We start from the raw sequence: 72,089 nt of genomic DNA, 5'->3' as shown, positions 1-72,089 counted from the left end.
GTCACCAAAAGTCGCCAGCATTATAGGCAAGGCATTTCCTGCTGTGGAAAGCAGACCACCGTGCTGGCAGTCGGCAAAGGAATATATATATATGTATACCTACTGGCGGTCGCCAGTAGGAAGTTATAGTTAGGACCTATTATCCATAGGAAATCCGCAACATTCTATGAAACTGGTGGCCCGCTCCGGTCTGCACCTATCCCCTCCCCTGCAATATTTTCTCACCCTACAAGTGAGAAATGTTAACCTTTCTTGTGTGTGGTTTTTATTTCCTTAACTCCTGTTCGGCTCACTGGCCATTTTGGTCCATTGATCCGACAACCACACTTTCCAAATACCTAATCCCCTTGTGTTTGAGCAAGTGCATGTGATCCTTGCCATAACTTATATCGAGCAGTGCATGTAATTTTCAAACCATAGATGCATAGTGTATCTTTGAACTCACATCCCTTGGTGAAGTTTACCAAGGTCACATCATTTTGGTGTCAACTATATCGCTAAACTATGAGACCGTAGTTTTTTAACAACCAGTGCACAATATGAAATGAATCACTAGATAGATAGACAGTAGAAATGCTCTTGAGCAGAGAATAATAACTAATTGTTTGTTATGTCTCCTTTTTGTGTGTCTTTGCCATTTCCCTTTCAGGTGCATTTTTTGGTTACTCTGAGATTGAGGCTACCTTAGAAGGAATTTTTTCTTCTCTTGCACGTTTTACACTAATTTTCACACACACGTCCCCAGGTTAGGGTGGGCCTTAGCGCACCCATACCGCCGGGGTTTAGTTCACTTATGGTCCTGATGAATGCCTGGTAATTTTACACCATACACGGCAGAAACATGTTGACCCAGTAATAAGTAAAAGGATGCAGCCAAACAATCTATTTGGCTCTCTTCCTACACATTGTTTTTAATATGTCTAATTGATCGACCAATAAAAAAAAGTTTGATACAATTTAGACATTTTTAATTTTAAATCACCACCACCAACTTACTTACAACTTCACAAAAAACCTGCTCCGCAGTAAATCTGGCGTTGTAGCACACTGGGGAGGCATTCGGCCTCTCCCGGTGGGGCCCAGTGATGAAGCATGTCACCAACCAGGTTGGTGAGTGAGGGCCTTCTATACAGACCTAGTTGATTGTGTAGTTCAGTGTTCTTTTTCTCTTGGTTGTTATTATAATTATAGCAATTACACTCATTTTTTGTTTAAAAAAATTGTTAACATTCCAAACCAGGAAGTGTTGGCCGCCATTTTGTGCCTCAGTAGAAGTGAGGCTAGAGAAATGTTTGGAACAAGTGTGCAAAACGTATAAAGGGGGAAGGGTAGAAATATCCTGACCCTCTAGACCCACAAGGTCCCCCAGGGCCCACATTTTTTGCTGAAAAAACAGAAAAATGTGTGCAGGGTGCGCGGATCCCCGGTAAAAAAACATAAAAACGAAATGCGCGCTTGTTTAAAAATTAGCCACCGGGGGCCAAATACCGGGGGCTAAAATATTAAATTTGATGGGGACTGCCATCCCTCGGGGCTACAAAATAAATCGGCGGGGGAGGGCTAAAAGGCCATTTCACCAGTAAAATACATGGGTGGGGGGGTCAAAGGACCCTCTAAGCCCCAGGGACCGCTACTCCCAGGGGTGTGGAGGATCACCCCTGGGGTTTTTATGTTGTGGGAGGGGGGCTGCATGGCCCCCCGACTGGAGTCGGTGAGGGCCCTGGGGACCACCGTCCCCCAGGGGCAGCTCCTGTGATGTCTCCAGGTGTCCAACCTCGGGACACTGCTGTTTGCTATGGCAGAGTGGGAGCCGAGACTCCCGCCCGGCCATAGCAAACTTGGTTGGGATTTTGAAAGAGAGAGCAGGGAAACCTGCTCTCTCTTTCAAAATGCAAACCATTTTGCTTTTCCACACGGGGAGCTGCATGTTAGCAGCTTCCCACATGGAAAAGCAATGTCGGCTTCCGAAGGACGTGGGGAGCCGGCTGGGACTGTGGGGGCAGTGGGGCTCCCCTCTCTGTCCCCAACGTTGTATATAGGCACCGGGGGTTGGGGTCTCCAGGGAGAATAAAAATGTGTGGTAGGTGGTAACTTTTTTTTATGGTAAAATTAGAAGTCTAAGTTTTGGAATGTCGACAATCCCGTCTCAGACTTATATAGCCACAAAGTATTTAGTGAAACCCACACTGTGAAGCATTTCACAAGACGTGAAGCAGCAGTATCTGATTGGGATCGATAAAGAATTGCCCACTGTTGAGTACAGAGTAGGCAAATTGTACATGGAAATTGTACCAGTGGTTGTTGCTCACGCTCTCTCTTGAGGTTAAATCAAAGAGTTGTGTACTCCTTTTGCTCCTAATGTACACCGTGGTCCATTGTCTCTGTTTGCTTTCCCTTCTGTCATGTAGAGGCCCCTGGATATAAATGACAGCTTCCCTACAGTCAGCCCCTCTGAAAAGGTAGAAGAGCTGGTAAAGAGTCAGCCCGGGTATTACACGTACAGTCATAAAAACATTATTTTATTAGTTAAACTTTGAGCCCCGGCACTTATTCTTTTACAAATTAAGTACTGTCTTAATGTCACATGTGAATTAGGCGTGGAAGGGTACAGAGATGTTTTACAGTCAAGGATAATGGCACCTTCCCAGGTATTATTTAGTAATTGTTGGAGGAGTTTGAGACCAACTTAGGTCCCGGGATCGTCATACTCAGGATCTTTATTTAAATATGCAAGGTGCGCCTCGGCAGTCCCTGAAGCCTCGGTGGTGGTAAACAGATGATTATCACAATACATAATAGTCAAGTGTTGTCAGAAAAAGAAGACCTATAAACTCAGTTTTTTTTTAAACTAACCTTTATTAAAACAGAAATGTAACTTTAACAGAACAGGGTTGGACTTCCGTGGAAGTAAGTGTGCTATGTGGAAGAGGTGAAAGAAAGCTAGTTTGAATGAAAGGACCATAGTGAAAATGGAAGGAAGGGGCAGTGGGTGGAAGTGAGAAGGGGAGTGATAGTCAAAAATGAGAGGCAGGAGGAGATAGAGCGTTGGCCGATTGCACTCAGCCCTTAGGGCCCCATTAGGATGGCGGGCGGGCTTAGCAGCATTGTGCAGCATTGTGCAGCATTGTGCAGCATTGTGCAGCATTTACATAATCAAAGCGGCATGTAAATGCAGGGGGGTACCACAGGTACCCCCGTGTGCCACCCACCTTTGGCCTTCACTCGGGGGGCCCACAGGGGGCCCCCAGAGTGAACACCGCATGCCTTTCCGTGGCGGTAATGCCGCCACGGAAAGGCATTGTAAAATGCCCATTGTAATATTGCGGGCGGTGTCTGACAGACACCGCCTGCATGTTACTTGTTTTCCGCCCCGGCCGCAAGTGGCGGGCAGTGTTTTCCTCCGTCGTGGTCCCCCTCGCCATTCTAATATGGCGGGGGGATTACAGGGAAGGATGGCAGGCGGATTTCCCCCGCCAGTCTGGCGGTGGCTACCGCCAGCCTGGCGGGGGCAATCCTCCCGCCATCCTAATGGGGCCCTTACTGTTTATCCGCCGTCACCTGTTTGTCAAGGACATGGGGATCTGCGGGAAAGAGTGTGGTTTAAGAAGTCCTTAAAATTAAATACATGAAGCCAGAGACTATGGGCCATATTATGAACGAAGGAAGATAACATTATCGCCGTTTTAGCGGCAGGAAACTGCTGCTAAACGGCGATAAGGGGTTCATAATATGCTGTTGTGAATTCTCTTAGAAGCACAGGGTTTGGTGTGAACTTTGAATTCTGTGGGAATTCACAAGGGCATATTATCAACTCTTTATTGTCATTTTAGCTGCAGTTTCCTTTCAGTAAAGTGGAGATAATGTTATCGCTGTTCTTTGATAATATAGTTGTGCATTATTAGTTACTGGAAAATTGTCTGTATTCACCTGTCGACCCATAGTGCTGCACCCCAGTCCCTTCCCCCACAATGTGTTCAATTTAAGGTCTTCCACAATGAGGCTTCACATCTCACCTGCCACCACTGATGTGTCCCACGACGTGTTGGTGCAAGTTCCGAGTCCGGGGTACACTATAGGCAGCAGAGCTCACAACTTGAATTCTGCTTTAGATTTATACTGCGGACAGCTTTTAATTTAGCCTTGATTTATGAATCTGCATTGCAGATAGAAGGTTTCACAACTTGAAAAGAGAAAGAGAAACAGTGTGAGAGTTAGGAAGAGAGATAAAGAAAGAATGAGAGACAGAGAGGAAGAGACTGAGAAAGAGAGAAAGTGTCAGAGAGAGAAAGGAACAGATGGAACAGGAGAGGGAGTGTTGACCCAGGAGAAAATCTTTGCAGCTCACCTTTCTGCAGCAGTGTGTGTCCAACCGCATGTCGGGTCATGGCGCACCCTCAAGTTTAGTGATCTGAAATATAGTATAGTATTAGAAATTGTAGAGTACATACAACTGCACACGCATATTTCTGTGTTACTCCCCCTGCAAGTAGGTGTCTGTGCACTCTTTTGCTCCCAGGGTGCTGTATATTTCGCTACTGATCAAAGAAGCTTCTCTGCTCACCTTGTGTCACTAGCGTGTTTCAAAGAGGGTCCACCATGTGCCTAAGCAACCTTCAGGCATTGTTAGGATGGCCACACATCATTGCAGATTCAACAAACGTTGAGCTCTGGTGGTGTTGTGGGGGGGAATTCCAATTCGTGAAACACAAACTGTTAGATGAAAAGGAAAATAAGATTGTGCGTCATTCGTTCATCAAAGGAGATAGGAAGAGAGAGAGTGAGAGAATGACACTGAAGAGAATATTCACAGCTCACCTTTCTGTCACCGGTGTGTCTCTCACCATGTGACGGGACATAGTGCACCCTGAAGCTCCACTTCTAAAAGATAGTAGAGAAAAAGTAGAGAAAAAGTAATTGTAGAAAAGTCCAGTATGCAGGAATGAAAAGACAGAGACGGGTATTTTGTTGATGTGAATTGATCTTCAGAACATGTCTTGTATCCACCAAATTTAAATCAAGAATGACTGAACAGTCGTTAATTTCTACTTCTCAACCTTCTCATATTCAAAACACAACGTTCGGAAAGCAACGTGAGGTAGCCACAAGCTATGACACAAATGTCGCGCTCGTGTCTACATACTTCGATGCTCGCAACATACCATACCTACTTAAAAACAAGCATTTGCAATGCAATAGTTCTTGCAGTATTAAATTTGAGCTATTGGTATTGCTAAATAATGCAACACCAATAGTTCAAACTTTAATAATGCAAGACCTATTGCATTGCAAATCCTTTTTCTATGATGGAGTTGAATTTAAAGTGATACTGCAGAAACCAATATGTATGATACAGATTCTTAACAGAAATAACACAGAGGAAGATAATATGACTGGTAAGTGCCACTATCTTAATGTGGTGTATAATTACACCGCCATCTCACACCCCACACCCCTATTAAAAACACAAGCATCTGCACGGTTCAACATTTTTAATGGGCTTCAATGAATCATCAATTACTATAAGTAGTAATGTTTTCCATGCGGTTATAGAAAACAAGTGGTGCGCAGCCACACACGATGTTTCAATTATCACGCCCATGTCTAGACACAATAATTGAAACCCCATATACTATTGGTGTCTATTACGCGCAGCAAGCACGTAATAGACACCAATATGTCAAGGGCGGAGCAATGCGCCCGCCTCTGGCCAATTGCGTGCAGTCTTTTACAATAAGAGGCAAGCAAAGGCCAATGGGGTAGCACGGAAGGAAAAGCACACGCACAACCGTGTGCGATTCCTAGGTTAGGTTCATATATCAATTTTTTCACTTACAAAAAATCTCACACTGCGCACTGCAATGAGGGCACGAGCCGTACTGCATACAGCAATGCAGGCGCGAGCCCTAAAAGAACTGAGAAAGGAAAGGTTGTCAAAATAAGATGGTATATTTTAGGGTACATAGTATGAAAAAGGAAATACTCATCTACTTTGCTACAGATGTGAGAGTGACGGACATTTGACCGACTATAAAAAGTGTCCTTCTAGTGGAAAAAAAATCAAAATGCAATAAGACAGGGTATATAGGACTGCGTATGCCTAAATCACTGTGTCGCCTTTTTGTATCCAGTCTGCTGCACCCCATCTACTACCTCCACTGCGCACCCAGGCCTCACTGCTCACCCTTTCGTGGACAGGGCACGTTCTACATCATGCAGTCCCTCTCTGCCACCAAGAAGTCTCACATTTGGTGCTGAGTCTTGATATCACTATTGCAAAGGACATACTTGTGCACCCATCATCATTGCAGATTACTCACCCGCTCATTCCTTGCGGTACCACTAACTCAGTGACCAAAGTGGGTACGCACATGGTGGTGGGCCCCCCTGTTTGATAGTTCAGGCCTACATTAGGTGTCCGGACCACCAGGATGGGCCATAACAGCGCATGGGATGGGAGCAACTCTAAAATGGTGTAGAGCACGTGCCCCCAGTTGTTTTTATTGATAGGGTCATGTATCTTGCAACGCCTGTGCTGGATGTTTGTGGTGTGGGTGTATACTAGCCATGAGAGAGTGTCTGTGCCGTTCTGACAACTAAACCTGTGACTAGCAGATTACTACAATGAAAATCGGGGCCATGTAGCGTTATTGTCTTTTCCTGTAAGCGTAAGTGGAGTGGGCTGGTATGATGTATGCCAGTGCTGCGTGAGGCTGTGAAGAATGACTCCGGAGCTATGGGTGTTGGTCCGTTTTGAGATATATGAGAAATCAACTGATTCGGGTGTCTGTGTTGTAGTGCTGCCGTCACCCAGGTCTTAAACACAAATGTGTCATTATGTGAGTGAAGTCCCACAACATGGCCAACATGGAAGATATCAGGGAATCACTGACCCCTATATTCATCCATAGTTCCACACATAACAGATGGTGGACATGACGCATTTCTGTGAATATAAATGTTTATTACACATTCAGTGGAGTGTTGTAGCTGTAGCAATAAAGGGCCCTGAAAACTTTAGGTTCCAGTTTTTGTCACATAAAGAGAAACTAATTAGAGTAAGGCTAGTGGTCGTAGTTAGGCTGCATCAACATATATACTTATGTGGTCAATCGGGTACGCTGTCAAACTTGGTGCTGGAAATTAATGTTTGAGCCTCAGAGTCCCGTCCACATCCTGTTATTATAGGCAAATCACGTAATCTCGGCATGCCTGAAAGTGTAATTTAAATACAGTGCTCATGTAAAATGCTGAAATACTTTTGGGTCGAGTTTGCGCTATATAAATATGCTAAAAAAAAACAAAACTCCAGCAATTGCAGGCACTTATAAATTTACTAGTCACTTTGCTTGCAGTCCTCTAATGATCGTTTTTCCTAGTGCCAGAGGTAAGATGGTTGCATACGCTGTTTACAGCACAATGTAATGTGGTAGGGCCCAGGGGAAGCATTTTGCAAACATAATGAATACACAGACACAGATAGATAGTTGAACTGGGCACGGGCACGTACACTCAACACCATTTTATTACCAGGGTCAAATGTCCAGTGATGTCTGTGCTGGATGCATGTTAGGTGAGTGTGAGTGCCAGCCCTCCCGGAAAGCACGGATACTAAAAGAATATTGTGTAGGTTTGAGGCACGTTATACTTAGTTTCGTACTGCATTCTGTAATTAATGAGTAAAGATTCAATTTAATTGTGAGGAGCCGTGATGATCACAGTGTAGGCAGGAGGCAGTGGTTAGCAAGGGCCCACGGCAAAGTGGCATTGAGTAGAGCTGGACAGTATTTGCAATTCAGAGTGTGTGCAGCCAGCGATGATAAGTGGTACACTGAGTTAGTGGTACCTGAAGCAACTAGCTTGTGTGAAGCCTGCGATGATGCATGGTCCTGGCAGGCTGCATTGGGAGCAATATTTTTTGCCCAGAGAAATCTGCCTTAATAAGGCGACGTGGCGAAGATTTATGGTGCACTGAGTTAGTGGTAACTCTGGCGCTCAGCGTGTGCACACCCTGCAATGATGCGTGGTCCGAGCAGGCCGCACTGGTACAATGTCTTTTGCCCAATGGAATGTATCATGTGCAATTGTCATTCAACCTGAATCATGAACCCCGCTGTCCGCAGTGTAGATTGAAGGCAGTAGTCAGCACAGACTTTGAAGAATGCTTTTTGGCACATCCTTAAACAAAATCTGAGGACATAGATGACAATTGTCTCTGCATTAAATAAATCTAGGCTGATTTCAATGCTGTCCATAGTGTAGATCCAAAGCTGAATTCAAGTTGTGAACCCTGCTGTCCATAGTGTATATCGAAGGCAGTAGTCAGCACTGACATCAAAGAATGCTTTTTGTCACATCCTTTAACAAAATTTGAGGACATAGAGTACAATTGTCTCTGCATTAATTAAATCAAGGCTGAATTCAATTTTGTCCGTAGTGTAGATCCAAAGCTAAATTCAAGTTGTGAACCCTGCTTTCCATAGTGTATATCGAAGGCAGTAGTCAGCACAGACATCGAGGAATGCTTTTTGTCACATCCTTTAACAAAATCTGAGGACATAGAGTACAATTGTTTCTGCATTAAATAAATGAAGGCTAATTTCAATGCTATCCATAGTATAGATCCAAATCTGAACTCAAGTTGTGAACCATGCTGTCTGCAGTGTAGATTGAAGGCAGTAGTCGATACAGACATAAGTCTGTGGTGCTGTGAGCTGGGTTTGCAAGGCGCCTTTGTTGAGGAGGCTCGCTGTCATGGCGGCAGCCATGTGGCAGGGTAAGAGCCATCGCTCTGGCAGATTCTTTTGTGTTCGCACAAGTGAACCACGCTCAGGGCGTGGCCTATGTATTTATACTCTTATACTTGAGTTGCGTACGTTGGACCAGCCCTCTCCGCTTCCGCTTCAAGTGGGGGGGACAACACAGCTACATGACCAAGATATTCCCCAGTGTCTGGGATAATATGGTTGCGAACACTGTGCAGTACACTGCACATATCAATACTATATCTCCACATGGAAAGTTTTGTTGTTTGTATAGTGAGATGTGTACAGCATATCAGCGGTACACTTGGATTTGTGTGAATTATTGTCGATATGCGAGTTGCATTCCTTACACATAGTTAATTGCCACATCTCTGAACATTCAGCTATTGTGCGGTTGAGGGTATATGGTATTTTGGGAAGGCTTGTTGTCCTGTTTTACGCTGTCTTTCAGGTAGTAGTGGGTGAGTGGTCCGGGGGGAGATTCTGGTGGTGGTGGCCATGGGTGTTGTCGCTTTGTTGGGTGTCGGAGCTGCATGATTAGTACCTCTACCACATATTCATCTTTAGATATGAGTGTGAGTTGGGTGTAATTCATGCAGTAGATAGTCAACCTTCTTACAGCTGTTAAATGTTGATGTTAATTTGTTCCTGGTAAGTGGGGCTATCGCCTGTTTTTGGGTAGCATTGCTGATTTAGCTAGTTGTTAAAAATATGTGGTGTTTTTGTGTTTTTTTTCAACGGGAACACCTACTTTGTATATCATTAGCGTTAGGTGTGTTTCTGGTTTGTGGCGATTTTGTTGGCGGAATGAATCAATGGAAGAGTGGTGATATTTGCAGTTTTTACTAGGTAGAGAATGGGATGATAATTAAAAAAGACAGAAAAACCAGATATGCTGAATGAACATTATAATTATAAATTAGCAATTAAAAAACCTTTGAAATTCACTGAAAAAACCATAGGTTTCATGTATGTTATAGTTAGGAATTAGCATTTAAAAAAAACGTAGAAATTTACTGAAAAAAATCATAGGTTTCAAGGGTGTTATAGTTAGCTGGACATTTCACTCATACAAAACCATTGAAATTCCTCCGTTATACAATAACTGCTGATGATGTCACATATTACATCATTCATGACATGGTCAGTGACATCACTGATGGCATCACTAATGACATCTCAAATGACATCACTGATGACATCATCCATCGTGACAATCTGATACACCTCATCATACACTAGTATAACCTTTCATCACTCACTAAAAAATATAGAGTACCATCTTTAAAACAATGACACACCAACACAACTTTATAGAAATTCACTCACTGCTTTGTAGATCTACACACACATCTAAACATTTATGTATACTTTTACTCATACATGCTGACAAAGATCAATAGAACACTATTAAATATACTTATACACCTATATTGACATTACACACAGCACACATTTTATTGACTTATATAGTCATTCCACTCACTTATGCAAATAATTCATCATTCTTACATTTACTCAGCTACACACTTATACAAAAACCACCTTGTTCATATAGATAGTAACGCATAATTAGTGTGTTATAAAATCACTATTACAAGTATACAGTTTTCCTTACAGTCAGTAATGCAAGGACGCACTGACTCTTATGTATACTTATTTATATACAACAACTGTCACATACACTGCCTTTTATATTTCTACTTTCTTGGACATGTATCATTGAGAAATATATTTACTCATCAACACACCAATAAAGAGATTCACCCACCCAAACAACTGTTTCCACATGCAGTCTTAACCTCATATACCTACGAAATTAACTATTTAAACATCTTTGGACAGTCGCACACCTCCCACCCAATTACACACACATACACTCTCCTATACAAATAAATACTCACTTAACTAATTAAAAATAAATATAGAGTTTCACATAGCTAGTACCCAACTTATGCAGTAGTTTACACAACAAGAGACAGAGTGTTACAGATATTCACACAGTTTAATCACTATCTCATATATTTAGTGAGACACTTGAAATTAGTCACTTACACAGTCAATCACAGAGCTACTATATCCTCCATCCACATTCTTAAAAATTCACTCAGTCTTTAATGCAGATTCATACATATATAATACATATGTAAATACGGGACCAACCCACATTCACTGGATGATGTCATCAGTGATGTCATTTGAGATGCCATTAATGAATTCATCAGTGATGTCACTAACAATGTCATGAATGATGTAATATGTGACATCATCAGCAGTGGATTGCAGGCGCGCGAGTTATATTTAGTACAACTAACTATAATGGAGGAATTTCAGTGGTTTTGTATGAGTGGAATGTCCAGCTAACTATAACACCCCTGTTTTTTCAGTGAATTTCTAAGTCTTTTAAAATGCTAATTCCTAACTAGAACTAGAACATACCTGAAAAATGTTTTTTCATTGAATTTATATATATACATATATATATATACATATGTGTGTGTGTGTATGTGTATGTGTGTGTGTGTATATGGATGTGTGCCGGTGTGATATTTAATTATTTATTTTGTCATTATACTGCTTCAAAGCAAGATCAGCAGAGGTAACACAAATCTCCCTTAGTCTTTAGTGTACAACTAAGTCATCCCTGTTTGCACCACAGTATTTTAAAGCTGCAGGATACTATGAGGATAGGCTTGTGTCAACAGAACCCTTTAGGCGTTAAAAGGTTGAGTACAGTTTGAACACATTTCGCACGTCAGGTAATTTTATTTTTATATAAGTGATTGAAATATTTGCCACTCAAAGTGCATCACATTTAGCGCATCATACAACTAGTTTTCTTCCAAGACTACTTAAGGAACAGGTGATATTGCTGCCCAGATGGGGGAGAACCTCTCAAGAATTTCTCTTAACCCTTTCGATGCTCATGACGGAATGGTTCTGTCATGAGCATCGGTGGCACTGTGCTCATGACGGAACCGTTCTGTCATGACCACACCCATTTACATTAGGGCCCAGCACCAGGGGTAAATCTGCACCGCACGGACGAGGTTAATTTATCTCAAGACCATTTAAATAGATTTAGAAACAGGTGTGTTGAACTGCCCTGCAGATGATTTTACGTTAGTTTTACAACTCTGAAATTCTTCTCAGGGCATCACCAACCTAAGGCAATGTATTGCATATTCTAGGTGAATCTAGGATGTGACAGTCTTGACTAACGTTTTGGCAAAATATGAGGTCAGAACAAATTGTTGCCATATTTTTCCACACAAAGGAAAACAGTGGTAACTATTGTCTTTACCCTACAACAGAAGTTCCAGGCTAAGTGAAGAGTATTGGTCTGGGAATGAAGTACGCTACAATCAAAGGGAATAAATAGCTTGAGACATAAGTGGTAACTTCCAGTAGATCAACTTTTAGGTGGTTTAGGACTGTCTTCACTCAATGTTTTAAAGTGATTATTCCTTGATGGATGGTAGGCTCACTACATAGCATCCCTCGCCAAATGTATGTACTCTTGCAAATTCTCAGATTTTTTTTCTATTTTACAGATTACACTTTTGTCTCTGCCTAAAAATGAATAGTAAAATAAAAAATAAATTTAAGCTACTCATTTGGGTGGACAAAGCTATGATCTGTGTTCCCATACTCAGAAGACAAGAATTGGGTCAATAAAAGTTTGTTTTACTTCAGTGTTAGAATGATTGTAGTCTGATGTCAAGCAGGGAATATCATTATAGCTTAATTTGTTGGCCAGAGTATCGAATACAAAAAATATCAGAAGGTAAATGCAGATATAGAAGTATATATTTTGTATTCTTCACTCTACATCTTTCTTTGTTGACGTTATATGTTTTGTATACATTATATACATTGATGTAGGTGTAAAAATCTGTGCATACTAGTTGATATTTTTGTCATCAATATGTCGTCTACAATGTTAAGCTAGAATGATATTTCCTACTTGCTATTCAGGACCCACACCAGTAGGATGTGTTTCAGATTTGCAGAGCCACTGTACCATAGCATAGCACTCAACCTGGGTTCCATAACTGACTTAAACATCTTCTCCCACCAGGTACTTTCTGCTTCAAGCATGGAAGCAGGCAACCAGACAACTGTAACTGAGTTCATCCTCTTGGGATTCGCCACAAGTCCTTATCTCCAGATTGTTCTCTTTGTGATATTCCTTCTCGTTTACATCACCTCCGTGCTGGGAAACATCAGCATGATAGTACTGATACAAATCAACTCCAGGCTCAACAGCCCCATGTATTACTTCCTAACTAACCTGTCATTTACAGACTTATGCTACTCCACGGTCACCACACCCAGGATGCTGGTGGGATTTATCTCAGATATAAAAGCAATTTCCTTTCTAGAGTGTGCAGTGCAGTTGTTCGTTTTCTCTGTACTAGGTGTGTTGGAGTGCTTCCTCCTAGCAGTCATGGCCTATGATCGTTATGTAGCTATATGCAACCCTCTGCTCTATACAAGCATCATAAACAGCAGAGTTTGTTTTCGATTGGTATTGCTTGCATTTGCTGGGAGCATTCTGTCCTCTGTGGTGATTTCGACAAACACACTCAGCTTGAAATTTTGTGGCCCCAATAAAATCAATCATTTCTTCTGCAATTGTCTTCCTCTGATCCAGCTGTCCTGCGATGATGCTACAGGAAGAATCATCTGTCTTCTGATAGTTGTGATATCGGTGGGGTTCATCTCATTCTCGGCCATACTGATATCCTATGTTTACATCCTCTCTACAATTCTGAGAATTCGCTCTGCGACAGGAAGGAGCAAAGCATTTTCCACTTGTGCCTCGCACCTCACTGTGGTGTGTCTGTTCTTTGGCACAGGCCTCATAATGTATGTACAACCTTCAACCAGCTACTCCCAGGAGCAGGACAAGGTAGTCTCAGTCTTTTACACAGTGCTGATCCCCATGCTCAACCCCCTCATCTACAGCCTGAGAAACAAGGAGGTGAAGGAGGCTTTGAAAGAGGCTTTATCTTGCAAGTGGGCGAAGTCGTCTTGGAATAAGTAAGAAGAAATCAATTACAGATCATTCTCCAAGTCCTCAGGGCCAAATGACAGTTTTTGGTAAAGAAATGCTGTTATTTCCTATCTCACCTATGGCTCCCTTTAGCCTGAACTGGAATGTTTTGCCTCACTGAGTTCTGGCATTCTAGAATGTTGTGTTTTGAATCAAACGGTTGGGGTTTTGATGGACTGGAGGAACCTAGGAGAGTACCTGCATGTACTTCCTGGGCAGCTCCAACACAAACATATACTATTTAATCTCTTACCATGTCTGCAGTCTTCACTACAGATGTATTAGCGCTGTCTGAAGCTGTCCTACAGGCCCCGCTGACTGCTTTGTTCATCGTGTTTCCTAGAGTATGCATTGCATATCCAGATCAACTGCTGATTGGAAGCGGCTCCCAGGACGTTGCCTTCCTTTCAAGATTGCTGTGTCCTGCGCAAAGGCACTAACCTGAATTTCTGAAAGTGCTGTGGTCTGGCACCACTATGGGTTCTGCTTTACTGACACCGGCTCATGTTTGTCTTGTGCCTTCTATCATTTTTGTGGGATCTCTACTGACCCTCCGTGTGCCTTGTGTTGTGGGTCTTGGCTGCACATGTGCATGAAAATAAAGACTGCAACAGCAACCTCCTCACATTGCCTCTGCCATTTTGGATTGTGAAGATTGCCTCAGCACAGACTTAGTGTTCATTTATTTAGAAGAACTCCTCCAAATTTCCTGCCCATGGCTATTCATGGTGCTTTGTTTCTGGTTATTTGTGAGGAAAAATAAAGCTAGTAAGCTAACCTCCTTGTTTGTGCAGCCATTTTAGAGATATTTATGCCGCCATGTTGGGTGACGTTCTCCACTTAGAAGATATTTTTGTAGAGCATTTGTCAATGGATAATATATTTGATCAATGGATCAAGTCAATTATTTTTCATTGTTTGTACTATGTTTTTTTTTACAGTACCACTAACACTTATTATCATCCAATGTATCCAAAGAAGGCATCAAATCCAGATTGAGGTTGATAAATTCTATTGTGGAAGCACCACCCTTTTACTGATAAGTGTGGGTTCAGGACATTTTCTTGATCAATGTGAATTCTACTCAAGTTTCATTCCTGAGTATGCATTCAAAGTGAGACCCATTAGTAGTCTGCTCTGGAAAGTTTCTAAGTTCAATTCGGACAAGGCGTGCTCTAGAGTTTGTACACAGTTCAAGCCTCAGATGAGTGAGAGAAAAGCTCTCAAACCACTTGACCTTCCTCTACCTTGTTTTATCACTTCTTTTGCAAAAGAAGGGAGACATTTACCATTACATTCACCTTGAGGGTTTTGTGAGGTGAAGAATTCTAAAACTCTGTTATCAAGAAAGAGTTGCTCGTGTGTTGATGGGCAACTGAAATATTTCGCTGATACATCTTGGGTAAATGGTTCTCTCTAAAGACATACAACAAGCCTCTTGATTTATTGAGTGGTGGTGGAGGCAAATGCAGAAAACATAGGCTTCTGAGGTTATGTGAAAAACTGTTGCAGGTCCAGTTTGAAGTCGTTCACATTGCTGGGGGTAAGAATGTCTTAGCTGACTTTCTTTTCCATTTCCCAAATAGACATTATGATGAAGATGGCCTCTTCAAATCTGAACTCATGGATAAAGATTTTGTGGATTGTTTTGTGGCACCTTTAGAAGTACCCAAACTGGGTGTGCACCCTGAAGATGAATGGAGAGTTTCTTTAAGTAAGGACCATGCTTCACATGGATGGCAGAGGAAAAACGTGTTATCTCACATGCTTCAGCTGTACTTTAAAGTTTGTGAGGAACTTTCTAGGTGAGATGAGATGTTGATTAGGTCAGACAAATTGGTTCCTCAACATAATTTGAGGGGTTGTATAATAAATAAGGCCCATGACATCGTTGACATCGAATAAGCTGCTTATTCAGGGGCTTATTGTATCTAGGTTAGATTACTGTAACACCATCTTCCTGGGCTCCCCTGAAGCAACGCTGAATAAACTTCAGCAAATCCAAAATGCGGCTGCAAGGCTTCTTACGAGCTCGCCTAGAATGCAGTCAGTCAAACCCGCATTGAAGGCGCTGCATTGGCTCCCGGTGCGGGAAAGGATTAAATTTAAGTTGCTTTGTATAGCGCACAAAACGCGTCAGGATAAAGGGCCTCCCATTCTGAGGAATTTAGTTGTGCCCTATAAGTCTAACAGAGCTTTGCGCTCTGATCAACAGTATTTGTTGCAAATTCCTAGAGTCACAAGGGCACGCACGGGTGGGAGAAGGTTCTCTGTTAATACTGCCACTCTCTGGAATGCGCTTCCTCTGAATTTGCATTCAGAGCCGTGTATTGTTAGGTTTCGTAAACTTTTGAAAACCCATCTCTTCCATATCTGATGCCGCTGTATCTGCCGGTCTGCCATTTGCTTCCATTCTGGACAAGCACTGGGATGCCCGAGGGTAGCTATGCGCTATATAAAATTCAAATAAAAAAAAAAAATAATGGGCATATTTTATTGCTGCAAGAGTGTTTTGACTCTTTTTAGAGCGACCCCATTTTAAGAATGGAAAATCTTGGCTTATGTGGAAGAAGTGTGGAAGAAGTGGATGCTATCCTGGGTGATACATCACTATTCTCAGATCCCCTTATTTCTTAGACGATCGCTCAGACGACTGAATGGGACAAACTGGGAGAACAATAGAGAAGTCGCATACGGGCTTAAAGAATATTTGACTAACAACACAGCACCAAAGGGGCTATTGGTTACTAATGCACCGAGAATTTTTCTCCATGACACAGTGTTCAGGAAAGAATGGGCCCAGATTGCTTGGCACTGCACCCGGGATTGGGCAGTGCTGATTATAAAAACCGCCCTCCGCTTATCAGAAGCATTATTAATTGAGATCCAACAAACTGAGAGCCATTTCAGGACAACCCTAACGGGGTATAAAAAAAGACTAGATGAACTGAACAAAGAAATGAATGAATATAAAGAGAATGTAGTACAATCAAAAGCACAGAAGTTCAAACGCTGGTCTTATGTGAAAGCCAACCCTTATGCCAGCCCAGATTTCATACCACCTACCACGACCGATTATAACTCTGATGCATCAGGGGATTCTAACTCTAGTGGCTCTAGTTCGGGTAGCACTGGCAAAAGAGGTAAAGGGCGTGGCAGGACTAGGTGTTTTCCCAATCAGGGTTGGCAACCATATCAAGGTGAGACTAATTACCAACACTTTACCAATGTTTTTCACCAACCACCGCCTTTTCCACCAATGATGGGATGGAATCCTGCTTTTGGCCTCCCACAACTTCCTCATTACTACCCGAATATGTGTCCCCAGCCTTTTTTAGGGAGGGGCTGGGGTGGCAGAGGCAAACAGAGAGGTCCCAGTCAGATTCATTGGGAACAAACAGAGCTGTAGGCAACAACACCCGCAGCAAGACACAAGAACAGAGAGCGGGCACAAGCAACAAGAGACTCTAGTTACCAATCTATCCTCTGTTACTCTGAGTCCAGCCGAGACTAACATTTTGGAGAACGGTCTCGGGTTTGTCCCTACCCCACGATTAGATCGCTTTAAGTTAAACTACGAATTGACAGACTTCTTTCACAAATTAAGATTGAAATGTTTTTTTGAAAAACAGACATAAGAACCTTCACAGACCGTTCAAAGTGATAATAGTTTCAGATCAAAGTCCACTTTCACTCCTCCTCCACACACAATACCTCCAGAAATATTAACTTTTGAAAAAGCTGTTTTAAATTAGGTAGAAGCCTTGTCAGAACCAATGCCATTCCAAAACCCTAATTGAGTTCCAAGCAATACAGTCACTGCAGAACAACACTAAAATTGTGATTAAAAGTGCAGACAAGGGGGGAGGAATAGTCATACAGAATGTGGAGGACTATGATCAGGAATGGCGTCGCCTTTTGGAGAATCAAACAAATTACATTTTGCTGAGAGAGAATCCATCTGAATCCCTGAAAGATGAGATTTTTGAACTAATCACAACAGCAGAATGTGGGGGACAGATCAGTAAACAAGAAGCTGATTTTCTAACAACTACGGAAGTAAAAATACCCTACTTTTATACCCTTCCAAAAACTCACAAGAGCACTCTTCCACCCCCAGGGCGACCGATCATCTCGGGCCTAGGTTCATTGCTAGAGCCTCTTTCCAAATATTGTGATTTCTTCTTAAGACCTATCATCGAAACTACAAGTACCTATAATAAAGATATTAAAAGCTTGCTAGCTATGCTGAAGATAATCATAATACCAGCTGAATCCTGTTTTTTGGTAACTCTGGACATCGAGAGTCTTTATACCTGTATCCCTCAGGATGCGACGATTAGAGTGATTTCGGACATGTTACAACAGTCTACATGGGAATATAACACCTCACGTACCTTTGAGGAGGAATGTGCCACATTGGCTTTGAAACTAAACTTTTTCGAATATGAAGGTAACATCTACCTCCAAGCCACAGGTACTTCAATGGGGAGCATATTCGCGCCTAGTGTGGCGGGTTTGTATGTCTATATCTTCGAATGTGAACACATCCTCCCTCAGACCAACCCTTTTGCATCCACTGTGATACTATTTCAGCGTTATCAGAAGCATTATTAATTGAGATCCAGCAATATCCAACAAAGACGACTTCTGGGCGAAACTTCACCACAACTCTAAGGGAAACAGCAGCGCCCAGTTTTGGTCCACAATAAACAAAATGTTAAATCCGAAGAACAGTGGAATAACGTCTCACATAACCAAATCTTCTTGGGAATTTATCTTAGACTCACACTTTAACCAACAGGTCACCATAACAAGTAAGCCCCAGGTCGCTCCAGAGGGCCAAACACCACAAATAATAACACCATGGGTAGAAGCCGAATTTGGAACCACTGCGGTTTTACTCAAGAAACTAATCTCAAAAGAAAGGAAAGATGGAGCAGCAGGGCCAAACGGAATTCCTCCGGCCCTCTTCAAACTTGAGCCGGAATACTGGGCAGAAATGCTGACCCCCCTCTACATGTCTGTCAGCCGATCTGGATGCCTCTCTGCCTCGTGGAGGGCTCAACCATTTCACCAATTTATAAGGCAGGGACAGAACATTGCCAAAAAACTACCGGCTGGTAGCACTCCTGGATATTGAGGCTAAATACTTTGCGGGGCTCCTACTGACCCAACTGCGCGAATGGGCAACAAACCGCAACATATTTCCACCTAGCCAAACGGGATTCTGCAGAGACACGGGAACAACAACAAATCTGCTGCCAATTTTGCTGCTTATCGACAAGGCAAGGGTGACTAAACAGGCTCTCCACCTTTGCTTTGTGGACTGGATTCAAGGCGGAATTTGACAATGTCAACCGGGGCAACCTTTGGAGAAAACTGGCCTCTTGGGGGATCCCCGCACCTCTACTAAACCTTCTGATTGAACTGCACACCAACACGTTGGTTCAGGTAAAGCTCGGAAATGGCACACACCTCTCCAGGCGCATTCCGACCACAAAAGGCCTAAAGCAAGGGTGCGTTTTAGCGCCGACCCTTTTCAATTTATTTACAGCCGACCTGCCGCCTGCCCTAGAAGCTTGCAATGTACACGCCCCATGTCTGGGGGGCAAAGCGCTGCCCAGCATTTCCTATGCAGACAATGTGGTCCTGGTTAGCCACACAAAAGTAGGTCTTCAAAATCTTATCAACACGCTGCACGGATACGCCGAAGCAAACCTACTAGAAGTAAACATTGACAAGACCAAAGTTCTGTTTATAACTGGGAACAAAAAGCCGCACACTTAGTTCCTTGGAACAAAGGTTGTCGCAAACTGCTCAGAATACAAATATCTCGGAATCTTGGTCGACAAAGGAGGCCACTTCTCAAACCAACTAGAGGCCATCAAGAGGAAAAGGATGCTGATAGCTACTACACTTAAACAGCTAAAGTCAAACCTGAACGGCCCCACTTTTCTGCCACTGCTCCCCGTGGCGCATGTCAAAATAAAGTCATCTATCACTAATGGCAGTGAGGCTCTAAGAGGCACAGACGCAAAACTGCTGGACACAACCATTGCAAAGGCCTACCGACTTCTCTTTAACCTGCCAACCTACACCTCACAAACCCAGATCCGGTTAGAATTTGGATTGACCTGACAAATGCTTGCAAGAAGAGGGTCATACATAAAGTGCTGGCAGAAAATAAAGAATTCTCCAGAAAACACATTGAACCATCAGCTATGGCAAGACTTAAGCAGCTCCTCCAAACTGCCGGCGAAAACATTCTTAGAGGAGTCCCTGACTGTCACAGGTCTGAAAGAATTATGGGAAACTCCATTACCGCATGCACAATTCAAGCATGTTGTAAACAAGTGCATAAAAACAATATCGCACGTGGAAGACAAAGCTACCTTTTCCCACAGGCGACACGCCTGGATGACTCTGTGCACATACAAATCACTGCAAGCATACTTTGGTCTGGGGTACGGCAGGAAAACTAAAGAAGCCTTTTTAAAACATAGGCTAGGAATCCTACCATCCATTCCACATTTACAACCATGGCTGAGAAGGGACTGTGGGACAAAATGTAGGCTGTGCAGTGCAGAGAATGAAGACTTCGAACATCTGTTATGCTCCTGCCCGAGGCTGAAAGAGGAAAGAGCAGCCATGCTAAAAACTGCCTTTAATGAACAAAAAAAACGCACACGCAGACAAGCAGTTCTCGCTTGTTTCGATCCAGGTCTTCTGCCATTAAATGAGAAGTTGGTGAAATTCCTGAAACTATCTGAGCTGAAACTAATAAACCATGAATTTGGCCCTGCAAGATCAATTGAACTAGGGCCAAGACAAGATGCTATGAACAACGCTCACCTCCCATATCAAACTGATTTTAGCACTACTACTTTTGTAACTAAAGTTTTCTTGTTTTAAAAAAATTCTTATAATCTTTGACCTGATGATATGAGCTTTCAATGTATTTTTTGTAATGGGTTTAATTAACCTAAGACAATAAAATGTACTTACTTACTTACTATGGCAGCGTTACATAGACGATGTCCTGCTGATTTGGAAAGGAGAAGAAAATGCCTTGCAAACGTTTTTTGAATGGATCATCAACTTGAACCCACATTTGAGATTTACCCACGAATATGCTGAAGATGAAATCGTATTCCTGGATGTTATTATTAAAAAAGTAGGCAACCAATTAAGGACTAAGACCTAGTACAAACCAACGGCAAATAACAACTTATTGCATTATTCCAGTTTTCATCTCCAGACACTAAGGGAGAATCTCCCCTTTGGGCAGTATCTACGGATACGACGGAATTGCAGTGAACTCAAGGATTACAAAGATGAAGCCCAGGAACTTACTGTGAAGTTACAACGCAGAGGTTACCCTGACCATTTGTTGCACAAAAGTTGTAAGAGTGCATGCAACCAACATAGGGATGCTTTGCTGGAAGACTGTCCAAAAGTTGCATCTAGTGAGGTGCCCCTAAAATGTTTAACTACATATAACTCAATGTCTAATGTTAAAAGCCGTTGCATCAATAAACACTGGAGATTACTTAAAAGCACTAATCATGATTTCGAAAAGCCTCTCTTTTCTTACAAACGGGCAAGGAGCCTGAAGGGTTCATTAGTCCACACATGCCCTAGAACACAACAAAAGGAGAACACAGAGAGTGTTCTGAATGCCTGGGGCCTACCGCCAATTACTGGACATTTCCCATGTGGGGGGTGCAGTGTTTGTCATTTGACATCAAGCACTAAGATACTAGATCTTGAACCAGGAAAGCAATGGAAACAACGCAACCACACAAATTGTAATTCCTACAACGTTGTCTATTTACTTACCTGCCTGTGTGGGCTAAGATATGTAGGAATGATGACTAGACGGATTAAACTTCGCATTTGTCAGCATCTGAGTGCCATCCGTTGCCAGAAAAGTAACACTAAGTTAATGACACATTATTTACAGCTATAACACACCCCGAATGATATTAGATGGACAGTCATCGAACAACTTTTTCAGGGTTCTTACAATAGTTTGTTCGAAAAAGAACAGAGGTGGATTTCCCGTCTCTTGAGCCATCTATAAATGAAAATGTAAATTGATACTTGTATAGCGCACTACTCACCCGCAAGGGTCTCAAGGCGCATGTTCGAATACTGCTGTGGAACCCATCCTGGCTTTCCCTGTGAGGCGTCCACTCCTGGGCACCCCCAAGGTGGAGGCCAGGCATCCTTAGCGTTGTGGGGGCCATTGTGGAGATTAAGCAAGTTATTGCCCAGAGTTGCAGAGTGGGACTCCATGATTGGAATAGGCACAGAGGCGAGAATTATCAGGTCCGTGAAATTTTGAGTCCAAGACCCGCTGAGGCGGGGAATTGAACCCTGGTGCCGGGCTAGATCTCTGCATCAGGGTCTGCCGCTCTAATCATTGAGCCACACTTCTCCACATCTATCAGGTCTAAATGATGATATCCCTTGGGGGTCAGTGATGAAACGCTAATAATGTCAATGACAAACATCTCTTGCTAAATAATTAACATCAATAAGGGTTAATAGTGTTACTGTTCAATCTTTTCTAGTGAACAATAAACAATTGCAAATTGTAGTAATCATTATGATCACAAGGAGCTACATGATGAATTTTCCTCCTATGATTGCAATCTGGACCCATCCTTTACTCTTGGGGAATATGTGTAGGTTTGCGCTAATTAGATCAAGGATGCTAGACATACAAAATGATTACCTTTTATGGATTTGCTTAACCTTAGCCTGAGAGTACCGGCAATGACAGCTATATGATGAGCATAGTCTGCCTTCTCGCGTAATAGCATGTGCCGTCTGCGGGGAACATTTTGTGATGGAAGCACTGGATTAAGTTTTATTAAAAAAAAACAGACTGCCCTATCACTGTTCGGGTAGTTGTGGTCACTACAGTTGTTTGGGCCCAAGTTATACGCGCTATTACGGGTTAGACATATACAGCATCTTGTTTTACTAGTTGTTCTTGTTCTACTAGTCGTTTTGTAATTTATCAGATGAACTCCTTAATAAACATTTTGTTCTAAAATGCCCCTGATAAATTTTTGTGCTGCGATAATATATTGCTTGCATCGATATATTAAAACTAAAATGCAGACGATGCTAGGCATATTTTGACATTTTTAATACATTGAGATACAATGCAGCCAATACTTTGTACGAATCACAGGGCTATAGCTTTAAGAGCCGCGTCGGAATGATGCAAACAGACGTTGGTCAGGTGATTCCGACCAAACATCTTTTACTTCTGCATTTTGGCCCCACTAGTTGATGTTCAGGCTGCGGATGCCCTTTGAGTAGGTAGCAGGTGGGGAGCCGTTACTAACCAAGTAAGGGGGATGTTATGCTGGCGGGAGGTTTGGTTCTTCAATTCTGGTAATTTCAGCTATTTTGCAACGCTTTTATTGTGACAACTCTGTTACCTCTAGATTGGGAGTGACGTGAAGATTAACCCCCTCCGCAAGCCCATGGTGCATGCACGACGAAATCGTGCTGTGAGTGAGCCTTGATTTTCTATACAGTTTTTTAAAAAATGGATGTGTGATCAAAAGTCTTCTTCTTAAAGGGGGAGAGAAACAAGATTATTTTAATCGGGGCACTCACTAGTTGTCAATTCGTTGACGTTTATTCGCACTCAGCCTTATGTGAGGCAAGACCACAAATGAGAGTCTGCCAGCCTAAAAAGATTGTATGTACTCATAATTGGGTATCTCAAACCAGAAAATCCCTATTTACAAGGGATATTGTGCAAATGGCAATGTCATTACAGTTTGGGTGGTAATATAAACAACCACATCAATGTGAACAAGGTGCTGTAAAGTAGATACCTATTCTATCTTTGGGTGGAAATGAGTAATAAAGAAGTTAGTTGAATTCTGGTCATTGTTCTGCCTAATTTTTAGGGACAGATTTTGATGGTATTTAATGTGTTAATTTCTCGTTTCACAGGTTTTGGCCCCTGGGGAGCCCTAGGAGTGCCCACATGGGCAACACCGTGAGTTTTTTCCTTTTTTACATAATTATCCTCACGGATAGGACACGCCTTAGCTCACGTGGACCACAGGGGATATACATTTCTTGGCCCTGAAGAAAGCTGAGCTAAACAAAGCATTAAACAGCTGAAACATGTCGACCTACACTTATAAGGATACAGTGGTTTAAATAACTAGACCTCTGAGTGTCCTGATCACTAGTTTTTAACGATACCAGCTGACCGTCTAATAAAATTGTTTAGGGTACAGCTGTTATCTTTTATTCTTCTCACTCAATTCACTGGAACACTATACACTAACTCATCACAAACAACCAGCTCCGCTGTAAAACAGGCATTGTAGCACACTGGGGGGACATTCGGTTCCCCCAGTGGGAACCCTATGATGAAGCATGTCACCACTAGGCTGGTGAGTGAGGGTTCTTCTAGGAAATAAAGGTTTTCTCCTTATTCAGCACATTATTGGTTCACATTTTTTATTGCTTTGGTTAATTTTCATTATAGCACCTTTGAGTCACTCTTATGTTGTTGCTAAATATTTTATAGATTCTCACCAAAAAGTACATTTGTGATTCATTCATTTGGTTTCTGAACCTGCAAGCGACCGTGGATACCTTACTTTCTGGCTGATGCCCGGTGGAGCTACATATCAGCCATGGAGGAGATGGGCCACAGACTTCCCCTCTGCCCTTAACTACCCTACCGGACTTTGGTAGACTTTCCCTCGTCTCCCCGTTGTTCTCTCCCTCCTACCCCTTGACCCTACCCTTTCCTCTCTACTCCCCTTTTACCCCGTCCACCTTGCTCTCTTAATGTTTTCCCACAGAGGCCTAGCACTCTGGCCGTTGCTCGGTAGAGCTACCTGATAGCTAATGAGGAGATAGGCTTTGGACTTCCCCCTCTGCCGTCACCTACCCAGCTGGTCTTTGGGCAGATATTCCTTCATCTCCCTGTCCTATCTTCCCCTTCTCCCTTTCCTGTCCCCTCACCCTTCTTCGCTTCCATGCTCTTGAAATGTTTTTCTAGCAACTTATGTTACCTGAATCTAATGTACTGTGTAATTTTGTGGAACCTTATTTAAAGCGCTCTGATACTTACGGGTCTAGCCAGTGCTATATAAAACTCTTTAAATAAATCAGTACATTCTGGTGGTCTAGGACAGATGCAGACATTGGATAGGTAGTGGAAGGTTGTATTGTATGTGCCTCAGCAGAAAAAAGTTTAAGGGATTCAAACTTTCCCTTGACTCCTATTGAATTTCCATCAGAACGTTTCGACCCCCTGACAATACTGTGATTGTGTAATCATCTGTGGGAGTTCTTCCTCAGGACTAAATAATGAATCTGTAAGTGGCCTGTTTGGGAAAAATGAAGTGTTTTAGAGTTTAAACGTGGTTTGGACAATTATGATGATATGTGGAGAGACCTTTACATATCTGCTCACCTTTAAAGAGGTTTCAGTTTGAGGCATGCAGAGCAGGAGAAGAGACGCTGAATTACGAACAGGACACTCAGGGCCATTACATAAACAGAGGCAGGCAAGGGGGCTGGAAGTATGAAACTTTCTCAGAGTCCTCATACTCAAGTGATCCAGATAGTGACAACGATGACAGTGACCCCTGCGGAAGCAAACAGCAATCGCACGCAGGCTCAAGCTAACAAGGAGCAAATCATCAGGTCACGACATACCTAGAGTTAACATGGGGTTCTTTTTTAGGAGACCCCAGATGGACAACACACAGAGGCGGCGGACCCCCCCAGGGTTTGATGGAAGACAGTGGACAGAACAGAGGATGGAACAGAGGCAGAGGTAGGGGCATTAGAGAGGTGAAATTCTCCCCTGAACACACGGAGAGAATCAAACCGGGCGACAAATATATCACTGGTAAGGGACCGTTCTCTACACAATCATCATGAAGATGATCACACTAACCCTGTCATTAATCTATCTAGACATTTTCTATCCACAGCGGAGTTAGCAGCCCAATCTAAAGGCTGAGTTAGGTATCCATTGCACCATGCAGTAGTTTTGGTACAAAGATAGACTTGTATTGGTTTGTTAGACAGATTCAAATAAAGCACTTCTTTTACAAACACTCAAGCCCCTTCAGTATTAACAGGTCCCCAGTAAACCCTTTACTGACACCATCTACATTCTCACCACCAACACATTTGATGTCGAACAAAATTCTGACTTTTGAGCTAGTGGCATTACAGGATGCTACTGATAAGCGTGGCTCAAATCCACCCGAGTGGCTTACCACACTCACCTATAGTTACTCAGTAAAAAGTCAGCCGGACAGTGGAGAAGAATGAACAAGGTAATTTTATTAGGCCACAAACTCCCATATGAGAGGGCCCTGTCCGACCTCACCCCTAAGAGTGCGCCGAGAGGACTAACTCATATCATCACAGCAATACATTATAACATGGTACAGTAGAATAAAACACGCCCCTTCTGGAAAATTACTGAACCCCAGAGACAGGAACAATGGCATCATACAAGAGGCATCTGCACCTGCGAGGGATACATTAGCTATCCCTGCCCAAGGCCGCGGAGCCGAGTCTCAGCGTCTCTGGGGCATGAGAACACTACTGATAAGGAACTTGTTAGTTTCGGCCACAGTTAGCTGAGAAACGAAAACTTCTGCATTAGTGATTTTCTTATTCCTACAGGAGGGGTGGATGAGCGAGTGCGACTGGCAGACACAGAGGAATACACAAAATGGAGGCACACGAGCTAAGCTAAGGAAACCAAATATCATCACACATATAAATGAATAATCACATGTGCAATAAAAATAACGTAAGAGCATAAGTGTATACTTCATCAGTTAGACACATGATGCTTACTTGCATATGTAAATGGCAATGGGTGGGGCAACGAAAAATGAAACCTATCAGACCCTCCTTTTAGCATCATTTGGCTAACTGGAGCGTAGCCTTTATTAGCTAAAAAGGTAGCGCCTTTACATTCCATTCTAGGGGCGGGGGCACACTTTAATCAAAAATATCTTCGTCTATTAGCATCAACCAACGAACATCAGGAAGTTCAATAGCAGTGGAGGCAGGATATTGACCAGTCACCCTTTTGGAGGGTCGCAAATTACTGGCACACATTGAGCAACATGGGGGAAGGCAGTAAACACAAAGACAGCATGTCAGGAGTACGCTCACTACTCCAACTAGTCCCATCAGTATTTTCCAACCCCATGAGGAGAAAACACCCCAAAGCCACCCTTGTAGTGACCATGTCCCGTTATCCTGATGAAGTTCAGTCGCTAATCTATGGAGTTTCTGTACTGCTAAGTTAACTGTCGGAGCTGAGTCAGGAATATACACGCAACAAGACGTCCCGATGACGCAACAGGCCCCACCCCTATCAGCAAGGATGATGTCTAACACCATCCTATTTTGGATCGTGAATAATCCCCTAGCCTGAATCTCAACGGACATATTAGTAGCAATGTCTGCTTCAGTGATCACCACTTTCTCCATCACCCTTGACAACCTACGGATGACCCTACTGTTAAATATCGGACCCCAGAAAGGCAAGAGACCCTTAGAGAAATCTGTCCATTGTTGTAATGATGTATCAGCCTGATCCACGTCGTCAACTTGAAGTGCCCTCCTTTTACGCTGCTCTGGCGAGCTTGTAAACCTACGGTGAGTGTTATGATAGTCAGAAGGTGCCACATACACAGGCGGGATCATATAAGCTAGATAACAGACCCCACCCCAACCCTCAGGCAACCACAAGTACTCATTGTCCCCGCACACGAAGTAAATGTTGGGAGGCGTGACCAAAGAAGGGCTAAGGGGCAGGCGTATTGATGCTGTCACGTTACAGGAACTGTTCCCTACCTTTATAGGACCCCTTCCCGCTATACAAAATAATGGTGACAGTCCGACAACTGCCAAGGGCATCAAAGACTTATTGCCACCATTCCCCTTTGGTGGGTGCCTATAAGACAGGGAGGAATTTAACTGTAGAAAACTCTCTCTAACTTTGTCAGTGTCATTGGGAGTCGAGAACCGGCCTACATTCTTTTCACATGTCTCCAAGAATATTTGGTCGAAACGTCCATCAGTATACAACCGTCCAAGGGAAGAAGGGGGCAAAGGACGTACTCGCATTGTCACAGTAGATCCTCTGTCTTGTAGTCGGGGAGTTAGAAAATCTGGCTGCTGGAAATATTTGACCATACCAATCAAAGTGTACCACCCCACACAACTATTCACTGACGTCAAAGGAAGTGCTAGAAAACTATCCTTCTTATAAGCAGCAGAGGGTAGTAACCCACAAACCCAACAATCTGTAACATTGTACACGGCATGAGCATGATGTAAAGTCTTAATAAAAACATTATCTTTATGCAAGCTTCTTTCACCATAGTCGACAGTGATCATGTTATGCTCAGGAATGGCAGCATGTGTGGGGGCAAACACATGTACAGGATAAGCCTTGTCCAGGAAGAACAGTATTCCGAGAGTCACAAGGAAAGCAATAAGCACTATTATGATGAGCACTATTTTCCCTTTTCGTGATAAGGCCAACCATGGAGAAGCAGGCTCGGGTCTACGAGGAGCCGCAAAAGGCTGCTCCTCATCAGGGACGGGACGACCAAAGGGGTACATTTCTTTTATCAAAAATCAAAAAAAACAAAAATAAGGAAGAAAAACTAAACTAATAAAAATATTCCCAGACAGTCCTAAAACCGGCCAGAGGGGTTCTTCAACCCTTGAAAGGGATCTTCGTCCCTGTGTCCGTTAAAGCCTCACAAATAGACTTCTATTGTTCATTCCCTAATCCCTCGCCGAAGTTGCACAGCTGCCGCAACTCAGGAGCACTAATATGGGACCAGACACCACTCTAATGTCTCATAAAACAGAACCTTCGGCCAAACACCAGGGCTCTTACAAGTCCATCCCTATCACTAATCTTCTTTTGTGAGCTAATGTCCACTCCGCCACTTGTTCCAGTGTTCTACCTAAGCCCTTCTTCCAGTGTTTAGTCCCTTATGCCTTTTCCCTTTCTGGGCCGCAGATTATAACAAGTGCTCCCTCGCACTTCAGGATCTGTGAACAAAATGGGTGTATCTGTGGCAAGTGTTGCGTCCGTCGAGGCCTGATCACTATTCTCAATGGGAGTATTGGAGCCTGCAATTTTTCCTTTTTTTCTTTTCACTGCACTCGGCTCCCCTCCCCTCAGTGAGGCATCAGAGAAAGGAATGTAACTGGGCACTTGCTCCCATTCCTCATCAGCAACGCCCTCTCTTACCCACTTGTCATAGGGTAACGGCAGGGGGACCTTCTTCACATGCGACGCATGGGTCCACGCCTTCCTGCCCTCAACTCGAAGTGCGGTACGCGTGGTCAAAAGTACTTGCTTCGGCTCTGACCATCTGGACTCCAAACAGGATTTCCGCTGATATCTTCTCACAACTACCCAGTCCCCGGGTAGGATGGAGTGTCAGGGCCCCTCCGGCAACGGCTTCAGGGTGTCTGCTACCTGCTGATGAATAGAACGAAGATCTTTAGTCAAAGCATACAAGTAGTCTATCAACAGAGGATACTCTATTTCAGAAAAACACTTGGGTCTGGGTACTCCCCAAACGTTGGCAGGACGGCCAAATATTACCTCGTAAGGGGAGACACCCATTTTGGAATTAACTGTCACTCTGGTAGAAAGCAGGGCTAAAGGAAGGGCATCTGGCCAACGGAGTCCTGTACTCTCTTGTATTTTGGCCATTTTGAGTTTCAGTGTTCTGTTAAACCTCTCTACAAGTCCCTCGGCCTGAGGGTGTTGGGCCGCGTGGAACTTTTGGGAAATCTGTAAGCCCTTACATATCTGTTTCATCAATTCAGCATTGAAGGATGTGCCATTATCACTCCAGATCACCCTAGGCAATCCGAAGCGGGAAAAATATTCTTTAATCAACATTTTAGCTGTAGAAATGGCCGTGCAATCTTTTGTTGGGAATGCCTCCACCCATCTGCTAAAAGAGCATACAACCACCAGGACGTATTTGAGATTATTAACCCTCTCCATTTCAATATAATCCATCTGGATCACCTCAAAAGGGAAAGAAGGGGGTGCAAAATTTCCCACTGGAACGGGGGTTCCCTTTCCTGGATTGTGTCTCAAACATACCATGCACTGCTGGACTAAATGAGTCACCACTTTAGGGATATTTTTATTACTCCACACTGGGTCTAGTATTTTACATATACCCTTGGCACTAATATGTGCCGGCCCATGAGCCATTGTCACCACTGGGAGAACATATGCATTTGGGAGTAACCCTCGTCTTTTATCGGTCACATCTGTCCAACATTCGTCAGAGTCCAATCGCCCCCCACCATCTTTCCATGTCCTCACTTCATCCTCCGTTGCCTTTTCCTGTATGTTCTTTACACTCTGTACAGTATCTGCAAACATGTTAACGTCTGGTACCCATCTAGCTGGCCCTGCCACAAACATTCGTGGGAGTTTCGTCCTCGCAGTCTCTTTTGCTGTTTGGTCTGCAAAAGCGTTACCCCGTCCCACATCGTCCACCACTGCCTTATGTGCACTACACTTTATCACAGCCAGTCGTCTGGGTAGCGTCAATGCTGTAAGTAGTCGTAATATCAGTGGGCCGTGTTGTATTCTCTGTCCATGTGATGTCAGGAATTCCCGTTCTGCCCACAGGCGCCCATAACTATGAGCCACGCCGAAGGCGTATTGGCTGTCAGTATAGATGTTCACGTCTAGTCCTTCACTCAATTCGCACGCTCGCAACAAGGCTATTATTTCTGCAGCCTGAGCCGAATGATAAGGGATCCTAGAAGTCTCCACTACTGTCTGTAAAGTCGTAACAGCATATGCTGCCGTCGATGTACCGTCCGCAAGCTTAAAACAAGACCCATCGACATACAGCTCCCTGTCTGGATCATCTAAGGGTTTGTCAGTCAAGTCAATTCTCCTTTTCGTCTTCTCTTCTGTCCAAAACAAACAATCATGTATCTCATTGTCTTTTGTGTCTGTTGGGATGGGTAGCAACGTGGCAGGGTTCAGAGTGGCACACCTCTTTATCGTGACATGGGGTGCGAAAAGGGTCATTTCATAACCAGTATGACAAGCACTAGTTAAGTGCTGCGTCTGCGTTCTGTTCAATAGAATGTCCACAGCATGCGGTACCATCACTGTGAGTTCTGAACCCAGGACGAGCCCTGCCGATTGTCTAATAGAGACGGCAGCAGCCGCTGTGGCCCGCAGACAGCTCAGCAGCGCTCTTGCCACATTGTCGAGCATCGCAGAGAAGTAGGCGCAAGGTCTCTGCTTCCCCCCAAAACATTGTGTTAAGACAGACAACGCGCAATCTTCTGCCTCGTGTACGTATAGCACAAAAGGCTTCTGGTAATCAGGTGTTCCCAAAACAGTTGCAGAACATAAAGCATTTTTTAGTAATTTGAAAGCTTCCTGACATGCGGGGGTCCTGGGTAAGGGTTCGCGCACCTCTTTAGTAGTCAGATACAGTAGGGGTTTTGTTAGTAAGGCATAGTTGGGTATCCACTGGCGACAATATGAGGTTATGCCCAGAAACGCGCGCACCTCTCGCTGCGTGTTAGGTACAGCCATGTTAGTTATCGCTCTTATGCGCTCCGGTGTCAGCCTCCTCCCCTCCTTCGAAAAGAGATGACCTAAGTAGGTTACCTCCGTTCGACAATATTGGAATTTAGGAAGGGACACCTTGTGGCCCTTGTGTGCCAGATGATGTAACAATTTAACCGTAGCATCCCGACAACCGTCCTCAGTGTCTGATGCTATAAGGATATCATCCACGTATTGTAACATAACATTGCCTGCGGGGAGACATTTAATAAGCTCATGCTAACTTAACACAATATATAGAAACGTAGTAACCATATGACAGTTCCAAATCATCCAATTGTGCTTTTAGTGCTTGACTATAAATGCTAGGACTCTCTGTATATCCTTGGGGAATTCTCTTAAATCTAAAACTTCGGCCAGCCAATGAGAATCAGAAGAGTTAACGGCTATCCTCATGTACGGGAATACTGAAGAAAGCATTCTTCAAATCCAGAACAGAAAAATATTTAGCTGATGGGGGAATCATTGTCAATATCGTAGTGATATCAGAAACCACTGTGTATTGAGGCTCCACTACCTTGTTAATGTGGCGTAAGTCAATCACAAACCTATAAACATCAGGTGTATCATCTTTAGCATCGGGTGACCGTCTTTTAAGAATCGGGAGGATAGGGCTGTTACATATGTTAGAGTCCGTCTCCTCCACGACTCCTGACCGAATCAGATCCTGTATTATCTGTAATAGGGCCTTTTCTCCCTCCCGAGATATCCTGTACTGGGGTATTCTAGGCGATTGGGCTCCCACCTTAACCTTAATTGTCACGGGGGCAATGTCCATTCTTCCCACATCTGTATCACTACTGGCCCATAAACTCTCAGGGACCCCTTCAAATTCAGGTGGTAGAGGCTCATCTTTGGAAAAACATTGTTGCGCATGCGCAACGGTGGGACCCAACGTAAGGTACACACCGTCCGGGGAACAATAGATGGTGGCATGCAACCTCTTCAGTAACTCTAAACCCAACAAATTTTCGCCACAATTGGAAGTCAGCAAAAAGGGTGAATCAACAGTGAAAGGGCCAATCATAAGAGTAAGTGGTTTGGAGATGGGGCTAATCACCGGAGTACCTGAGAACCCCACGGAGATATTATTCTTGCCAGACAGAGCCGCCCCTGAGACCTGAGAACGAGCCACTGAACTTTTCATTGCACCCGTATCTACTAAAAATTTCTGTTGGGACCGCAGTCACATAGGGTCCTCGTTGATCAATTTCCACAGAAACTGGCCCCTCGCTCTGTCCTACGCTGTCCTAGTTATGGGAGAATCCTGTCAAATCATCCATTGCATAATCATCGTTGTAATACTGTCCATTTCCCCTCTGAAAATGTTGCCTGTCCGTATTGCCATCGAAACAATTACCCCCTTGTCTCCCACCACCATTAGACTGCCCATTTTGTCTCCGGGAATCACCTCGGCCCCGCCCTCTGCCGTTGCCAGCATTCGACTGAAACAGAGGACAATCTCTCCACCAATGCCGCTCCTGTTTACATTTTGCACATTGATTCGGTCCCAATCGCTCTCTGTTGTCACCCCTGCCATAACCACCGCCCCCTCGTCCCGCTGCCGCAGTCGAAGCACCTCTTCCTCGACCTCTGGATACTTGCTGTAACAAAACCCTCGTCTTCAAATCCTTAGCCTTCTTTTCCTGCTTGTCCTTGCTCTCATTCTCTCTGTGTTCATAATACTGAGCCATGCTAAGAATACCAGAGGGAGTGGATGTCGTCCACGTACTCTCCGATGCCTGCAACCTTGCCGATATTTCCGGTAACAAGTTCATTACGAACCTGTTAACGAAAAGTCGTAACCCTCCATCCTGTGACATATCCTGTCCACTGAAGTCCATAAACGTCTCCTCAAACCTGGTAAAGAAATCAGAGACAGCTACATCTTTCTTCTGTCTACAGGCCGTCAACTTATCCCAGTCCACTTTCTTCGGGGGGATGAGAGAGTGCATATACTTAATAATCCGCCCCGGCAATGCCAAAATCTCCGCTTTCGGCTTCTCCCCTGGCTTATGTTCCTTGTCCCAATCCTGCAATTCCGTCCACGTACCCCCTAACTCCTCTGCATGGTCAGTACCCTTCACCTGTCTCCATGCGTCCACCGGGACCAATAGTCCAAAAAATAATTCAATGTCCGCTAAAGTCATAACAGTGGAGGATGCGGCTTCTGTCAATTCCTTATAATAGGCAGTCGGATTCTTTCTAGAATCTGGTAGCTGAGCCTTCAAAGCTAACACCTCACTCCTCTTCCACGGTGTATATACCCACTGCTCCTGGAAATGGGCATCTATACGAGCCCTAGTGACGGCGTTCGTTACTGTGTCTACCACCTCAGGGACCTCAGGGTGAAAAATAGGATGCACCTCACGCATTGGATGTATCCCAGGAAAGTGGGGTGAACCTGCAGAAGGTAATTCATTTCTATATTGTAATATGGATTGTAAACTTCGCATCACCTCACGTACCCCAGTGTTAGCTCTATAAGCTCCATTTTTTATATCCAATAGGGTCGCGGGAGCCTCTCCTCTGTACCCCTGCTCCCATAGCGCTATCAATGTATTCGACATGTGCCACAAAGCATGCTGCTGCATCAGAGGCTCAAAATCTTTCATTGTGGACCAAATGTCTTCAAACGAATAAATATTATTCCTGGCCCACTGACAAGCTTGATTGGCCACCACTGTTTTTTTGTCTAAGTCAACTGTAGAACGCGTAAGCAGTTTTCGTACTTGGGAAAGCAACCCACTCCCTACACCTCTACTCGGTGTCGACAACTCCTGACTAGGGGTAGCACTAGCGGAGACGGCAGGGAGTGCTGGGGGAAACTGGGAGGGAGCGGGTGAGCTTGTCATGAGCAAAGAGACAAGGGGCGCCGGCAATGACGGGGAGGTGGAAGGCGCTGCGCCGGACGGGTGTGGGGCACTCGCTTGTGGGTCCAAGACCCCACCGGATGAGACCGGAACTGGCAAAGCAGGGTACAATGGCTGCGGGGCATAAGGGGGAGGGGGTCGGGCATTCAAAACGTCCTCCATCTCATCCTGCTCATCCTCTCGCACTACATAACTTTTATTTTCTTTCAACCTGCAAAGTCTATCTGCGCGCTCAAGGCGTTGCTCATTCTCATTCTTGGTATGTTCTCTCGCTTTCTGTGCCATCGTTTGTGCCGCCTTCTTCTGTACCGCCTTCTCCTCTCTCAATTTACGTTCCCTAACTTCCTTCTGCCACATTCTCAATGAATCGAACATGCTCTGACGACTACGCCTAGCAAACAATTTGTCTTGCAAATAATCCAATTTAGCCACTTCAAAAGAACCTGTCAAGGGCCACTGCAAATCCACATTGTCGCTAGTGTATTGATGCCATAAGGTACCAAACAAAATCGGAGGCAATCCGTGTTTCACGTACATGTCAAAATTAGGAGTGCCCTCCGGAGGGGCAGGATGGCTTTCGGCCAATCTAGAATCCGATACACGACAACAGCATCCAAAACACCGCAACTTACTGAAGCACGGCATCTTTACCACAATGCAATCACACCTTCTCACAAATTCCGTTACCTCTGCTCACTGGCTCCTAACACGTTCACACACATATGGTATACATTGAATTCAAAACACACACACACACATCCTGTACATCAAAATCCTGCCAAACACGTGTTACAAAAATGGGACAAGTCCCGTCGACCAAGTCCTGGGGAACCTGGACCCTACCGCAGACCGAACAGTACACTAACTGTTCTGAGGATGGAGAACACATCCGTCACCCGGGTGGCACTACAGATCGCTGCGCACTTTACCACAGGGGACTCAGGACTAACTCCCGCCGAACCGCCACCTTAGGGGTTCGGGGTGAGCTTCGGAGCCTACCCGCAATGAGCCACGCCTCCACCACAGTACCACCCGGTCGGATGACCACAAACAAAATGTCCTCCCAACCTCCGTTAAGTCTGTCAGTGCACCACTCGCACTCTGAGTTCCCCGGAGCACACTAGCCCCAGGAGCACACCGGCTCCTCAAACCACTAAAGACACCCCAGTCTCTCGGAGCACTCCAGCTCCTGCAAACAACAGGCGGACCACTCACCTTCCGTATGCGGTACCGACCTCTACCGTTCTCCACCTCCGGCTGCCAAGACCAACACGGTCAGCTCCAGGTTCTGCCTTCTGGACCCCGGCGTAAGATCCGAACCTGGACTTCTCCCGATCAGCAGGGTGGGGCAGCGCTGCGAGGACCAAGCTCGGCATCAAAATGGGTACCCAGACCCACCGTGCCGACCAGCGAGTCCCCGGTCTTCTGCTACCCACCTACGGGTGAGAAAGATCCTTATCGCGGGGTCCCTATTCGGGCGCCATCTGATAAGCATGGCTCAAATCCACCGAGTGACTTACCACACTCACCTATAGTTACTCAGTAAAAAGTCAGCCGGACAGTGGAGAAGAATGAACAAAGTAATTTTATTGGCCACAAACTCCCATATGAGAGGGCCCTGTCCGACCTCACCCCTAAGAGTGCGCCGAGAGGACTAACTCATATCATCACAGCAATACATTATAACATGGTACAGTAGAATAAAACACGCCCCTTCTGGAAAATTACTGAACCCCAGAGAGAGGAACAATGGCATCATACAAGAGGCATCTGCACCTGCGAGGGATTCATTAGCTATCTCTGCCCAAGGCCACGGAGCCGAGTCTCAGCGTCTCTGGGGCATGAGAACACTACTGATAAGGAACTTGTTAGTTTCGGCCACAGTTAGCTGAGAAACGAAAACTGCTGCATTAGTGATTTTCTTATTCCTATGGGAGGGGTGGATGAGCGAGTGCGACTCGCAGACACAGAGGAATACACAAAATGGAGGCACACGAGCTAAGCTAAGGAAACCAAATATCATCACACAGATAAATGAATAATCACATGAGCAATAAAAATAACGTAAGAGCATAAGTGTATACTTCATCAGTTAGACACATGATGCTAACTTGCATATGTAAATGGCAATGGGCGGGGCAACGAAAAATGAAACCTATCACTACAAAACTGGTCGATACCAAAAAGTTTATCAAACATAACATCAGTAAGGAAGAGAGAATGAGCTTGGTAACACTTAAAAACAATGTTAACCTAGTTGTAAAACCAGCTAATAAAGGGGGCTCCATTGTGGTTCAAGACAGAGAGGATTACGTCACTGAGATCCAGACACAATTACAAGTGGCTGAGAACTACAAAAAAATCAGGGGAGATCCCACAAAATAAGTTTCCAAATTAATACATAGATTGACCACTCAAAAATTGGAAGAAGGTTACCTTAGCCAACTGGAATATGGTTACCTTAATCAGAAAGAGCCCTGTTTCCCCATGATTTACACACTCCCTAAAGTCCACAAAAACAGGGAAAAACCACCAGGGAGACCCATCATGTCCGGATGTGACTCAGTCTTGGAACCCGTTTGTCGATATGTAGATATCTTTCTGCAACCCTGGGTTTCTAGGACACGGTCCTACATCCGCAACATGCTGGAAGTCATCAATTGGATAGAAGGCTTCCACTACGATAAGGACAGACAGATACCGGTAACACTGGACGTGGCCTTGTTATATAGGAGTATTCCACAAAGAGAAGCTTTAAACGTAGCACATGAATTCTTAGAACATAGTGAAAGGCCACACAGGGTACCAACTGAATTCATCTTCCTATTCCAGAAAGATTATTTGTACTAGACAAAAGGAGGTGGCATGGGGGCTGGATTTGCCCCAGATTTACCTAATCTATACATAGACAACTATGAGGACAAGAACATCTATAATTCCAATAACCCTTTCACAGAGAATATTACTTTGTGGAAGAGGTATATCAATGATGTCCTCATGATAAGGACTGGGAACTCCGATACCCTGGAAGATACCCTAGAAGAATTCTGCATTTGGCTGAATGGCAGATCTAAAGATATTCAGATGACTATGACCTATAGCAAGGAGAAGATCAATTTTCTTGACCAAACTGTACAGAGTGAAAATAATTAGTTATACACATCCCTCTATTGCAGAGTTCTTCAATCTGTGGGGCACAAACTCCACTGTAAGATCTAATCTTTCACTGTTTCCTATGAAGAAGGCCATTCTCGTCAGTGACAAGGTTGACATCCTTTGAGCATGCGGCCCTGAACCTGACTATTCAATTCAAAATGCTCATTTTGTGCCAGTAGCAAATGTGCAGTTATGTGAATTGCAAGTGTGGTTAGCATGCACAATTTGCAGCTGTCACATTTTGCTCCCAAATAAATGCTTCATAGTGATCTTGCAACAACATGCTTCGAAAGTAGGGTTTCTCCAGTCTTGTGGAAAGGCAGAAGAGAGCGTTTGATGATGGGAAATTTCAGCAGTCTTTCCATACCTGCGTCGAAAGTTAGGTTTCTAGCTATGTACGCAACTCACGCCTTATATTTATTTCTTACTTTATCACCTCTGTAAAGCACCACTTGTTGCCTGACTGAATAGCGTCTGCACTTTATGCAGCCTACAATTATATAGTAAGGCAATCAGAAGCTTAAAGGCAATGAACACAAGTGACAACATGATTAACGTTGCAGCGCATAAGCGATTGTGCCAGGGGTGTTTCTGGGGCAAAGGGCGATATTTCAAACACTGCTTCTAACTAGTCCATTTCTGTCCTGACTCCAATGTGGGCAGCGCTCCCTTTATATCGGAGGTGGCAGGTGGTGACCCCCGGTACTCATTTTTAGGAACCAAGAATTCATTTTCAGCATCCAACTTTGACCAAGAGCAAGAGAGAGTAAAGAAGAATAGGGTGAAAGAAAATGGGCAAGAAAGCTCTGAAAACAGAGACCGAGGGATAAAAAAAATCCTGCAAGAATGAGACAGAGGCTTAAATAAGAGGGTGGAGGGAGAAGGAGGCGTGTGTTGATTCGTTCAAGACTTGGCAGTCCTAGTATACAGCCGCCCTGGCATGAGCCAGTACTGGCTGAAGTGACATAATAAAAGCTTTGGCACCTGTACTTTTATTATTATTATTATTATGATTATTATTAATTAAGAACTGCCTTTGGGCATCCACCATAAATGCTTTCAGTCTCTAACAGTCTTTTCTACTCTCTGCTTAAACTCACTCCCTGGAGGCACACACATCAGTCGCAGCTGGTGCAGGCAAGTGCGGTTGGGCAGTGGAGTGGGGTGAGGGACCGAATAGGTTTTATTTATTTAATTTGACCAATTCCATAGTCTATCAACTTCGCTGCCCCTTCAAACCTACCTGCATCGACCGCCGCTGTATTTACATGCATTGAAATGCTGCCAGTTCACTGTGCAGCTGGACCAGGATTCATTTGATCACCACAAAGTCTATCAGACAACATTGCTTTGAAGTAAAATAGGCAACATCACTCAGTTTGTATTGGTTCTTTTTTTTTTAAACATAAGCCTCCCATGTGCTAAACCCCCACATAGGTCTTTAAAAAACAAGTGGGGGGACTAATTAGCATAAGCAATGCACATTGGTGTCAAGGGATATCACAGGAAGAGATGTCAGCACCCTGATGTCATTCTTTTAAAATAAATGTGCTAGCCTTTCCTTCCTTGCTTGCTATGGAAGGAAAGGTATTTACCTGACTTGAGGGTAATTACTTCAGAGGTGAATGGGCTGCTCCAGATAACACTGTCCCATTATGACTCAACTGCATACATAAAACCATAGTAAAAATAATTTGCGCACACTTTATCTTGGGAAAATTCGATTTGGACTGGTTAATAAGCCTCTGTCATTTAACCACCCCCACTCACTAACCTGCAGTTTACTAAACACTCTTACTATGTTTAGCATTATTTGCCTGATATGGCCTGGGATATGCGGATGGCAGTCGATTATGTAGTGTACCAGATTCCAGAAATTTCTGGCAGGTGTTGGAAGGGCCTGATATCTGAAAATATTCAGCTGGGGGTCTAAACCTTAATTTGTTTGAAGACCTCTGCTGTATAGGAAGTCACTAGAAATAAAAACCTTGTTGGGCTACAAGAGCTATCATCCCAGGAATTTGGGAGACAATCTGTCCTACGGGCAGTTCCTGAGACTCTGCAGGAACTGCATGCGTAGGGCTGATTTCTTCAAGGAATCTGATTCTCTCCTACAGAGACCGTTAGAACTTGGCTACCCACCCAGTCTCCTTAAGAGAACTAAGAAGCAAGTGTTATACTGTCATAGAGACATACTGCTACAAAACAACACTAACAAATCCACTGATAATTAATCGGATTGTCTGCGCCTCTAATTTCAGTGATACGAGTAACTAAATCAAAAGGAACATAAATCCTAATTGGCACCTAGTTTAGGAAGAAATAGGTAGCACAGATTGTCCCATGATGGTATTTGAAAGAGGAAGAAACATCAAAGACGAGCCAGCACCTGACACACGTTCTCTTTTAATGTTGCCACCACTACAAGGACACTTTAAATGTGGATGGCCTAAAGCCTGTGAGCTCACTGTTGAACAAAAGGAATTTGTACACAATGGCAAGAGATACAGCTTACACCATCAAGCAAACTGTAATACGAGGGACGTAATTTATCTAATCAAATGTCCCTGTCAAAAAGTATACATAGGGCAGACGAAACAGAAAATAAAGACTAAGGGTGGGCGTAAAATTCGTTTCGCGGGCGAATTTGCGTATTTTCCGCGATTTAGCGATCCGCGAATCTTGCGAAATCGCGTTAAAATCCGCGAATCAGCGGGGACGAATTATCAGCCAAGCAAGGGTTACAGCAGCAGGTGCAAAAGTTGAACCTAATTTCTTTGTAACCTTTTACAAAAGGGTTACAAACAAATTAACTTTAACTTGGACACCTGCTGCCCATTGCTTCCTGGCGCCTCGTTGCCTACTTGCAACTATTCTCTGACCCTGCTCTGACCCTTGAAGCAGGGTCAGAGAATAGTTACAAGTAGGCAACGAGGCACCTGTCCAAGGAATTAAACCTCATCAGGAAGCACTTACAGATATAAAAAACTGGAAGAAGGGAGAGGATGGCAAATACACCCATTTTGAGTTGTCAGGAGGGGTTAAACTAAAAGAGACCTTTACAGCACAATTTTCATATGCATTTTGCTAAAAATAAAAAGCTGTATGTTCTGTAGGGGCAACTCAGGAATCTGGCCCTTCAGAGATCCGGCCTCTCTTTCTTTCTCTCGTTCTCTCTCTCCCTCTCTCTTTCCCTCTCTTTCTCTCTATTTCTATCTATCTATCTATCTATCTATCTATCTATCTATCTATCTATCTATCTATCTATCTATCTATCTATCTCTCCCTCTCCCATAAACGACTGCATGGGTAACTTCGCTATGCAAGCAGCTCACGAAGACGCAAAAATCCCCGCGAACACACAAAAAACCCCGCGAACACGCAAAAAACCCAGCGAATACGCAAAAAACAAAAATCTGCAAATTCGCACAAATTCGCGAATTTTGCAGATTGCGAATTCGCAAATCCGCAAATTCGCGGATCGCGAATTCGCAAAATTCGCCCATGCTTAATAAAGACACGTACTCTGCAACACTGCTATCGCAAAGTGCAGGGTGCCCCGCTAGCTGAACACTTTAGCGAGAAAAAAACACACTAGCAACAACTTACAGTGGGGGATACTTGAAAAGATATTGCCAAATCTCAGAGGAGGTTCAATATCGGCCACCATGAACCTACGCGAATGTAAATGGATTCATTTACTTGACTCAGTAAATAGGGTCTGAATGAGCAGGACGAGATTTCTAGACAGATCTCTATGCTCAGCATGACTTAGGCTGAATCTGTGACAGGTATCTGTTAATCTTTAGCACAGAATAACTAAGATCGTATATCACTAAATATGTAATGTTGCCATCATAACATACATGTAATTGTGAACCAATAATGATGATTCCATATTATGTAATGTAAGCCAATATAACATGTATGTAACTGCTAAAAATGATTTGGGTGTTCATATGTAACTTAGAAGTGAACTATGCAAAAGTAGTCCAAAAGTTACATCTTTACAATATGTGCTTCTCTCTCAGGGTATGTTATCTAATTGAATATGTGGATGTGTATAGTAACTCATGGAATAGTATACCTGAAAAATATATAATAACAAATGGTATTTTGGCATTATCAACATCTAAAGACAGAACAAAAGGCATTACTCATAGGTGAGCATTGATATATACATTTGAATTGTGTGATATGCTGAATAACAGAATATTAAACTAGGCTTTGTTATCATAGTCTTTATCCAATTTCACCTTCATGTGCAAATCCTTCAATATGTATATATTTTTAACATACAAATATATCGCCTTATTCCTGGCCTTTACTTCAGAGGTAACCCGTGAATTTAGCATTGTTCCCTGGGTTCTAGTCAGGGATGTTCTTTTTAATCGATCTCCATAAGGGGGAAGTTGTGTCATGCACGTAACATCCTCACATGAGGACGCTAGGGACACGTTCATGCTGGTGTAAAGATTTTATTTAAGAGAGACAGTCGCTTGGGTAAGCAGATTCCCAATGTGCAGTTTGAGGCATGCAGAGCCAGTAGTAAGATGCTGAATCTGCTAGCTCTACCCTGTTAAATATTAAGTGAACCACAAGTTACGTGTGTTTTTACTTATGGAGTCATCTCGATTCATTTTCTTTCCAGAGCATTCAAAGTCAATTAATTAGCCTTGTTTGCCACTAAGAAGCTTTTCCTGGAGGAGGAAAGTCCCCAACAAGCTTTTCTCTGACGTAAAGGGAGATTTATCACTGGAAACTCCGAGCGCCAGATGCCGGACTTTTATTGCTATAAATTGAAATGTTACCTATTGTGCTTGAACCAAATGTAGTCAGAAGTCATGATGTTGTCAATAATCAAGGACCCTAGTGTAATTTTCCCGATTCATGCCCTTATGTAGGTATAAATTATCCGATCCTTATATAGGCATAAGAATCATTACCATATTTAGACTGAGCCTGTGCAGCCCAAATACGGCATGGCTACTTCCACTAAGTTCAGAGAATCAACAATGATTTCTTAGAAAAACCTGCCTTCAGAAGCTAGGGATTTCTCCTCACCTGAATACTAATTTTCCTAGGAAATCATTGAGTTTTCACAGAACTGGGTCTTTGAGTGATATTATTAAGTCCAATCATACGTCAAACTCTGCACCTTCAAAGTATAAATATGCCTACATTTGCCCAGACAAACACACGGTGGTTTGGAGCAGATCGACTAACTACTTGCCTGATGCCCTGCAGCAGCAAGTGCCGACGGAAGCCAACCCTCCAGCTGACGCACTGAGAGACGCTGTCTTTTCTCTTGCCGAGAAATCCAGCTCCAGTGTTTCCAAGCTACACTTGTGGGTTGCTGGGAAATCGAGTCCTGAGAGAGAGATGCAAGACCTCCTTCATTCTAAACCAAGGTACAGCGCTGATTAGACCCTTAGAGAATTCTTGGATAGATCCTTGGCAGGGAAATACTGAATTTAAGCTACTCCTCCCTTACTTCTTCCCTTTTACTAGACTTAGGTTAGGTACACCGGGGTAGGCATATTTTAGAAGCACCAGTTGAGTACTTTCAGTCATTATTTTATTACTGTATACGTTTTAGGCAACTTATGGTTTAAAAACCATATCATGCTTTTACAGTACTACCTTATAATACTTTTCGTATGATATGCCTTGTACTTTATAACCAGTATTACGATTGTAGCAGTACATTTCTTATGCTTGAGAGAGAAGACTGTTTAATAAAAACTTTTTATTGAAAACGCCCGTCTCTCTATTTTCTCAGCACCTCTGGTGAAACGAAGCATGCATGATTGACTGAGGAAAATAGTTATCTATTGTTTCCGCGACTCTAGAGATTGATTTATTATTCTTGGGAAACAAAGTTGTCATGTTTATGCGGTTGTCAGAAACTAATCCCTTCTTGTTTATTCAAGAAAGTTTCTAGTGACCTCTGAGCTAGCTGGCACTAACAATTAAGTTTAATATATATGATAGAGACCTAGTCGACCTCAGTCCTACGTCTAATCTATAGTATATGTTATTCCAATGCGCAGAGCCTATTGGGAATATAGGAACTACACTACAATGACTAATGCAAGTAATCATCCCTTTATAGAAATGCAGGCACGCAATGCCACTGATTAATCTGGACAAGAGATAATGAGCTACATTTGAATCTGGTACAGTCCCTGTAAGGGCATACTATAGGGAACTTCTGAGAATGTTCCTTTTGGACACAGATGGTGACAGGCATAATTTATTTCTGACAGATCAACCATCTAAGTTACACAAGCTGCCCTGCTGTCAATTGGTATCAGGGTGGAACCTCTTTGAAGGTGAGCAGAGATATAAAGGTCTCTCCACATATAATCATAATTGTCCAAACCACGTTTAAAATCTTTAAACACTTTATTTTTGTCAAACAGGCATCACACAGATTCATTATTTAGTCCAGAGGAAGACCCCCCGCAGACGATTACACAATCGCAATATTGTCAAGGGGTCAAAACGTTGACGCTTAGTACCGAGTGTAAATGATCACCCAGAACAACTTTTCCTTTAATGTACGAATCCCCAGGTTCTGCACGAAACTAGGCTACCACATTATCTTATACTGGCTGTTTATACTCTGGCACAGTGGAGAAGGCAGGAATGCGCCCTATCTTGTAGATACAGTGCATTCCTGTCATTTTATTTTGAAGCACATTAGACTTGCTGTGCTGCAGTTAGACAAAATATATTAAATGAGGCCCTGTGATTGCTAGTCATAAAGACTTACAGCTTGACTTTGCATTATATAATTTAGAACAGAAACAACACGAGAAACTGCGGGCATCCTGCCATCAGGATGCCCTCCCATCCTTGTTGGCAGGGTGAGCAGAGAAGTGATGACTGGTTGGCTCGAGCCATCCCTATTCAACTCATGCACATTCCTACTCAAACAAGTGTATTAAAGCCAGAAATATAGGTGGTGTATGTAGAGGGCAACACCAGATCTTTTTCAAGCCTGTCAGTGTGTATATCATCCTATTGTACCTTTTCTATCTTTGTAGAAGTTCACTGAGAGGCCATCTACATAAAGGCAGACACTACATAGCCCATCTTCTCCTAAGTGCTAAATAAAATTGGTACACTTCTCCCTTTATCCCAAGCCACACTAATGCAAAATATGTACTTTATATGCTTGGTGCTTGAGAGAATTTTGCCTCCCCAAGAGGGTGCTAATTTCTCCCTGGCATGGTGAATTCGAAAATGGGACAAAGAGATTTTGCTCAACCTAGCGTGAACCATGTTACAACATTTCTTTCAACAGGGTACAAAACCAGAAAACTGGCCTTAAATAACAGAAAACTGTTCAAATCTGAAAGTTTGTAACACATTTTGGAGAAAATAAATCCATTATTTTATAAATTCATATCGATCAAACTTAATCACAGACTGGTGCAACTCCTTTTGTTTTATTTTTCATAACATTGTTTATTCCAATGTTAATGTTATGTTTGAAAGGAAAAAGTATGCTAAACATGAAGCAACTTTCAGTGCTAGAATGTTTAATAACATAAAATATATGAATACATTATTTAAAGAATGTATTTTTCTTATTAACATATATGCAGTGGGTGAAGCTACGTTCTACAACAAATGACATCAGCTCAAAACCATGAATTCCAATACCATTAAACACACAAATAAGGGGCCTAACAGTGTAAACAACTGTGAATTTTCTTCTAATTGTAATTTATATTAGCATGTTTGAAATGATACCCATTTCAAATAATTTTAAAATAATGCCCCCTCTAATTCACTTCACCAATAATCTGCAGTGTTTTTTTTCTCTCATTCAACAGAGTATTAAAACATGTTGAGTACTTTGTTGTTTCTTTTTCATATTTGCTGTTACATATCAAATTGTTGACGAACAGTGTTTTCAAAATGATAATGTGCTCACTCAGGGCCTGATTCACAGAATGAATTTAAGACTCAATCCTAAACTTACTACTCTTTTGGTATTCACAGAATGCACTTACTACTTTTGGCATTCACAGAATGAACTTACTACTTTTGGTAATCACAGAAGTTAGGATTTTGTCTTAAGTTTGTCTTAAGACAGACTTAAGACAGATTTAAGACAGACTTAAGACTAATCCTAACTTCTGTGAATACCAAAAGTAGTAGGTTCATTCTGTGAATGCCAAAAGTAGTAAGTGCATTCTGTGAATACCAAAATAATAGTAAGTTTAGGATTGAGTCTTAAGATCATTCTGTGAATCTGGCCCTATGATTGTAAAGTTCACTTATATTGGTTGTCAGGAACATTTGGTAAAACATAATGGTGGATAGGATAGCAGTTTTATATCACTTCGAAATAAATGACATTTTGTACATTGTAATCAAGATTTTGAAGCTCAATGCTCAAAATATTAAAGCATTTATTGTGAGTGGATAGGGCTGTACTGCTAAACATCCTCCTGCCACTTATTGATAATTTCCATGCCAGATTACCAGTTCTCTTTTTGCGTGCTTAAGATGATTGACAATCTTGAAAATAGAAATAGATCAAGAAAATTACATGTAATGTACTAGGGGAGTCTGGTTACGGGAGAGGTTATGGGTATAGCTACTATTAAGCAAGGAGTCTTGATATCTTAATTACAAACAAACAGGCAGAACACAATGAACTAATAACACATTTAATGTTCTTTGTCTGCTTTGAAGTACCACACAATTGTGATCTAATGGCCAATCATAAAAAACATTATTTAGCAATACCTAGCCATTGAAGTAAGGCAGCATACATGTTTCCGCAGCTTAATTTAAAATTGAATAAATATTTAAAAAACGGTAAGAATTGAGATGTTATTTTTCCGCTAGATACAGCAACATTAAACATAATTATGTGTGAATGCATTTTGTTATAATACAAATGAATTTGAAGAATCAAGTGATAAAGTTCAATATATGGATGAAAGATTGAAAAATAGGCAAAGTAGTGATGGGAAAATAGAAGTGCCTAATATGTTTTCTAAGCAAGATACGATTTAATGATTTCTGGCAAAATTGAGAGATGCGGAGCAGTACTTGCTTCAAGATTTACTGACACTAAAACAAGATTATTATTTGGGGAATTCTAGTTATGGAAATAAAGTCCTAGCATTTGAAAAAGCCTGAGAGATGTTTAAATGCCACATATGCAGTGATGCAGGACATTTCTTCATGTGGGTGGAGTATTTGGGTGTAGAAATAGATATATCCAAATAGAATACATAGCGAACAATGTATTAAACTTCTAAAATAAATAAAGGTTCAGTAATAATGTGCACACCCATAGAGGAGTAAGAAACACATTATATATATTGAGACATACATTTTAGTGCTGGGAGAACATAGCGGCGGCTGGTTGAGCTGCGGCAGCGCTCTGTGTATGGGCCTCCGGCGTTGGTTGATATCGGGGGAAATACACATGTAATATCAGTGAATCAACTCACAATTTTCCTGCATAGTGCGGAGCTTCACTATTCTGCTGATGGGATTGCGGTTTTTGACTGGTAACAGTTTGGGCTTTCTTTCTTTGGTGTCCGGCGGCGTCTCTGCCATTTTCACCGAGCCTAATGTGTTTGGGGAGGAGCCTGTGAGATCTGTAGCGTCTGTGGCGGTCGATCCGGGCGAGTGTGCACACAAACCTGTGTGGCCTGAAGCAGCAACCCGGCAGTCGGCAGTGCAGAAATCCCGCATTTTCCGGCGGGGGTGGATTTGGTTGCAGGCCGCCCTGGAGCTTAGGAGGGGTTGCCGCGCCCGTGCTGTTTTACTCGAGCGGCATTCTCCAGCAACAGCAACAGCAACAGCCACAGCCTCAGCAACGGCACAGGTGGGGCAGTGCGAGGTGGGAGAGACCTTCGAGGAGCAATCTCTTGCCCAGCAGTCTGTCATCCAGCAGCAATGTCATCACAATCATCACAGCGAGAGCAAAGAGGGCAATATCAGTGGTAACAGTGGTAACAGGGGAAACAGGGTTGAAGGTAGTAGCAGTGGTGGGGGTGAAGCTGAGAGTTCAAGATTGGCTGGGTCACCAGCATTAACAACAGCACCTACTGAGGAGGTCACCCGGAGAGGTAGAGGCAGAGGCAGAGGGAGAGGGAGCACAAGAGGTAAAGGGAAATCTGTAACAAAAAAAAATAATAACAAAGGCATCGACAAAGCTATTGAGTCTCTAGAGGGTATTTCAGCTCAAAACCTTGTACTTAAAAGTAAGGTAAGGGACTCAACTACTGTTAATAGTGAGGAGGGGGGGGTCGTCCTTAAGGGCTCCTGCAGGCATTAACACTAACACTAACACAGGAACATCTGACGATAAAAAATTGTCGACGTATTTAACTGGTCAAGTTAAAGCGAAGCGGGCATATACCCCCAAGCTAGCAAAGAAAGCTAAATCAAAAAATTCGGCCAGTGTCTAGAATAACTCCCTCACTGCGCTCCTATTTTAAAGTGGTGCCTCAATTGGTACTGTTGGGCAATAATTCTCCCCTTGCTTCTCTGAGTCAGGGTGGTGGAGAGCTTATCTCGGAAATACCGATGACCACTACCGAAGGTGAAAAAAACGTATCCATGGAGAATACAGTCAGCTCGGCGAGCACAGATGATCCTATTTCAGATCTTACACTAGAAGGAGTGATGGTCTCTAATGATTATAGTACTTCTGCTATTGTCAAGGGTAATAACGTCAGTATTAAGGATATGGGCAAGAAAGGCCACAACAGCAATTTGGCTCTGAGGATCCCATCAGTGTCTGGAGAGAATGGTCAAGATTTAGAGGTTTCTCATACGTCAAGTGAATTGGTGATGCCAGTGCCTTCTTAATTGGTTCTGGCTCCTCCTCTGGCTCCTCCGCTACCTTTTGCTCCACCTATTGTTGCATCTGCGTTGAGTTTGCAGTCAGTCATCCAATCTGTTGGTGCGACGGCATATGTAAGGGATGGGAGAGACTCTGATATTGCCCTTGATGCAACTCAGGGTTCGAATACTGACCTGGTCACCACACTCCAGGCCTCTTTTCAGGCGATGTTTTCAACTCTGGCCGCAGACATCAAAAAGGGCTTTGAGACCTCTGCCTCAAGCCAAGCTGACATCCGTTGCTTTTGCCAATCTCTGGATAGTAAGCTTGGCGCTCTCACTACCAGGACAGAAGTTCTGGAAGATTCAGTCACAGAAGTTAACATTAATTTAGGTGCGACAAAAGCGGAAATTGTGAATCTTAGGCAGGAGAATCAGAGCTTGTCAGACAGGATGGAGACATTGGAAAACCATGCCCGGAGGAATAACCTGCGGATTTTGAATGTACCGGAGGATAAAGAGGGATCAGATATCAAACAATTTGTGGTTTCTCTGTTAAAAGAAGCACTGCGGTTAGACCTGACTGAACAGGAAATAGCCCTAGATATTCAGCGCATTCATAGAGAGCCTTTCCGAAGGAACCCCCAGAGAGTAAAACCCAGAAAGGTTTTGGTTAATTTTCTCACCTACTCAGTCAAAGAAACTATTTTGAACACTGCGCTGAAACAGAAGGTGGTTAATGCTAAGGGTTTCAATTTTCAGATTAGATCCGATTTATCCAGAATCACTCTCGATAAACAATGGGAACTGGGTAAGAGGTTGGAAGCCTTTAGAAGCCAGGGAGCTGTTGCTCAGTTGGTATTTCCGGCAGCTTTGAGAGTTATGTACAAAAATACTATGCATAACATAAGATCAGTGCAGGCTGCAGATGAGTTTTTGCTGACTATGGGAAGGAGGGAGAAGTCTGCTGAGTAATTTGTGATCTCTACATACTCCCTAGGTTTCTTCCTAGTAGTTCTTTTTGCTCCCTTCTCTGGTTCAAACAGATGTATTAACAGATGTATTAATAGTTAACTTAGTTAACCTAAGTCTCTGCCAAATAGCACAGACCGTGCGCTGATGTTTATATAATAGAAAATAGAAAAGAAGAACTAGGAGATTCCTAGATTTATAGAATAGTATAGAACAAATAGTGGTGGGAAAAAAAAAGGGACAAAAGAAAAAAAAAAAAAAAAAAAAGGGGCTCTATTAATGTTTATCACATCTTTGTTCTACTTGGTGACAGGCCTGATTACTATATCTCACCATATTCACTTAAGGGGCATATTGAAGGGTGCAATTTCACGGAAGATAGAGTAATATTTGTTAGGGTTTTAAGTTTTTGTCCTGTTGATATCACTTTCTTTCTTGGTTATTGTCCCCAAAAATTGTGTTGGTTGGCTACGGCGGGGGTCCATAGCAAGGTGCTATCTTTCTGGATTTCCAGATAGATAGAGTGGGGGTTCTCCGAGGGAGGGGGGTATGGAGGGGGTGGGGGGTTAGGGGGGTGAAAAAATTAAAAACTGTTCTCTAAAACGTCCCTTAAAACATCCTAGAGAGGTGAAAGATAGATGTAGGCTAATACACAACTTATATATGGGAGTATGGCAGGAATGGCCTTTTGTTTTCACAATCATTTTGATTAGGCAGGAAATTCTTTACAATGAATAAACTCTGTATTTTATCCTGGAACACTAATGGACTTCGAACCTGTCCAAGAAGAAACAACATTATGCAATATCTACGAGACTCTCCTGCACAAATAATAGTGCTCCAGGAGACACATTTGGCAGAAACTGAAATACAAAATCTGTTGGCAAATAATAAGTGGGTAGACTTTGGTGTTGTCACATCACAATCATCACATATTAGGGGGGTGGCCATCCTCTTTAAAAAATCTATAAGAGCAAGGCTGGTTTCTAAGCAGGTGGACCCATATGGAAGATGGGCCATAACTTCAATTATTATTTCTGGTTCACCATTTACTATAGTAGGATACTACGGCCCGAATCAGGATGATCCATCTGTCTTAGCCACACTTTTTTCACAATTATACCTATTCCCAGAGCCGGTCATCTTGGAAGGTGATTATAACGTAGTCTTGGATCCTGTATTGGATAAATCACCTTCCAATAGGGCCATAACTTTATCTAAGACTAGGACTTTCTCGTTGGATAATATGAAAGCTCTAAACTATAATGACATGTGGAGGACACTCCATGGGTCTCAAAGGGGGGTCACATTCAGGAATTATAAATTTCACCATCAGTCTCGAATCGATTTTATTTTGATCAGTTATATTTTGGTTAAACAGGTTAAAGCAGTGACTCATCTACCTTTCCATCTTACTGATCATACAGCTATTCTGCTTGAGCTCGAGGCTGGATCTAGGGTCCCCTTGAGAAATTGGTCTTTTGACAGATCAATCCTTGCCTCTTCTGATATCATTGACGCGTTAAATCATGAAGTTAAGCTTTTTTGGGAAATTAATCAGGGCTCAGCCCCACCTGGCATTGCATGGGATGCGTTTAAAGCTACACTAAGGGGTTATCTAACTAACAAAACTGCATATAAAAACAAGATGCACAGGGAATCTGTAGCCTCGCTCGAATTGGAGATTGTGGGTATCCAAGCAGAGATTGATAGGTACCAAGCAACTTCAGGGGCCTCATTAAAGGACTTACAGGACAAGTTGACAGCTATAAAAGGAAATCTTTCCTCAGTCCTGAATGCACGGGTCCTGGAGAGATGGGAGGCTAGCAAACTGTCCCATTTTGAATACGGAGAAGGTGCGGGTAAGCTCTTGGCCTGGAAGGCGAAGACAGACAGGGTCAGAAATAATATTAGTTCTATTGACAAGGATGGAATGACCTACTCTACAGATGAGGGATTAGTGGAGCTTTTAAGTGCTTCTTCAGCGAAATATATCGTGAGGATAAGAATATACAACCCAATCAAGCAATGGAATGGCTATCGGGGATTTCTCTTCCGACCCTACAATTGGAACAAAGGAATGCTCTGGAGGGCCCTGTCACAGAGGATGAAGTACGCACTGCTATTTTCAAAAGCAAAAAAGGCAGGGCTGCAGGACCTGACGGGTTACCATCTGAAATATATAAAGTAATCGGTTTGTTAAATCCTTCCGTATTTAACAAACCTGTTTAATAGCATTTTACTGGAAGGTGCTTCGCCCCCCACCTCATGGGATAGGGCCTCTATAACCCTGATTTTAAAACCGGGCAAATTGGCAACTAACTGTGGGTCATATAAGCCGATTTCAATCCTTAACACAGATTACAAAATTTTCGCGTCAGTTCTTGCGAATAGATTAGGGGGGGTGGCGAATAATATCCTGCATCTTGATGAGAAGGGATTCGTAAAAAACTGGCAGCTCTACGAGCTGACTTATGATCTCATTGGTGCAGTAGACATGGCCACGTCCGCATCTCTTCCCTTAGCAGTTCTCACGCTTGATGCTACAAAGGCCTTTGATAGGGTTAATTGGGTTTACCTAGGGGAGGTTTTGAAAAAGTTTAACTTAGGCGATAACTTTAGGCGGGCTGTAAAATTATTATACAAAGACCCTTCCGCCTCATTATTGATTAATGGCGAACTTACTGAGCCATTTAGCATTACTCGTGGAACCCGCCAAGGCTGTCCCCTCTCCCCCCTTTTGTTTGATTTATATATAGAACCTTTTGCCCAATTAATTCGTGACAACCCTAATATTAAACCTTTTATTTTTGAAGGGTGGGAGCGTAAAGTCACATTATATGCCGATGATGTTCTCATCTATTCGTCCGAGTTGAGCTCGGCATTCCCTACTGTAATAGCCATTGCAGAAGAGTTTGGGGCAATATCCGGTTATGAAGTTAATGCTTCTAAGACCGATATCATGGTTTGGAATCATGCTGTGCCAGTGGCAGAGGCACAGCCTAGTTCTATTTTGAGATACCTGGGTTTAAATATCTACACGGATATCAATAAGATTGCCCCTTTAAACTTTGCCCAGGTCGCTAAAGAGGCTCGCAGATTGATGAGAACATGGTCAGCTCTTCCAATTTCCTTGATAGGTAGGTCCAACTTGGTTAAAATGACTATTTTACCCAAGTTTATGTTTTTATTTAATACTATTCCTCTTTTCTTTGATCCACACATGATAGCAAAATTTCAAGCTGAAATAAACACATTTATATGGAATAGTCACACACCCAGACTGGCCTGGAAGAAGATAAGACGTCGCCGAGAAAAAGGGGGCCTAGCAGCACCAGATCTCCAATATTACGGTTGGACCTTTCAATTTTCCCACGTTAGGATGCTTTTAAAGACCCCTAATGGTACGGGCTGTGGGAACCTATTCTCAGCACTTCTTAAGGGGGAAAAAGTTAGACCGGCGAATTTCTTGTTAAAGTTTGGTGACCATAAATACTTCAAGAAGGTCAAGTTAAAGATACTGAGGGACCTAGTTAGAACATGGGGTAATTTTAGACGTGAACTCAAAATGGACTATTATCATAGCAGGGCTCCACTTTGGGACTCTCCAGGATCCCCATCCTGGCTCTTAGATAGTTTAGCTCTATCTATAAGAGAGGCCGGACTCTTTTCTTGGGGTGACCTGTTTGCTGAGGGTGTCTTACTTTCATGGGAGGCTCTGAGTTCAACAATAGGAACCCGTTTCTCAAGATTTAAATACCTCTAAATTCAAAGTTGGGCGCAGGCTTATAGTCAGGTTAGGGGCAGATTTAAAATAGGAGGGGAGAGTATTCTGGTAACCCACCTGATAGATAAACCACCTGTCAAAAAAGAGATCACCTTTTGGTACAACCTTATGATAGACGAGACTGATGGTGAATTTTTGCTCCCCCACTCGCTTTGGGAAACGTACATTAACAACATGGATGTGGAAAGTTTGTGGCTAGAATCATTTAAAATTTTGGGGGACACTGTGAAACCTTCGTGGCTTCGCCGTAACCATCTGTTCACATTGCACAGGGCTTACTATTCCCCACTACGTTTATCTAAATTCCCCAATAATGCTCTGGCTGCCTGTCCCAGATGTGGTTTGATAGCTGCATCAGATGTCCATATGTTTCTTGAATGTTCATCTTTAACATTATTTTGGAATGAGGTCTGCGTCTCCCTTTCTCTAGCGGTAGGATCCCAAATCAACCGATGCCCTGTGCTGGTATTTTTTGGTATTCTACCAGAATTATGTGGCATAGGTAAAAAAAAATTGGTCTTCTATGGCTGTTTGCTGGCTAGAAGAGAAATTTGCAAACGTTGGAAAGATAAGACACCTCCTCTCTTTACAGAGTGGCGTGCTTCGATGCTACAGACGTCAAAATTGGACATGATTAGGGCTGGGAATCAAAATAAGAGAAGATTTTGGCTACTATTGAATTGGTAATCATGGATCAGATCATCATGGGTTTTTTTTTTTTTTTTTTTTTCCCCATGTCCTATGATTACGCTGCTTGGAGGGGCCTCTCTGTTTGGCCCCTTTTTGCTATACATACCCTACAAGGGCGGCTTTGGATACGAAAGTGGGTATTATACTGCAGAACGTTAGCCTAGATGGTACCAAGTGACGATTAAAGGGTTGATGTAGTGCACTGCGGGATATTCCGGCTTGTACCAGTATAATCCCCTACCAGTAAATCTGGGTCAGTGTCTCTGTCATCTCCTATATCTTCTCGTTACCATATAGTCACCAAGGGCGAATATGAGGACAAAAAAAAAAAAAAGAAACACATTATCCAGAAAAAATTACAATTAGTTTAAAAATTGTATGGAACTGGGTTGCTGGTTGAGGGGTGTGAAACTCTACTAAAGTAACATCCACAATCCTTGTCAAGATGAAACACAAGCAAACGCAAACGCATATTTAACCATCTGTTAACGTGGCAAAAAAGCAGTGAAGCTTAACTTAAAGGAAATATGTAAAGTATTTATGCTGCACAGAGACAGTAATAAAGTGAAAACACAACATACGAAAAACCCCACATCGATTTAGAAAATGTTATTTTTTGGACACCCAAATAACAAAAACGTTACATATAAGTATGAGTCAGCAATTCTTGAATAAAGTCATATCATCTTAATTTCTCAATATATAAGGATGCCCTTTCATGCTGCACACAAATGTGTGTCCAATTATTCTTTCAAATGGAGCTGTGTTTCTAATTATCCACATGAAGTAGGTGTAATTCTCTTTTGCACAGTTAACTATATTTTGTAGAATTTCTGTGCCCTGTCTAAGACCATGCAGGTAATAGAGCCCAATTTACTAGCCAACCTTAATGTGTATTTGTATCTGTTGCAGACACATGCCCAGAGGAAAAACTGAGTTGCTCCATGCTGTCTAATAAACTTTTTAGATTTATGGAAGGTGTGCATGTTGAGGGTTAACAAATGCAACAACTTCACACAACCTACACAAGTAGACCTCCTCTTCTGGGCAAAGTTACCATATCAACACCATTTAAAGGAGTGGAAAACAATTCTTTTCACACTGAAAATCTGCAAAAGAGATTCTTATCATGGAACACATTCTGCACCTATGTCACATTGCTAGAAGAAGAAGACATACAGACAAACACACTCCTTTACCAGTAAGATGAGGACATCATCAGATTTTAAAAACTCTACAAGGACATGATCAAGGCTTTGTTGCTCTAAAGTGACCCCCAGCTTTTAGCTGACCACAGCGTGGTCACATTTCATAGAAGCTGATGTCAAGCTTGATTCACTGCACCTACTTGGATCTTCCAGAGTGCACTCTATAACTTCCTGCCATATGTTCCTGATGCCATCCTGACCATCATTAACCAGCACCTACACTTCCCCAAACCTCAGTTTGAAAAGGTACTGGTGAAGCAAGACTTCTACCAGATAGTCTAATTCACCCATGTAGTAGGTGCATTGGATGGCACCTACATGGCTTTGGTCCCACAAGTAATCACTACTCATTTCAACCAGAATTACAAAAACATCCACTCCATCATTGTGCTGCCTACAAACTTCACCAAGGTAGTGGCCAAATACCATAGGAGTTGACAGCCTACATCTTCCATCACTCCACAATCAATCACCAGCTGAAAGCGGAATGCATGGAGAAGTACCAATGCCTGATAAGTGAAAATGGAATGCAACTCACTCACAGTAACTGTGTTTTTTTATGTGTGCTGCTGCTGTTGATGACTTAATTGCTGCTCTGCAAGAATTCTGGAGGCACATAGCTCATGTATTAGGCTTTGTATAAGATGAAGCGTCTTCCCATCACAGAAATTACCACTGTACAGAAAGAGACTCAAAAACGATCATACCTATGACACCATTTTTAAAAGTCCCTACTATACTAGTCACAACAAACATCCATGGAGAATTAACTTGGGATCAACACAGAAGGGCATCATTAGTGTACACAAAAATGCCCAGGGAAGCATTGTCAACCTCAAACAATTTGCATATGAATGTGTCTTCTTGTGCATGTGCAAGTCCCACTAATATAGATGTCAGAATCTTCCATGTTGATTAAACATCCCTACTAGTATGCTCCTGTGTAGAGTGTTTTTTCTCATGCATTTTTTTCTTTTTAATGGTGTTGAAACATATCACAATGCTGTAAAGCATGTCATGTTTGATGTATGGCGAACATGGGGGTTCTTCTGAAAATATTCCATCTAGCATTTGTTACATAATTTACCCTCTTCATCTAATGATCCATGTATGCTAATCTGTGTCTTACAAGTTATATTTGTATGTTATATATATATCAAATGAGTCTTAATGGGAAACAATCCAAATAAGCAACTCACCCTTTAAAGGGTTATGCAGTTCGATTACGAGTCCCAATGCCATTCGGTAACCGTTAGACTCCAGCAGAGGCGTCTTATAGCGCTGCACATTAGGGAACGAAATCCATCATAGATAATGTCATGACCCTCTATGTGTCCTCAGTGTAGTTGGCCTAGCGTGCATGTCTCATGTTGCATTTCCGCTTTGGAGCTTTACAGAATGCTATGATACCATGACTGATATTCCGCAAGATCCATAATTCCATTGCACTTGAATCCATGCAAGCTTCCCCCAGAATCTAGAGAGCCAATGACAAGCCATGCTCCCGCTGTAACTAAGGCCATGTTGTTGTTTTCCATTAGGCACGTTTGAACCAAATTTATACTTTTTTTCTCCTTATTTGGTTCTGATCATCAAGTTGCATCTGCCTATTCTCTAAGGTGAAAGTAAGTGATTTGAGAACCTTCTAGATGGCCATGTGACCCACGTGACACGCATGATCTTGCTACATCTATTGATCCTTCAAGAAAATTTAAATGTATAACTCATATTACTCGTATTTTACTTGGTATTATGTTAGCATTTATTTAGCTATTTTATAATACATTCTTGCTTTATGCATATGCAATTAACAATGGTAGATGGTATGTAAGTTAGGTTGACATCTGTACCACCATTTTCTGCAACAAGACACCATTTTGTATTACAATCGAAAGTGTTACTGTATCATTTACGAGAAATAGTCCTTGATGAGTTTTGTTTCTCAGATATTGAATCTTGCTTATTAACTCATGCTTTTCTCTCTGCGTAGAGGCCCTCTCCCACCTGCCTAGTAACGAGAATAAGCCAGACGATCTTGGGAAGTTGACAGCTTGTACTAGTCTGTGGAATCAAAACTTATGTTCTGTACCCCCATTGTATTACAGCATCTACCAGTGTTTTTCCATAGTAGGCAGGTCTTTGTGGGCTCTGCAACATACATAATGTAACTTAATGCTTGTTAGTCAGTCCCTTGTCAGCTATCATAGGAGACTGGTCAGGACTGGACTCTGCTGCAGTGTACTTAGTAAATAAGCTAGTTGTGCTTGTATTTCTCCTCTGCATCATCGACTCTTCATTTCTTGGACGGACAGCTAGAGGAAGTCTTGAGTGACCCTGGTGGCCTAGTTGGGTCACTTCCTTCAAATGAACCCCTCCCAACCTCCAGTCTTCACTTGGCCTGGCTCCCTGCGGAATAAGTGTCACCCTTTCGACTCACATGAAGAATCCTGTCGGACCCGAGAAGGTCACCAGTCTTCTTCAATTCCAAGTGAGCCAGTGGTTCCTGTGGCCCCAGCTCCCTTGCCGTTTTCCTCCTTTCTCCACCCTGCACAGCTACTCCAGACCCCTGCAACTCCCCTGAGTCAAAGCTTTGAGATCTTTTTCGAACTTCAGTCAAGTGAAAGACCTAGGCTACTTACTTGATATTAGGTTAGTGCACACTAATTCTCCTACTGAAGTAAGCAAGACTGAGTATCCGCATCTTCAGAGACTATCAAATCTTTCTCTGTGCTCTCTCTTTAATTTACTCCAGTACTTCTTATGTGTTTATACTCCCGACCTTTCTTGCAACCTTGGCGCTAGTACTGTGATTGCGCTAGGACTAAAGGCTTTGGTCCTCATGCATTAAACCAAATACCTATCACAAAGGGGCAGATTCGTAGAATTTGCCCCTTTGCGACCGGTATTTCTTCATTTGGGATCATCCCAAATGCAAAAATCACAAATTAAGAAATCGCAACATTTGGGATCACTTATATTGCGATTGCATTGAAGGACTTGCAAATTGTGATTCCTTAAATGCAATGCATAAAGCAAAAAAAATTGTGATTTCGCAATTAAGAATAGAAAAATTACTGTCAATCTAAAGGTGATGGCAATTTGAAATTTAGTTGAAAAATGCAGCAAAGTGCATTTTTCAAAGTCCTATGTTACTCACACACATGCCCTTTTGGGCATGTGTGTATGCTGCAACATGTGGATAAATTGTAATTTAAGGGGTGCCACATTCCTATGGGCCTCTAGGCCCATTTGCGAGTCACAATTAAGGAATTTGTAGGAATCGCTATTTTAATTGCAATTCCTACACGCATAGCCAATAGCGAATTTTTAATTTCGATTCCTTCAAAATTGCAATTCAGGATTTGCTATTGGCTACTTAGATGCATGTGTACCTTTATATCTGTGTTTTGCTGATGAACAGTTAAATATTAGTGCTAAGAAAAAGCACTTAAGAGCTAATAATAACTGTATTACCCTTGTACTGAAATCTGTGTTCCGAGTTTAATTCCTGAGAGTGTCCCACACTAAATTTAGGATTTGGTTATCCTGCTCTCTTGTTGTGCTGCTGATGAAATCTGTAACTGTATGTCTCTGAAATTAATGCATGGTCATTTCACATATAGCCTGTGTGTGTACTGATGGTAGCTGCCTCCATTTGTTATTACTAGTGTAATGTCTCATTGCAAAACAAATGGCTCTGGTCCATTGCCTATCTACCTCGCAGGCACAGAGGGGCAGATTTATGTTAACTGGCGCATCCCCAGGGATGTGCCAGTTAACATGCGCCACAGTGCGCCACAGCTCCGCCACCCATGCTGCGCCGCATTTATAATGCGGCACACCATGGTGCAAAAACGGCACAGATGCGTGACGCATCTGTGCTGGAAATGTGGCGCATTGCTGGAGTTGCATCGCAAGCGCGGCGCAGCTCCAGCAAGGCTGGGGGGTACACCATGTGCACAATGCTGCGTCAAGACCTACACCTGCTTCAAGCAGGCGCAGGGTTTTGACGCAGCATTGCCCTGAAAGTGACTGAGTGAAATCTCATAGATTTCACTCTGCCACTTTCAGGAGGCGTTACTGCGCAGGAACGCCCCCCCTGCGCAGGAACGCCTCCTTATGGCGCAGTGCTTTACAACGTGACGCATCTCCTAGATGCGTCACGTTGTAAATAGGGCGTATTATTTGCGCCGCAGTTGCGTCAAATAAAGTGACGCAATTGCGGCGCAAAGAGGCGCAACAGCCTCATAAATCTGCCCCAGAATTTCTCTGGTGTGACAAATCCTGTTATGCAGTATTGAACAGCTGCAGAGCAAATCCAGTACAGCAAGTCTCTCTTTTCTTATTTCATCCCAAACCACTTCCCCCAAGGGCAGATCGTGGTTTAAGGAGTTTCTGTTCCTTGAGCGGGATCAACCCTGAGAGGGATGGGAGGTACAGCATCATCTCCAGAGTCGACTTGGCGGTTGGCATCAGGCGAGTGCATGACAGAAGGACTTGCATGGTTCCACCACTTGGACTGCATGGATGACCAGATACATGTGCAGAACCTGCTTCATACCCTGTCTGAGGACACCTAGAGTGTATGAGATTTAGTAAGAGCCTTAGAGGAGGAGCAGCATTACGTGCAGGCCTTCCAACAGGAAAATCTGTTGCTTGGGTATAAACTGATGTTATGTCACTGGTCACCTACAGGCCTGCTGGTATGTGTTTTAAGAAATATTGAAACTCGAAAATCGTCACTGGTATTGTGATGGTGCCATGTATTATCCATTCCACAACTGGCTTCTCAGAAACAGTTAATGGTATTCTTTCCAGTTTTTCTATGCTCAGCACCTTATAGTCTGCTCCTCTTTGTGCCAACGAGATTTGTTTATCTGTAAGGTTAAATACAGAAAACAATGACATGGTGTTGATTAGACGCCATGGCACGTAGCCTGAACGGAGATTTTGTAACGTCCAGCCTAACAGCATTATAGAACGTAATTGAGACTGGCCATGTTGTAACATTAGCAATTCCTGCTCTATTATGTCAATGGCAGAGGATACAATGCTGTCCAAAGAATAAATTCTGGAGGACAGAGTTGTTAACCCATTGTCCACTACAGAGAGAGCTTTCTATAAATGAATACGATCAATTTCTTGTATTATTTCTGCACTTTCAATTTGCGTGACTTTCCATGCCTCATTGTAAGCAGCGTATATACCGGCATATGTGAAACATTTTTGACGCGGTTTACGATGTCCAAGTAAGAAGTCTCGTAAAATCAACGCCTTCTTTAGGGAAAGTTAAATGTTGTTTAATTTGTGGAAGTGTGGATTTGTGTAGCCACTCAAGGCATACTTTTCCTACACTGTAAGTTGTTACTATCCCTTGATGTTGTCTCTGGGAATATCTTGGATCTGACCTATTCACTGTGAACCCTTGTGTTTTGTTCAGGATTCTATCTTGACAGTTATTCATGTCTGTGGGCCAGATTAACCATTTTTTCTAATCAAGATTAGTTCTGTTCTGTTTTAAAATATTGGATACGTCTACCTCCTCCTTCGCAGTGTTATTACTGTCAGGCGTGGGCTTAGGTATGGACAGTTTGTTTAAATCATTTATCTTACCCAAGCCAAGACAACATGTTTGTTGAACAGTGTCATTTAAACACATTATTTGCTCCTGGATAATGAAGGCTCTGAATAAGGCTTCTAAACCTTGCACCTCCCAGTCTTTTGTGCCCCAGACAGTTTTTGTCTCAATGTTGTCTTTCCAAAAGTTAAAACCTAATGTAGACAGCTGAGCATAAAAGTTTACAGAATAAATTTGTTTAGTATTAGTCAACATGTTTTTTCATTACTGTCTTATTCACATTTTTTAAATAAAAAGTTTCTGGATTTGTGACATTAAAACCTGAGAAGTATGGAAACTTTTCAACAAAATATTTTAAGCTGCCCTTTGGTGGCGTTGGACAATGTTCCCATTGATTATAATTAAAAACATTTCTAGGGTTTGCAGATTTGTTCAAATAATGGTGACCATAATGATTAAAACAATACATTTGTTCATAATCTGAAGAACCTTCTAAATATTCATGTTTTGTGAATTTAGCTGATATTTCTAAATCTGTCATCATATTATTAACAGTTTCAAAGTCCCAGTCATCAGAATATGTGCTGGGTCAGACAAAGTCACTCAAAGAAACCTTAAACTGGTGTGGAATCTTCAACAGTTCCACCGGGCCAGAACTGTCATAATCAGTTGTGTCCCATCCTATACCACCAGGTATAGGAACGGCTGTGATGTTCACAGATGAAAGGTCTCTTCGCTCACGATGAGATGATTTGTGAGGTTTCAGGAGCAAGTTGATTTTCTTACTTGCTGTGCCCATTGTACTGTATTTTCCATCTCTCATCTTCCCCCAACCCAAAACACGAATGAGCGAAAGTAGGAGAAAAAGTACATCTAACACAATCCAAAATTCAACCCATGGTGAAACCAGATATGTATTTACAAGTGGATGAAAGAGTTCTGTTATTTTTTCTTTGAAAGTTTTGTTTACTGGCATTTTTTCAGGCTCACTGGGATCCTCAGAAAATGTATCAAAGTTGATAAATCAGCCAGATGCAGTTCTGTCAATTGTTGGAATTTCATCATGATTGTTTGGAATCGCCGGAGCTTTTTCTTCCTTTATCATATCAGTATAGTCAGAGGCTATATCATTGTAGACAGGTGTTTCTTGACGATTATTTGGGTTTCAAGAGGTACGAGTTCCATGGCTTTGTTGCATAGTCCTTCTTTTCTCATGGCCGGTTTATCAAAGGTGATAAGTCTTTCAGTTTGAACCTCTTGGATTGTAGCCAGATTCGGTCATCTACTACATCTTGGGAGTCCACTGGGCCTACTACTCATTATCGGCCACATAATGTGGTTTTACCAGGTCGATACACACGACTCAGTTCTCCTTTTTACCAGCAAGGGGCGGTAGTACCACTTATCTTGTTCCGTGGATAGCTAAGACAGGTATTGCTTTTCTGTAAGAAGGCCCAAATTCCTTCTTCACCGTGATCTTTTCCCTGACTAGATCCCCAATCTTTGGAATCCAGACAGGTCTTGCTAGGACAGGTGGTTTTTCTTCAGTGGTAGTTTGCTTTGTATTGTGTTACTTAGATTTCTTCTTGTTTCATTCAAGTCCTGTAAAACAGCCTAATGATCTTTGATATCAAAGGGTTTTTGTTCCACCACTGAAGTTTGACAATTGAGGTCTTCAATAATCATTCTTGTACCAAAGCGTACTTCATATGGAGTGATTCAACCCAGAGAATTTCTTGGCAGATTATAAAGACTACGTTAGACACTTATTAGATGTTTGACCCACTCGTTACCCGAACCTTATACCCTAGCTATTATAGATTGCTTTATGTCACGGTTTTTTCTTTCCACTACAGCATTTCCCTCAGGATGGAATGGACTTGAGTACAGCAATGCAATGCCCAAGCTGGCCATGGCCTCCTTGTAAGCTCGAGAGCTAAACGGAGGACCCTGGTCAGAATGTAGCGTGCCGATTGCGTATGTGCAGATAAAGACTCGCAAATCTTTTATAACAGTTCGGGCATCAGCCGATCGCTGAGGCCACATCCAAATTAATGTTGTCCTAATAGTTGTTGGACCGCATTTGTTCATGGTGATGTCTGCATGTAGAAAGTCTAATGCTGTTTAACAGTGGTGTTTGTACTGGGCTGGCTACACTTTAGTCAGGTACATGGTGGCTTTCAAAGCTATGATCTCTAACAGGTATCACACCTAATTCCGAATTCGTAAACTTGGACGCTCATTCCCGGCCACCAGTACATCTCTTCTAACCCTATTAGAGATTTTAAGATCCCTTGATGTGTCAGACCCTCTCCCATATGTGCTTCTTGTATCAAAGCACCTCTGCATTTCCTGTTTGGAATTACTCTGTCCCCCACTCCAGGGATTCGAGCAAAAGGAACGCAGTTTGCATCAATTATGTATGTGTACTAGAGTGGATAGTTAAGAGGCAATGCTGCATACCTTTCTCTACTTGAGGCTATGACTGCTAACATAGTGTCACCGTCTATTTTTGTTTTTTAATCAGTGATTGTAGCCAAGGAAGCCGTTTGCACAGCTGCCTTCTCGGCTTCATCAGCCAATGAATTCCTTGCAACGTGAATGCCATCACGTTGATGACTCAGTGTATGGATCACATGAGTCTTTTGTAGTTCTTTCTGTAATAGAACTACATGTTCCCAAAGCATTTTATGCTTAATTGTGCCACCTTTTGCGTCTTTGAAACTGTTATGAACCCAGTTCTGCAAATATTAATTGTAAGATTGGACGCAGTAATAAGAATTTCACACTATAAGTGTGGGGAATTCGCGATCTGTATTCTCAAGCGCCATCTTAAAAGCCTGTAGTTCAGCTCGCTGAGCTGTACAGTCCCCGAGTGATTGAGTTTTAGTGACCATAGGTCTGAATTTACCTTCTCGCCAGTGACCTTTAACAATCGCGCACACAGCACTATAGGCTTGTTTACCCCCAAATGAGGGTTGTGCTGATCCATCTTTATTATACATCCGTAATGTTCTAGAGGCAGACTCTCAATAGCCAGAGGACATTTGTGTTCGTATTGTAGAAATTCTTGAGTTTTCAAGTAAGGGTCAAAAACGTATTCAACGTCTGTTGCAGCAAGAGGATTAACCCATTGTATCCATCTTGGATGTAAAGCTTTGGCATTTGGATTGCTCACTTTAGTTACTCCCTCTAAGGCAGGTACAGGTGTAACAATCATTATGTGTTTACCCTGTGCGAGGGCTCTCTTTTTTGCTACTGCAGTTTGAACCGCTGTCAGAATTTTTTCTGTAGAAGTGAATTTCATTTCAGCTTGTGTGATTTGTAAGCTATTGGTACCTTTTCACCTTCATTAAAGGTTAGGTACAGGAATCCGCATTTCCCTGGGATGATTCGAATCATAAGATTGCGCAAGTTGTCGCGTGTTTGTAATTGTGTTTTTGCTAACATGTCTGTTTGCACTGAACGCAATATTTCTGGGTGTTTTTTAGTCCAATTAGTTAGTTTGAAATCAGGTTTGATTACTTCGTAGAGAGGTTTAACCCTTTCGGCGTAATTCAGAACGTAAGTTTTTCCAAAATTCAGGAAACCTAGAAATGACTGTAAGTTTTTTAGCGTTTTTGGAGGTTGCAGCAGCGCACATTTCTCTAGAAAGTTTACTGCCAGGCTTTTGCCTTCACTTGAAAGTTCATATCCTAAGAATAGGATTTTGTGGTGGGCAATTTGTGATTTCTTAAATTGAATTAATACCCTTCAGAAGCGAACCCAAGTATTATGGTGATCACTCTTTTCAAGTGCACGTCCAAGTTGTCGTCTGTAAGATAGATGTCATTGACATAAGATAATGCCTCTTCATCATACGTTTGTAGTAACTCTGTTACTCTGGCTGAAAATAACCTTGGACTATTCTTGAATCCCTGGGGGAGACGGCAAAAATGTCGCTGTGTCCCCATAATTGAGAAAGCGGTCAAGTACCTGCTTTCTGGTGCAGTGTTTTGACAGATGAAACCGTTAGAAATATTTAAAGTGGTTTTATATTTTTTGCGCAAGGTAAATAACGAATCCTTAAAGCACAAAAGCACTCTTTCAAGTGCTTTTGTGCACATCTCATTTACCGATTCCGTAAATACCGAATCGGTAAATGATGATTCGGTAAACATACCACCTACATCAGAAAAGGCTATTACCGGTCGGTAATGGCCGATTTCAGCCGTTACCGACCAGTAATGGCCTTCCTACATCTGGCCCTTAGTGTCTGTAGTCCAAAATTAGACAATATGTATTGTCTGGCTTGAAGACAGGAAACAAAGGATTGTTCATTGATGAGGTGCATGTTTAGAGGTACATGTTTCAATCACCCCTTGGTATTCAAGTTGATTTAAAATCTCCCTGACCTGTTTTTTTGCTTCCTGTTTAATAGGATATTGCCTTTGCATTGTTGGTTGTAATTGTGTTTTTGCTAACAGTTTTTAACTGGATTTTATGGTGAGGAGAATCCTCATCCCATCCTACGTGATTTTTATATAATGCTGGAGCCTGGGCTACTGCCCATTTTCTGGCAAAGGTGTATATTTTATGAATTGGATTGTGATTTGAGAAGGCTGGCATAATGATTTGTTCGCCATGTGGGCGCTCCCTGAGAAATTCAGGTGGCCAGTCTTGTTCAGCAAGAAGAATGTCATAACCCTCAGATAGCTTCTCCCAAAAGATTGCTTTTATTTTTCTAGTTATGTCCCCCTCCATCCGGAGTGCTACTTGATATAACTTATGAGGTACGCTAACCCTGGTGTTGGCAGTTTCAACTTGAATGCATTTATTCAAGTCCACTGTCTCCAGACAATCCTTCAAGATCTTGCGAGCTATGGTGACTTCTGTTGCGCGGTCTAGCATTGTCTGGGCCCACTCCCAGTTCTTGATTTGTGTCCTTAAGATCCTCGGCATGTCTGATCTTTACACTTGCTACCTTCTTCTTGGTGAATTGAGTTTTCTTATTTTTAGGAACGTGCTGTTCGTCTTTGGACATCACCCGTTCTTCTTTTTGTTCTGATCGTCCTCTTTTCTCAGATTTCTGCGAGGAAGTCTGAAAGGTACGAGAAGAACGTGTGTCAGTATCTTGATATCTATCAGGTATTCTCAAATTATCCCTATTCCTGAGGTTATACCTCTTTTCGGAGGGGTACTGTTGCGGAGACCTTCCTCTGGACTGAGAACGCTTCTCTTTAGGAAGTGTCTGTTTAGTGTTTTCCCACTTCTTTTTAGGAGTAGTGAGATTATTTTTAATAAAAACATTTTCAGGATTTTCTGTTAGTAGTGGTTTTAATGGTAACCCACCCAAACTATCTCTACCTAGTTCTTCATAGGATTTTTCAATAATCCTTGCAAGTTCATAGGTTTGCTCTGTTATGTCTGTGTCTCTTAGTTTTTGGCGGATTGCCACGGATGCTGATTCACCTTTAATGTTAGCTAATAGTATAGTCGAGACCTGCTTGAAATATTTTAATAACTTCATACCAAGATTTAAAGCAGGTTCTGGTCAAATTAATTTTGAATCTGTCTTCGGACGTCTGGTATTACCGCCATAGACGGAACACAATGTGTTTTTGTGTAGATTGAAGCAGAAACTGTACCCCATGTGTCACAGTACTCCACGTGGGGTGCAATCCCCATTGGTAGGCAGATTGTCAAAATTCTGTGTTTCCCATGAGGTGTACTATCTGGAAATACTGCCTCTATCTGAGTAATTTTTTGAGCTAACCAGAAAGGAATTTGTTCCCTTTTAGCGGGTAATTTACCAATGACTGTCTGTATAGTCTGTGGTGTGATTTTGCTTGTACTCCCCAGGTGAGGGATGTGCTGCGGAAGCCTTATAGCAGGTTGGACTGTTAAAGTCCACATGACATATTGAACCAATTGTCTATGTATTTTAATTAACTGTTATAGTTGAGCTAACAGTTCTAGACCTGCCATTTGTTCAATGTCAGGATGTGGTGTATAGCTGGCTAGTACCGGCCATGTAGCTCCTGGTTTACCTAGTGGACCAAGTCTGGTAATGTGATTTTGATGTGGTAGGGTGCCTTTAAGGCAGAGCTGATGCTCTTGGTAAGTTAGTGGAATTTCAACGTCACCGTACTTTGTAGTAGTGGAACTCATGTGTTACTGCATTTGCTGCAGGAAACTGAATCCATGAATAGAATACCTCTGTCTGTCGATATTCATGTGCGTCTATAGCAAAGATTACTTCACCACCTCTCGATGATCATCCGTTATTTATGACTATGTAAGTTATAGTTTTTCTTATATTTGCCGGGATGATTATAGCACCCGGTTCGTTTTGTTGGAGATTTGTGTCCTCTAAAACCGCTCGAGCTGCTGCTGCAGCTCTTTCCCTCTCGTCTTCACTATCCGACATTTTGTTGATCGAAAATTTGCAGAGCAAGTTTCAAGGAAACAAAGATAAGGTGCACAATATTTTTGGAACACTGTATCCTTTAACTTTGAACAAACCAAAAACTAATACATAGGATTTTTCGTCCTACTCAGTTTTGGTTTTTACCCACTCCAGACGTCTATTGGAGTTTTTTACGGGAAAAAGGGGTCTCTGTGAAAAGCACGACTGAGTTACTCTAGTATCTAGCGTTACATTATCGCCTTACCAAACATTGGGCGCCATGTAGTGTAGTTCCTACATTATGCACATTGGAATAATATATCCTGTACCTTAGACGTAGGACTGAGGTCGACTAGGTCTCTACCGAATATATTAGACTTAATTGTGAGTGCCAGCTAGCTCAGAGGTCCCTAGAAACTTTCTCGAATTCACAAGAAGGGATTAGTTTCCGACAACCGCATAAACATGACAACTTTGTTTCCCAAGAATAAGAAATGTGGGGCATATTATCAAGGGGGTTTATCTCCGCTTTTTTGGCTTTAAAACCCAAGAAAGCGGAGATAAAATTATCTCCCTATTACCTAGCTGCCGCTAACACCAGTTAGCGACAGCTAGTAGGAGATAGCGACCATCTTGGGCCCCACTTTGCATGTCAGTGATATTTATCACTAATGAGATGCAAAGTGGGCGTGCCAAGATGTTAGCGACTGAAAACAGTCGCTAACATCGCTATCTCCTATTACCAACTTTTGGAGATATTCGTGCTAAGCGGGAATATCTCCAAAAGCTAACACCTGCCCTGAGCAGTTCTTAGCCATGTTATCCAATGGGAGGTGGATAACATGGCTAAGAGCATTAGCTCGCTAATGCATGAATATCGCTGACTTTTCAGCGATATTCATGCTTTGCAGCGATTTTTACCGCATTTGCGTTAAACCTTGGTATACCAAGGTTTATTTGCGGTAAAAATCGCCGCAGCGCTGCGGTAAATGCTTGTCTCTAACCAAGCAATAGCGATAATTATCGCTATTGCTTGGTAATATGCCCCTGTATCCCTAGAGTCGTGGAAACAATAGATAGACATTTCACTCGGTCAATTGTACATGCTTCATTTCCCCAGAGGTACAGAGAATTAAAGAGAAGGGTTTTTCAATAAAAGTATTTATTGAACAGTCTTATTTCTCATGCAGTAGAAATGAACTGCTACAATCACAATACTGGTTGCAAAGTACAATGCATACAGTGTGAAGAGTATTATAAAATTATACTGTAAAAGCATGGTATGGGTTCTACGCCATTTAACATAACATAAAATACATACATTAATAAATAAAGACTGCTGCTTCTAAAATATGCCTACCCCAGTGTACCTAGCCTAGGTCTAGTACAAGGGAAGAAGTAAGTGAGGTGTAGCTTAGTTTTAGTATTCTTTGCCAAGAATCTATTCCAAGAATTCTCTTAAGGGTCTAATCAACTCCGAACCTTGGTTTGGAATGAAAGAGGTCTGGTATCTATCTCTCAGGACTCGATTTCCCACCAACCTGCAAGGGTAGCCTGGAAACACTGGAACTGGATTTCTCGGCAGGAGAAAAGACAGCGTCTATCTCAGTGCATCTGCTGGAGGGTCGGCTTCCTTCGGCACTTGCTGCGACGAGCTGTGTCGGGCGAGTAGATAGTCGAACTGCTCCAAACCACTGTGTGTTTGCCTGGGAAAGTTTGGGCACATTTATACCTTAAAGGTGCCGAAATTGATGTATGGTTGGACATATTAATGTCATCAAAGACTCAGTTCTTTGAAACTCCAAGATTTCCTGGATAAATTAATATTCAAGCAAGGGGAAGTTCCTGACTGCTGAAGGCGGGTGTTTCCTAGAAATCATTGTGGATTTTCGGAACTAGTGGAAGTAGCCATTCCGTATTTGGACTGCATAGGCTAAGTCTAAATATGGTTATGATTTCTATGCCTATATAAGGGGTGAGTGATTTATACCTATTAATGGGCATGAATATGGAAAGTTACACTAGGGTCCTAAATTCATATACAACAAATTGAACACCGTTATTGGTCAAAATTTCCTCAGGGTAACCCACCCTGAGGAAGATGGCGTTCAAACACTTAGTAACACTCTTGGAATTGGGTATAGAAATGGGTTCATCCTCCACCCACCTGGACTGATGGTCAATGAGAACTAAAAAGTATTTTGAGTTGGAAGGAAAAACATGAAATGATCCAAGAAAATCCATACCAAGTCTTTGTCAAGCTCTGCCAGGAGGGGGTAGGGGAGATTCAACTGTACCTTCGAATACTAGGACTTTGTCATTAGCCTTGCAGCGTGAGCATTGCCTCACAAAATCATCAATTTGAGTGTCCATTCTAGATCCCCAGAAGTCATTCCTGACTTTCCTCTTTGTAATGGTTGCTCCAAGATGACCACAATGTGCAGCTAGAATAATCTGTTCTCGATAGCAAGAAGGAGGAATTAGTTTGTCACCTCTGACTACTTTTCCACTTTCCATTGAAAGCTCATCACTAACTTTCTAGAACATCTGTAGATCGGTGGAGAGACACCTCTCTTTGGCCCAACCTTTCATAATCAAGGATGCAACTTCTTTGAGAATGGGATCTTTGTCAATCTGCATAATCCAGTCATCTTCTGCAAAGGACACATTATCTTGACCAATTAGTGCCACAAAACACTCTATGACTTCAGTTTCCCAGTCTTGTTCATCTGTGTCAGAAATAGGGAGTCTTGATAGGCAGTCTGCTCTACAGTTTTTTCCTCCAGGAATATATTCTACAGTGAAAGTGTATTCTAGATGTTTCGTGGATAATTGTGCTAAACGAGCGGTGGTGCGTTTTACATTTTTACCAGAGAGAATATCAACCAGAGGACGATGGTCAGTCTTCAGGATGAAGGATCTGCCCCATACATATGGTTTGAATTTTTCACTACTCCAGACACAGGCTGAGTTCTTTTCCAATAACAAAATATTTCCATTCAACAGGACGAAGAGTCCTGAATGCAAATTCCACTGTGTGCTCTTTCCCATCAGCATATTGTGAAAGAACAGCTCCCAGACCATATTCAGAGGCATCAACAGTGACACTGGTTTGCTTTCCTTCTGCAAATGCTTGCAGAGCAGGAGCTTGAACTATGTTATCTTTGATGGACTGGAATCCTTTTTGACACTCCTCAGACCATATATGGGTTGCTCCTTTCTTTTTTAGCACCCTAAAACACTCTGTGGTCTTGGCAAAGTCTTTCTTAAACTTAGAATAGAATGGAAAGGGGCGACCACTCGGTCCCCCCGAACGTATGGCGGAGTGCCTCGATCCCCCCGGGAAGCCATTTTTTGGCGGGAGGCGCGTCTCGGCTGGTATGCCCGAAGCGGCGTAGCCGGGGCGCGCTTTTTCCCGCTCTAGAGTGGGCTGGCCTAGACACCGACGTAACCAGCCCCGCCCCCGGGACGGGCAGGGGCGGGTTTACGCCCGCCCTGAAGACGGATAAAAAGAGACGCAAGACCAGAAGACGTCCTCTTGTTCTTGTGCTCCGAAGCTGCACCTCCTCGCTACACGTGAGCTCGGGACAGAACGAAGAGCCAATTTTGAGCGTTTTGATCTTTTTCTTTGTCTTCCAGATACTTCCTCGGAGAGATGCCAAAGAAAGTCCTGAAGAAAATGTCGACCGACCAGATGGTGCGGAACCTTTGCAAGGAAGTGTCCGAGATAAAGAAACGGTTGGCGGAGCGAGACGGGGAGGAGGGTTCGGGCCCGGCGCCGGCTGGGGGTAGACCTAAGAGACCGAAAAGGGTTCCAGCCGGTGGAGACGTCCCGGTTCCCTCCGCACCGCTCGAGGCGCCGACCCCAGTTCCAATGGAGGGAAATCCAATCCCCGTTGTCGTCACCCCGTCACCCAAGGATGACATGCCCCCCGAGCTGGCGGCACAGCTAGCAGCTTGGTTGGGGGATAGTAGTGATGGCGCCACGGCTGCCGAGGCACAGGCGCTGATAAAAGGGCTTCGTGAGAAGAGAGAGGCAGCTAGAGTGGCGGCGCCATTGGCGGGGATAGACAAGCCGCAAGCGGCAGAAGCTGCGTCCAGTTCAGGTAAGCGGCCATTGCCGATTGCAAGGGACGAGTCAGCACCCTCTCGTAGAGAGAGATTGGGACAACATGTGCCTTTAGCCATAAAGGAAAAGATCTGGGCAGGGGAATACGTGAATATTTTTTCCTTGCTTGTTGATCATTATGATGTGGAGCATGTGAAAAGTCAGAAGGACTTAATGCATCCGAGTGTTTGGCGCGCAAAGATGGCCGCCTTTAAGGTAAATGAGAACATTGGCAATTGGGGCAATGCATGGGGTATTTTCACATCGATTTTGGGGGAACGTAAGCCCGAGTTGCTCCCTGAGTTTCCCGTTTATCAATCACGGATTATGGGTTACTCGACAACGTATCAGGGTAACCATTGGTTTTGTTACGACAATCTGTTCAGGAAAGAAAAGGAACATAACAAGAGTTTGACTTGGGATTGTTACGATTCTCTAACATGGGATAAGATGAAGGAATCGGGAATGTTAAGAATGCCATTGGTCGGGAGCAATGTTGTTGACTACTCCCGCCAAAATGTGGGGACGCCCTTTCGACCAAGTACGAGCACCGACGACCAGTCGAGGCCCGCGGGCAATACAGGGAGAAAGGGTTTCTGTTTTAATTTCAACAAGGGGAAGTGTACCAGGCCTCCGGGGTCGTGTAAATTCAAACACGAATGTAGTACGTGTGGATCATCCCATCCTGAGTCATCGTGCAGAGCCAGAACGAGTGAGAATGGGGGTAAGGGAGGCGCCAAACAGGTCTAAGCTAGGCCGAGGGGCGCCTTTACCAACCCCGATTGATACCCTGGCAATGATTCCCTGGCTCAGCAACTACCCGGATCGGACTTCTGCCGGGGTGCTGCGGAACGGTTTTACACATGGTTTCCGCATCCCGGTAGGGGACTTTCAGGGTGTAGGGATGTGCAAAAACCAACTTTCCGTTTTACAACATACATCTGTAGTGCAAGAAAAAATCCAGAAAGAGGTTAGCCGGGGTCGGGTCGCCGGCC

General features: G+C 42.9%; 1 protein-coding gene across 1 annotated transcript; it reads left to right on the top strand.

The window, feature by feature from the left end:
• The first annotated feature begins 12,861 nt into the window (after positions 1 to 12,861).
• Positions 12,862 to 37,533, top strand: LOC147666686 (uncharacterized). The gene is made up of 4 exons (XM_086948968.1): positions 12,862 to 13,808; positions 15,408 to 15,626; positions 16,459 to 16,964; positions 37,337 to 37,533. The coding sequence occupies exons 1-4, from the start codon at positions 12,862 to 12,864 to the stop codon at positions 37,531 to 37,533; spliced, it is 1,869 nt and encodes a 622-aa protein (XP_086805094.1).
• The last annotated feature ends 34,556 nt before the right edge of the window (positions 37,534 to 72,089 follow it).

Source organism: Lissotriton vulgaris, unplaced genomic scaffold (genome assembly GCF_964263255.1).
Source record: "Lissotriton vulgaris unplaced genomic scaffold, aLisVul1.2 SCAFFOLD_2031, whole genome shotgun sequence".
Classification (NCBI taxonomy): Eukaryota; Metazoa; Chordata; class Amphibia; order Caudata; family Salamandridae; genus Lissotriton; species Lissotriton vulgaris.
The sequence above is the reverse complement of the archived record's forward strand: the minus strand, read 5'-3'. Positions and strand labels throughout refer to the sequence as shown.

Bases quoted from the DNA above. Each gene is read 5' to 3' on its own strand.
- LOC147666686 (XM_086948968.1), top strand. From the start codon at position 12,862: ATGGAAGCAGGCAACCAGACAACTGTAACTGAGTTCATCCTCTTGGGA. The intron at 13,809-15,407 runs GTAAGAAGAAAT...TTTCCCAAATAG, and splicing joins GCGAAGTCGTCTTGGAATAA to ACATTATGATGAAGATGGCC. The intron at 16,965-37,336 runs GTAAAGGGCGTG...ACCCTTTCACAG, and splicing joins GGGTAGCACTGGCAAAAGAG to AGAATATTACTTTGTGGAAG.